Source organism: Euleptes europaea, chromosome 5 (genome assembly GCF_029931775.1).
Source record: "Euleptes europaea isolate rEulEur1 chromosome 5, rEulEur1.hap1, whole genome shotgun sequence".
Classification (NCBI taxonomy): Eukaryota; Metazoa; Chordata; class Lepidosauria; order Squamata; family Sphaerodactylidae; genus Euleptes; species Euleptes europaea.
In genome coordinates, this window is record NC_079316.1 from 1499630 (window position 1) to 1571131 (window position 71502).

At 49.3% G+C, this 71502-nt stretch overlaps 1 protein-coding gene across 1 annotated transcript; it reads right to left on the reverse strand.

The window, feature by feature from the left end:
• Positions 1-5295: 5295 nt before the first annotated feature.
• IL1RAP (interleukin 1 receptor accessory protein) lies at positions 5296-49593 on the reverse strand. The gene is made up of 9 exons (XM_056850086.1): positions 49316-49593; positions 48416-48608; positions 43594-43759; positions 31498-31569; positions 29466-29595; positions 27737-27885; positions 26569-26718; positions 24446-24589; positions 5296-6023 (listed from the first exon to the last, which is right to left on the reverse strand). Exons 1-9 carry the CDS (start codon positions 49570-49572, stop codon positions 5296-5298), a joined length of 1989 nt encoding a protein of 662 aa, XP_056706064.1. The 5' UTR covers positions 49573-49593.
• Between the last annotated feature and the right edge of the window lie 21909 nt (positions 49594-71502).

Below are 71502 nucleotides of genomic sequence, written 5' to 3' on the forward strand. Positions count from 1 at the left end.
CAGTTTGGGTAAAGGAGCCGAAGGCCTTTCTTGCCACCTCTTCAGCAATGATCACTGTGTGAGAACACTTGGATCAGGCCCTTCTTGATTCCACTGTGGAACTTGCTGAGATTTTGTTCAATATTCAAGCAAGAAGGAGGGTCCGTAACTGATAGGGTTGCCAGCCCCAGGTAGGGAAATACCTGGAGAATCTGGGGGTGGAGCCTGGGGAGGGCAGAGTTTGGGGAGGGGAGGGACTGCTGCAGGAGAGAATGCCACAGAGTCCACCCTTCAAAGCTATCATTTCATCTAGGAGACCTGATCTCTGTAGCCTGGAGATCAATTCAATTGTCATTCTGGGAGGTCTTCCGGACCTACCTGGAGACTGGCAAAACCAGCTGGTGGTCAAAACTGGCGAAACTAGCTGCTTCATGGCTGCTGATTGGGGAGGCTCTGTTACCATTCCTACCACTGCAGAACCCTGATAGTAATATGGCACAATTGACCATTCTCCCAAACCCTTATGGGGTAGGGTGGGCAGAATGTATACTTCCTCTAATTGATTGTAAGCCACTTTGAGACTCCTTAAAGGTAGAGAAAATCGGGGTATAAAAACCAACTCTTCTTCTTCTACCTGCCACCGTACTCCTCCACATAATTTGTTCAACATATAGATCAAGAAAGCATCTTGAGACATCTTGAAGACTAACCAATTTATTGTGGTAGGAGTTATTTGTGGGCAAGAACATTTTTGGCCAGGCTTTACAAGTCTCTGGCCCATAAAAGCTGCTGTTGCACTAAATCTGCTTCTCTTTAAGGGGCCATAATGGGACTCTGTGCTGTGATTCTTGCAACAAAGGCACTGCACCCCTGGGAACCTGCTGAACACAAAGATTATCATGCCCAATTGGTCTCCTGGCCCTTGGAGCACCTTTACCCCCAGATGACCAATGAGTCACTAACTCCAAAGGGTCCCCGGAGGAAGTCAGGAGTGTAACAGCCTTGGAGAAATCATAGCAAAAACTCCATCCAAACATAACACATGTCAAAATCAGGAATGGCTCTAGAGCAAAACCAGCCACACGACAGCATCAACGAGCAGTTTGGGTAAAGGAGCCAAAGGCCTTCCTTGCCTCCTCTTCAGCAATGATTGCTCTGTGAGGACACTTGGATCAGGTCCTTCTTGATTCCACTGTGGAACTTGCTGAGACTTTTGTTCAATATTTAAGCAAGAAGGAGGGTCTGCAACCGACAGGGTTGCCAAGCTCCAGGTTAGGAAATACCTGGAGAATTTGGGGGTAGAGCCTGAGGAGGGAGGGGTTTGGAGAGGGGAGGGAATTCAGTGCCATCGAGTCCAATTTCCAAAGCAGCCATTTTTTCCAAGGGAACAGATCTCTGTCGCCTGGAGATCAGTTGTAATAGCGGGAGATAGGGTTGCCAACCTCCAGGTAATGGAAGGAAAACAACACCAATGCTATAATCAAGTGGTCATAGGAAATAATAGTACAAGGTTCAAAAACAATTGCAACAAATATATTACGTAAATAACACTTAAGACAATATAGTGATGAATGTGAACAACCACCAAAAGTGACAGTGCAAAAGGACAACTATTACAATACAAATTATGACAAACAGAGGCCATGTCCGCACTGCACGTTTGCAGCTCCGAATTCTGCGGGCTTTCCCTGCATGTTCCCACTTCAACTCACCCGAAGGATTTCGAGGACGTCTCCAGAGTGCAATTTCGCAGCGTTAAGCGCATCCGCTTATACGGCGAATTAAAAAAATAAAGCGTCCTCCACACCCGGTGCCTTTAAGTGGGAACATGCAATGCGTGTTCCATCCACTTGCTGCTGCCAGCCAACCCCCGCACTCCCCCTGCCTCCCTTACTAACGCAGGACCAATCGCCGTCCTTGCTTGGAGCGCCGACTGGGCATGCATGGAGAGAGTGCCGGTCTGGGCTTATCAAATGCAGCGGAGAAAGGTGGCGCGGTGGGAGCAGAAATTTAAACTCGTCTTGGATGCTTTCGTACTGGACGCGTGTAAATTGCGAGGTAAGTTGCTGGTGCATTCACGGACAATGTCTCACAAGGTACAAAGACTTATTTCGTGCTGTATGCACTCAACAGTACTTTTCCAAAAAATGGATGGTACTTGCAATACGTTATTTTAGCCGTGTTGGCTATAAACAAAGTTGAAGTGGCTTCCAAAGAAGTCTTCACTGCCAGAATGGAAAATAGATAGGAACACTTTCCGGATTGTTATGCGCGTTTTTGCCACTAGGGGCTTCATCAGGGTCTTATTGGCACTATGGGCTCCTAAAAGCCCCGTAGGGCTTGCCGTTTTGGCTCTGCCTCTCAGGTATGTTGGTACAAGCAATTCAAATGATTACTATTGTAATAGTTGTCCTTTTGCACTGTCACTTTTGGTGGTTGTTCACATTCATCACTATATTGTCTTAAGTGTTATTTATGTAATATATTTGTTGCAATTGTTTTTGAGCCTTGTGCTATTATTTCCTACGACAACCTTCAGGTAATAGCAGATTTCCTGCTATTACAACTGATCTCCAGCCAAAAGAGATCAGTTCACCTGGAGAAAATGGCTGCATAGCCATTCGACTCTATGGCACTGAAGTCCCTCCACTCTCCAAACCCCACCTTCCTCAGGCTCCACCCCCAAAATCTCCTGCCAATGGTGAAGAGGAACCTGGCAACCCTAGCAGGAGATCACTAGCCATCACCTGGATACTGTACAAATAACTCACTCTACTGTAAGTAGTGTTGATACAAATAAAACAGTAGTAGGCAAAAGTAATAAAGCATAGGCAAAAGGTAGCAAGCAGCACAAACAGCAAAGCTGTCACTGTATTGCAATAAACATAAATAGGCAAACCAAGCTAGGCAACCGAGGTTACAAAGCAAAGAAGTAGCAAAGGCGATAAGAATCAGCTAAGTGCTGATAATAAGTGCAAAAAAAATCATGTAAGGCATGGAGTAACTTATGCCTACTAATGTTTTATTTGTATCACCACCTGGATACTGGCATCTCTAGCAATCAAAGGTCAGCTACTGGTAGGGTTGCCAGATCAAGTTTGGGAAATTCCTGGAGATTTGGGGGTGGAGCCTGGGGAGGGCAGAGTTTGGGAAGGGGAGGGACCGGTGCCGGAGAGAATGCCACAGTCCACCCTCCAAATCAGTCATTTTCTCCAGGGGGCCTGATCTATGTAGCTCAGAGATCAGTTGTAATTCTGGGAGATCTTGGGGACCTACCTGGAGGTTGGCAAAACTAGCTTGTGGTCAGCTGCTTCATGGCTGCTGATTGGGGAGGCTCTGTCACCAATCCCACCACTGCAGAACCAAGACGGTAACATGGCACAATTAACTGCTCTCCCAAACTCTTCTGGGGTAGGGTGAGCAGAATGAATAATTCCTCTGTTTGATTGTAAGTCGGTTTGAGACTCCTTAAAGATAGAGAAAATCGGGGTATAAAAACCAACTCTTCTTCTCTCATCTGCACACATGCACACACTAACCTTATATGCTGCAGGGTGAATGTCAGTGAATCAGAAAATCAGTTTGCATAAGATTTCTGAAAAAAGGAGTTTTTTGCTCCCCACACTCCCCAAATGAAAGCATGCGATGTTCCACGTCCCCTGGAGAGGAACTCCTTTGAGAAGCCAGGATATTGAAAACAGTGCCGTTAAATCATTCACAGAAATGAAAGTGTAATTTCAAACAGTTTTATTTCAAAGGTTTTTATTTCTTCTTTCAAAAATCCATTTGCTTTGTTAAAAAGAGGGGGCTTTTAAATTGTTCATAATCAAAGAGGCAACGGCTGCAAAGTGAAAATCTGAAATCTTTCCAAATGAGCCATCACAAAAAATCAGGATGTTTATCTCCAATGTAAAAAAATCCCCCCCCCCCCGGCAAAGAATTTTTAGATTACCCTTTCACCAAAATAATCTTCCTGCTTTCCTGATGCAGCCCTCGGTGAATCTGAGACAGCTGGCCACAAATCTCACTTTTTAAAGAACTAATCTGCATCCTGGCCTCGCTGCGCCCACATGAAATGCAGAAGAGGGGCCGCTGGCCTCCTGCACCATCAGATGTGTGCTTCGGATGGACCCCTTCTTTGAAACTAACTTTCTCATCCATGTCTCGCTCATAAGAACATCAGAAGAGCCCTGCTGGATCAGACCAGTGGGGGTCATCTGGTCCAGCATCCTGTCTCACACAGTGGCCAACCAATTCTTCTGGAGGTCCAAATACAGGGCATAGAGACCCAAGGCCTTTATAAGAACAGAAGAAAAGAACGGCTGGATCAGACCAGTGAGGGTCCATCTAGTCCAGCAACCTGTCTACACAGTGGCCAACCAGCCCCTCTGGAGGTCCAACGACAGGGCATAGAACCCGAGTCCTTCCCCTGATGTTGCCTTCTGGTGCTGGTATGTGGAGGTTCCCTCTCAATGTGGAGGCTCCCTTTAGTCACCAGGGCTAATAGCCACTGATAGACCTCTCCTTCTTGAATTGGTGTCACCCCCCACCCCTTTGGAGGACTTTCATTCATAGGGTTGCCACGAGTCGGAAGCGACTTGACGGCACTTAACACACGCACACACATGCCTATAGCCATCATTACATCATGTGGCGGCGAATTCCACATTTTAATCACTCACTGTGTAAAGAAGTATTTCCTTTGTCCATCCTGAATCTACTGTCCATCAACATCATTGGATGCCCTTGAGTTCTAGTATTTAGGGAAAGGGAGAAAAAATTCTCCGTGTCAACTCTCTCCACCCTGTGCATAACTATATACTATAAAGCATGTCCCCCCTTAGTCGTCTCTTTTCTAAACTGAAAAGTCTCAGACTCTTCAGCCTGTCCTCATTGGGAAGGTGCTCCAACCCCCAAATCATCTTGGCTGCCTTCTTCTGTACTCCCTTGGCAAAATTCCTGATTCCCATCACGTATTTATACCTCTCCGTGTGGAGTTAGAGATGCCTGAAGAACCACTTGAAAATAACAGTTAAAACTCTTCCATTACTTCAACCAATCTTAACTTTCCAGGAGCTGCTTAAGAAAAGGTACCGAAGGCCCTAAGAACCTCACCCTGCTTGGAGGTCTACAAAACAGACCGACACATGAGGCCCCACATCTCCCCCCCACATCAGTCACCTGCACAGCTCTGCATAGAAAGCAGGGTTGCATCCTGCTGGTATCTGAAGCCGTGTCGACCCGCCCTGGGGGGGTGGGCTCCTCTCCTGCATTCTGCAGTCTGGGGGCTGCGGAGGAGCATTTGCAAACCGTTGGCTAGAGAACATAGAAGTCGTTGTTGTTGGACAAGTCTGAGTATTGGTGGAGACCGAGGGCTGGCATGGGTGAGGCTGCAGGCAGACACTGGGCGCTGCTCTGGCGCTGGGGTCCCTTTGGCACCCCAGCAAGGGTCTTGCGGGGCTGCGCCTCCCACTTGGGTTTCCCCGCCCCATGGCTCTGGCTCCTGAGTTTATGGTTTCCATTGCAGGACGCCACACAGCACCTGCAAGCCAGGAAGGGCTTGGGGTGGCCTTTGGCCTTGACGCGGGGCAAGGGGGGTAGCCCTCTTTGGACAGGGATGCCCGGCCGGGAGCTCTGCTCTTTGGCCTGCCCTTTCAACCGGCCCTTCTTCTTCTGGACGTGGTCCAGGCTGATGTCGGAGTGGGAAGAGCAGCTTTCGTTCCAGGCGGAGCTGGTGGTGTTCAGGCTCCTCAGGGGCAGGGCGAGGCGCAAGGCCTTCCAGAACTTGGAGCCGGGCCTTTTGGACTTCTCTCCTTTCCATGCCACGAAAGCCACGGACTCCTTCAGCTGCTGGATGCTGGGGTGGGCCCGCAGGAGCGGCCGGTACTCCACCACGATGAGTTTGGTGGCAATGTGGTTCTGGCAAAGGAGGCCCAGTTTGAACTCCAGCATGCTGATGCTCTTCTCCAGCAGGTAGTCGGGACTCAGCACCACAATCATCTTCCGGCTCCTCTGGATGAAGTCAAAAATGGCTTCTGTGATATCTAACAGGGAAGGGAGAGGATCAGAGTCATTCCACCAAATCCAGTGGCCCACACCAAGGAGGCCATGCTGTTGTTCTCTTTACCGAAAGTTACCAACTCTGGGTTGGGAAATTCTGGAGATTTTGGGGTGGAGCCTGAGGTGGGGGTTGTGGAGGAGAGGGATCTCAGCCAGTTAGAATGCCATAGAGTTGACCCACCGGAGTGGCCATTTTCTCAAGGGGGAACTGATTTATGTAGTATGGAGATCAGTTTTAATTCTGGGTGTTCTCCAAGCCCCAACGAGGTTGGAAACCCTATCTAGGGTTGCCAACTTTGGATGGCGAAAATCCTATAGATTTGAGGGTGGAACCTGAAGAGGAACCTCAGAGGGGTATAATAATATAGAATCTGCCCTCCAAGGTAGCCATTTTCTCCTGGGGAACTGATCTCTGTAGTCTGGAGAGCATTTGCCATTGCAGGAGATCTTCAGGTCCTGACTGGAGGTTGGCAACCCAAACTGGACCCAGCATCGTCAATGAGGGAGACAGCACCATCCTTAAATATGTCCTGATTTTGTGTCATTTAGCAACTGCCATGTGGAATAGGATGGAACATCATGGACCCCTAGTATCATTAGGGTTGCCAGGTCCCTCTTTGCCACCAGTGGGAGATTTTTGGGGCGGAGCCTGAGGAAGGCGGGGTTTGGGGAGGGGAGGGACTTCAATGCCATAGAGTCCCATTGCCAAAATGGCCATGTTCTCCAGGGGAACTGATTTCTATTGGCTGGAGATGTAATAGCTGATCTCCAGCTAGTACCTGGAGGTTGTGTGAATATGAAGCAAATATGCACTGGTACTAACAGGATAGTTAGGAAAACTCTAGTACTGGGCTCACCAAACAAGATAAATAAATACACGAGCAAACTATGCAAACATATATTGTGAACGTTAACATCTACAAACAAGTGCAAACATCAAAGAGAATATATACAAGTGAATCCACAAGGGAGAATTGGAGAATTCTCCCTTGTGGATTCACTTGTATATATTCTCTTTGATGTTTGCACTTGTTTGTAGATGTTAACGTTCACAATATATGTTTGCATAGTTTGCTCGTGTATTTATTTATCTTGTTTGGTGAGCCCAGTACTAAAGTACCTGGAGGTTGGCAACCCTGTTTGTGAGGCCTTGCCAATTAATTCTCACAACCAGCTGAGGACACAGAAACTTTGCTCCCCAGTCGCACCCTTTCCTACTGCTGTACTTGGTGGGTTCTCAACTGCTTCCATCTTCCTCTCTACCAAAACGTTTTGCCTAGAGATAGCCATCTCACCCTTGGTTAGGGTTGCCAACCTCCAGGTGGGGACTGGAGACCTCCTGCCTCTATAATTGATCTCCAGACGGCAAAGATCAGTCCCCCTGGAGGAAATGGCTGCTTTGGACTCTATGACAGGGGTGTCCTACTCATTTGTTATGAGGGCCAGATATGACATAAATGTCACCTAGTCAGGCTGGGCCATGCCTCTCCAGCCCAGATCGAGAGTGGGGGGCTCATGGGCCAGATAAAAGCTCTCAAGGGGCCGGATCTGGCCCGCAGGCCATATGTTTGACACCCCTGCACTATGGCATTCTATCCAGCTGAGGTCCCTCCCTCCCCAAACCCTACTCTACTCAGGTAACCCCCTCCCCAATCTCTAGGTATTTCCCAATCCAGAGCGGGAAACCCTACGTGCCCACCCACTTGCAGAACCCCTCTCCAAATCCCACAAGGTGGGTATGTCCTGCAGTCCAGGGCAGCTAAAGACAGTTTCCCACAAATCCAGCTGCCTCCGTGCCACTCAGACGACGGGCCTGCAATCGGATACCGGTGGTGTCCTGCTTGCAAAACAAGCCAGGCCTGGCAGATAAGCCTGCTTGAGCTGAACCAACACCTGCCCTGACCCACCGGGCCAGTGTTTTCTTCGCACAGAGGCCCCCAGAGCCGGGCAGAATGGGGACTTCCTCCACAACTCCCCCCTTCCCTGATAAAAAGGGAGCAGAGGCAGAATGAGGGACTCCAGATCCGCTCCTTACGGCAAATCATCCCGAGCCGCTGCAGAATTTGAACTGCTTATATGGTTGTTAGAAGCCCTCTTTCACCATGGCCAAAGCTGCATGTGGGAATGGTACAGAGACCCATCTTCAAAAGCGAGTCTGCTTGGATCATGTCTAAAGTGCAGGTGACTGAAAGCGCGGTGGGGGGCCTGGACTCCCCCCCCCCCCCGCCCTTTCTCTCCAGCCTCCTCCCCGGTGCATTTCTCAAGCTGGGCTCATCTGTGGCATGCGGACAGACAGCAAGTGTAAGAGCAAAGAGGGGTTGGGGGGTCAGGACCCCCACCTCAGCACTCCTTTGTTACTTTAAATGGCATCCCAACCCCATTTTAGACGTTGGGGCAGGCTTGCCTTTGAATACATGGATCTGCTGCTTTCAGCCTTACTGGTAGGGTTACCACCCTCCATGTGGGACCTGGAGATCTCTCATAATTACAATTGATCTCCACACCACAGAGATCAATTGGAGAAAACGGCTGCTTTGGAGGATGGACTCTGTGGCATCACATCCCTGCAGAGGTCCCTCCCCTCCCCAAACCCCACCCTCCCAAAGCTCCACCCCCAAATCTCCAGGAATTTCCCAACCTAGGGTTGGCAACCCTGCTTATCAGACATGCTAGGAGGGAGCTGTGTGTCTGCAACTCCCACAGATATTTTAATTTAAAATTTTTTTCCAGGCAGGTGGGAAGAGGAGCAGCCGGGAAGTGCCTCCCCTGTTCACATCTTGCAAACTCACTCCCTGGTTTTAATCGCAACCCTGTCCTCTCTTACCCTAGCCTCAGCTCCACACCTCCCACTGGCAATAGGGGGTAAAAATACTGACAGTTGCAAAGATTTCTGGGGGGGAAATGATGCAGAGCATTTTCAAACATCCCCAAAATGCTCACTATAGTTACTGTTGAAATAAAGAGGTTTGGTGACGCCCTCAACTCTGGGCAGGGGAATCTGTACTAATGGGCACAGAGAGGCCATTTTTAGGACCAGCCTAAATCTCTCTTAAAATGTGAAGGTTTGGATCCTGACACAGTTCAGGGCAGGGAGGGGAAGCCCCGGACACGAGACCCTCGTGTGCTGCCCCACTTCACCCAGAACGTCTACAAGAGTTGTGTCCTATTCTGCAAATCCGGTGCTCCCTGGAAAAGCCACTAAGTCATAAGGAAACAGCTTGCCCCGACTCATGACTGGCTATTCTCCCCCCACCCCAACGATATTTTGCCAAGACCCACCCCAAGATTTCCCTTTCAGACTATGCACTGCAACAATTTTAGGCTGAAATTTGTCAAAAATAGTGATTAAAAAAAAGAAAAGGGGGAAATTGACAAGCGAAGGTGAGGCAGCATTGCCTAGCGGCTCCGGCATCCCAGGTCAGAGGTCAACAGCCCAATAAATGAACAAGAGACAATGGCACCGTATCCAGGGGCAGGAACGGGTTGGGGGCCAGCAGGGCCACCGGTAAGCTGTCTCTGCCCTCCAGGTCTTGATAGCAACAAGCAGCCTGACTACTTGCCCTTGTAACACCTGGGACTGAACTGTGTGGCTTCAGGTGGGACCTCATGTGATTGGGAAAATCCCCGCATATGGAAAACAAGCACCTCAGACTGGGCTAGCCTGTTCCCTGACAAGCTAGTTTACTACATGGGATGTTGGGGGGGGGGGGCGTTTTGCATGTAGTCACACAAACTTCAGCAGCCCAGAGTTATCTTTACATCCTCACATGAAACTGCGCTGCGGCACGTGAGGCTTTGCTGGCACTCCACCCGAGTGACCGCCATTGCCACTGGTGAGGGGCCCTTGGGTTGGGGCTTTTGCCTTCCCCTCCAATGTGCAGCTTTATTCACTTGCATAAAGTGCAAGAGTTGCTCTGGTCACCCCTCTCTCGGGATGCTTCTGAGAGTCTGAGACCAGAAGGCCTTTCCTTTGGCAGGGAGTGGAATTGAGGGCTCTCTGTCCTGGTGAATGCAAGGGAGGGGTGAATGCAAGGGAAACAGCCATGCTTAAAAGCCCACCATGCCGGGTGATCTACTCCACAAAGCTGAGATTTCCCTGGCCGACAATATGAAGAGTTGCTGAGGGGAAGCTGAAGCATTCCCCCCCCATTCAGCCACTCCACCTTCATCATTGTACAAAGCAGCCTCTTGGCTACCGGAGCTTCTCTTCATGGCTTACAAACTGGATTTCCTTAGAGCCTGCACATGGTGGGGCTGAGGGTGACCACAGCCAGAGGGAATAGAAAAATGGGGTTGAAATAAACACACACGTGGGGAAACGGTGAAGGAACTGAAACACAACAACAGAAAATACCAAAATAAGCACTTTATTGAAATGCAAAACAAAACAAAACAACAATGGCACTTTTTAATGCAATGATATAAAAAAAATACAGGAGACACAAAAATGGACCAATGAATTAAGCAAATGGGAACTGGCGACCTCGAGGGAACCCTCACTCAGATTCGGCTTCCACAGCGTGTCCCCTTCCCCTGGGAGACTTGGTCACCAATTCTTCGGGGCAAACCAGAGCACCATAACCCAAGGCTAGGTGGCCGATACAGGCACAAGCTGAGCCCTGCATCCGAGGAGCATGCTTGCACACTGCTGGCCAGAAGGTGCACGCACACACACCCTTTCAGTGTGCCACTATGCAATAATGCACACCAGAAAACACATAAACTGGGTGTGTGTGTGTGTGTATTGGGTTGGGTACTGCATTCAGACTTTGGTGCACTTTCCTCCTAAGAGCTTAGAATGGAGTGTGTGTGTGTGTGTGTGTGTGTGTTCCATCCTTCATTTTCCCTCATGGAAACCCCATGGGTTGATCATGCTGAGACTGACCGGCCCAGGGTCTGCCAGCAAGCTTCCATGGCAGAGTGGAGATCTGCCCCCCAGGCAGTCCCAACACACCAACGACTATACTGAAATGTCAGCTCCATAATGAAGCTTAAAACCATTTAACACAGGGGTGTCGAACTCATTTGTTACAAGGGCCGGATATGACATCAATGTCACTTGGTCGGGCCATGCCATGGCTCGCCAGCCCAGACTGGGGAGGGGGGGGATGGCTGCCTCAGCTGGCAAGAACACAGTGGGCTTGTCAGCCCAGATCAGGGCTGGGGGGTGGCAGCTGGTGAACCCACCCACATTGGGACTGGGGAGGGGTGGCTGCCTCAGCTATTTGCGGGCCTGATAAGAGCATTTAAGGGGCCAGATCCAGCCTGCGGGCCGTATGTTTGACACCCCTGATTTAACATGTTAAGCAGAGAGACACCTGGATTTACCAGCACACTCGGGGTGCCCAGACTAGCGTGCTTTTTTGCATCCAATGAAGGGCAATGTCATACTTACCATGGGGGAGGGAGCATATGTGCGAAGCATCTCTGAGTACACTCAGAAGGGCATAATGCATGCGATGGCTATTCCTGGGTAGCTTTGGAAACCCAACTTATTTACATGACCTAATGGGAGCTGTTATCCTGCAGTACCAGCCCTAGCCATAAATTCCAAGTCAAGGCACCCCAGGTTATCCTGGACCATTTACAGACAACTGGTACAGGTAGCAGTTAGTGCATCACAACAAGATCTGGGAGACCCGGATTCAAATCCCCACTCCGCCATGACAGTGACTGGATGATCTTGGCCCAACTAACTGCTTGCTCTCAGCCTAGGGGAGGCTGCCTTACAGGGTTGTGGTGAGGAGAAAGCAGAGAGGCGGGAGCCACGTCTGTTGCCCTGAACTCTTCTGAGCGAGTGCAGCATAAACAAACACTACGTGGACAGATACACACACACAGAGCTCCTTGTGTTCCTCTGGAAAAATAGTGAACTTCGGCCTCTTCCCTGGTAGACGTTAATTCTTCCACTGCTGTCGACTCCACTGCGAATCCTAACAGAGAAGGGAATCGGCCTCTCCGTGTCTTTCTTATGGGGTCTATTCCATAGCTGTGGAGTGTGTGTGTGTGTGTGGGGGGGTGGAAATAAAGCAACAAAGACAAACATTGGAAAGCTGAAAATGTCACAGCAGACTGGGGGATCTCACTGGTCGCCGCCGGTCGGGTGGAGCCCCTGGGAGCTGCCTGCAAACCTGGACAGAACATTTTAAACTCCCCTGGCCTGAGAAATAATACTGAAAGTGAGAGTAAAAATGTATCACCTCGCTGTGTGCGTTGCCCACTTATAGGCTAGAAGGGAAATAAAATGCAGGCGACTGTCAAGGGAGATAAAACCTTTCAGGTCTTAGCACAGGAGGGTAATTTGCCGACTGCGGCAGCTCTCCTTAGACTGTGCTTGGGCAAAGGATGGGGGGGGCACAGAAGAGCATTGCTCAGAGGAAACCTGCTAGGATCCTGGCCAGCTTTGCATGAGGATCAGCTTGACAGGGCAGAGCCAGGCGGTGAGCCAGGCTAACAGCAACCTCGAGTTGGTCCCCTGAAGAAGGAAGAAGAAGAGTTGGTTTTTATATGCCAATTTTCTCTACTTTTTAAAGAGAATCAAACCGGCTTACCATCGCATGGGGAATCAAACCCTGTTTACCAGATTAGAGTCCGCCACTAATGTGGTGGGTGACAACAGAACTGTGGAATTTCTCATGAGATGTGTGTGTGTGTGTAGAAATCAAGAATAATACAAAAACTTAGGATCTGGGAGCAGCCTGAAGAAAAGGCAGTTGTATAAATCTCCCTTGTGCTCAGGGCTGTGGTGCCCCTCCAGTGTGGTTGCTACAGATGGATCCCAGATCTAGTACTCAGCACCGTACCTCTGAGTTAACACAAATGGTCCCTCCAAACAAGCGACCTCCACTAATTTGGAGGGAAACAGCAATGGAAAACGGTCCCCATTTCAAAGACTGGTGCTGGAAGCAAAAGAAGGTGACTCCCCACGGTATCTGGGGCAGGACTCGACCTGCCCATCAGGAAGAGAAATGCCCCAGCGATGGTTGAGGCCTGAAGACTCAAGTACAAAGGAGGACGGCGGCAGCGTCCGCCCTCCAGGTATGCACAAACTCCGCAATGATCCGACGTCTCATGGCCCCTGATCCCTCCTGCTTCCTCGCTGGATGGGAAACACACTGGCTTTGTGGATCATTCGCCGACAAAGGGGCCCTGTGCACACGCAAGCATACAAGGGCTGTGTTGTGTTCTTTTAAAGGCCTGGGAAGGGGTGCTCAGACCGAGCGCCGGAGAGGGGGCTGGTCCTTTCCACCATGCTCAAAATCCTCGACTAGCCTGCCGTTTCCTCCCGCTCCGGACTCCCAATCCTCCCCCTCCCCTTTCAGATTTTTTCCAGGGAAGAGTAGGAGAGATCTTGTGCACCCAAGGAGTTCTTGGACCTGCTCTTCACAGGCATCTCCACCAGCAGCTGCTTCCAGAACCTTCCCTGGGGATACCTGGACTTCTCCCCTTTCCACTTAATGACGCTGAGAGCCGCCTTGGCCCGCCGGAGCTCCTTGACCTTGCTCTTCTTGATGGCTTTGTACTGGACCAGGATGACCCTGATGGAGCCCCGGGAGGCCATGTTCTCCAGGCCCGCCTTAAGCTCCAGCAGGGCCTGGGTGCCCTGCAGCACGTAGTTGGGGCTCAGCACGACCAAGAGGCGGCGGCTCCTCTGGATGAAGCTGAGGGTCTCATCCGTAACAACTGGGAGAGAAAACAGACCGAGCAGGTTAGGGGAGGTCGAGGCACAGACCTCAAACCGCCAGGGAGGGGCAGGCCTCTGCAAGACGACCCAAACAGCTGGCACAGAGCACTTCATCCATAGATTCTCACATTTCAAGTGCCTGGCCCTTAAGATTGCTGGAAATTGTGCAGGCCTGAAGATGGACCATGCAAGACCCCCAGTGGGTTAAGAACAAGAACACAAGAAAAGCCCTGCTGGATCAGACCCAGGCCCATCAAGTCCAGCAGCCTGTTCACACAGTGGCCAACCAGGTGCCTCTAGGAAGCCCACAAACAAGACGACTGCAGCAGCAGCATCCTGCCTGTGTTCCTCAGCACCTAATAAAATAGGCATGCTCCTCTGATGCTGGAGAGAACAGGTGAGCATCATGACTAGTATCCATTTTTACTAGTAGCCATGGATAGCCCTCTCCTCCATGAACATGGCCACTCCCCTCTTCAAGTCTTCCAAGTTGACAGCCATCACCAAATCATGGGGCAGGGAGTTCCACAATTTAACTAAACTTCCTTTTATCTGTTTTGAATATCTCCCCCTCCAGCTTCAGCAGATGACCCCACTTTCTGGTATTATGAGAGAGGGAGAAAAGCTTCTCCCTGTCCATTCTCTCCATACCATGCATGATTGTATAGATCTCTATCATGTCTCCCCTCAACCACCTTTTTTCCAAGCTAAACAGCCTAAAGTGTTTTAACCACTCCTCATAGGGGCAGCTGCTCTAGTACCCTGATCATTTTGGTTGCTCTTTTCTGCACCTTCTCAAGCTCTGCAATATCCTTTTTCTGGTGTGGTAACCAACACTGTACACAGTATTCCAAGTGGGGTCTCACCACAGATTTCTGCTACGGGGTGCCCAGCAAAACTTTCCCTTTTCTTCCTGGGGCTACTGCTCTGTGCCCCCCCCCCCCAACATGCTTTATTCTGTTGTGGCTTGCAGGGGTCTGAACGGCCTTCACAAAAACTTCAACCATTGGGCATCAATACCATTGGTGGATGTTCAGTGGCTGTTAATTCCCCTATTCTCACCATCTCTAGGGCAGTCGAGGGTTTGACTCTGCCGCCCAGCCTCTTTAGAGCACAACATTTTTATTTTATTTTATTTAAAACACTTATTAGCCTCCTTTCTCCCTTGAGGAACTCAAGGTGTCTTGCGATTTAAGTAAAACGATTATAAAAACACCATCAAAACAACATAAATGAAACAACAATGATAAAACCACAGTTTAAAAACTCCAATTAGGACTGCCAATAAATAAAAACTACAGCAGTCAAATGCAGTCCTAAAGAAAACTGCCCCCAGAGATTGACAGCGCATCCTGAAATTTTCTTGGAAAAAACAGATGGCTGTCTCAGTGTATTTTTAGGGTTATTCTTATCTGAAATGGTTAATGCCGTTAGTCCCTGTCCAAGTGCAGTTGCTGGGATTTAGTCATACAGATGTGAATGGGGGGGGGGGAAGAACACATCAAGAGATTCATCCCAGCAAATCCACAAAGGCATCGCCATGTGCTTATGTACTGCATTGAGCAAGGCACGCAGGGGGTGGTTTGTATCTGGGGATCGATCTTGCTGAATTGTGTGGGTTTGTGCTCAGTTTTGGAGAGTTGCCTTGGGTAAATCTGGAAAGATGACTAATGAATCTGAAGGACGGTCTCGCTCCATATGTCCCCATGTTCCAGCTACACGCTCCTGGTTGTCCTTTTTTATTCCACCCCAACCCTGGGATGCATGTTTTGCAACCACTGGGGGCTGCTCCATTTGACAGTGGCTCCCACTCTGTGGAATGGGCTTCCTGAGGACAACGGCACACGTGTGTCCTTTTTGGAGAGTTTTGGAAAGTGCTGTGTAGACAAGCTGGAACGTGTCCAGAGGAGGGCAACAAAGATGGTGAGGGATCTGGAGACCAACTCCTATGGAGAAAAGCAGAAGGAGCTGGGTATGTTTAGCCTGAAGAGGAGAAGACTGAGAGGGGATATGATAACCATCTTCAAGTACTTGAGGGGCTGTCATATTGAGGAGGGTGCCGGGTTCTTTTCTGTTGCCCCAGAAGGTCGGAGCAGAACCAACGGGTTGAAATTAAATCAAAAGAGTTTCCGTCTAGACATTAGGAAGAATTTTCTAACAGTTAGAGCGGTTCCTCAGTGGAACAGGCTTCCTCGGGAGGTGGTGAGCTCTCCTTCCCTGGAGGTTTTTAAGCAGAGGCTAGATGGCCATCTGTCAGCAATGCTGATTGTGTGAACTTAGGCAGATTGTGAGAGGCAGTTCATGAGAGGGAGGGCACCTTGGCCATCTTCTGGGCATGGAGTAGGGGTAACTGGGGGTGTGGGGGGGAGGTAGTTGTGAATTTCCTGCATTGTGCAGGGGGTCAGACTAGATGACCCTGGTGGTCCCTTCCAACTCTATGATTCTATGAGACCGTTTCCCAAGGGAAGCTGGGAGCTGCAGACCTGGGGACTTCTGTGTTTTTAACAATCGTTTTTACTCGGCGCGTTACAGTTTTAACAGGTGAACTGTAAGCGACTCTGCACCACACAAAAAAGTTATAAAGTCAATAGATACTAAGAATGAGTAAATTGCCCAACTGACCAGACCTGTCCCTCGTCCTTGCCAATCTCTGCCCCCACAAAAAAATTACAAGGAAAAAAATACAGAAAACAGAATTAGCTATGCAACATGAAGAAAATGCCAGTTTTGCTTTATCTTTATAATTTATACTGAAAGCAGAATCTGCATTGCCCTTGAAGAAGAAGAAGAGTTGGTTTTTATATGCTGACTTTCTCTACCACTTAAGGGAGAATCAAAACGGCTTACAAACACCTTCCCTTCCCTCCCCACAGCAAACACCCTGTGAGGTAGGTGAGGCCAAGAGAGCTCTAAGAGAGCTCTAAGAGAGCTGTGACTTGCACAAGGTCACCCAGCTGGCTTCGTGTGTAGGAGTGGGGAAGCAAGTCCAGTTCACCAGATTAGCCTCCGCCACTCATGTGGAGGAGTGGGGAATCAAACCCGGTTCTCCAGAACAGATTCCACTGCCCCAAACCACCGCTCCTAACCACTGCACCATGCTGGCTGAAGATTCTGGGGTGGTGGTTGTAAAGGCCATACAGGTTGGTTTAATTCACAGTGGTTGGTTTAAGGCAGGTGTCTCCAACATGGTGCCTGTGGGTGCCCTGGTGCCCACCGACACCTTTCCTAGTGCCTACTGAAGTGTTTTTAGGAAGCGGGCAGGGACAGATGGGGCTTTTGCCCAGGGGGGCTTCTGACTGGCGGAGCAGTTTTTTTCTAAAAAAATGTTGCTTAGGAAGCAGCTGCCACCACAGCACAAGGATCTTCGCTGAATTACCATGTATTTATGCAAGGAAATTTATTTTTAATTATGTTCATTTTTAAAAGGCGTCCTGTTAAACAGAGCTTCTGCTTGAAATTTTGAAGAGTTGCCATTGGAGTTATGTCTAACCCCACTCTCTAATATTCTGTGCGGCTGACTCCGCCTCTTTCAGCGGCCATTTTTGTTTGTGGTTTCGCCCACCACTCTGTGCCAAATTCCAAAAGGACCCACAGGCTCAAAATGTTAGGGACCCTCGGTTTAAGGCCTCGATGCCCAAAGCCCTCCCATCCCCATATCCCTAAGGGGTTTATCTGCATACCGCCACCAGCATGGGAGAAGATGCAAGAACTTCAAGCCAAAACTACAGCAGGGAATGGGTGGGTGCTGCCAATCTGCATTTCCCCCGTAATCCGCAGGTGAAAAAAGGCACAGTTTGACATTATTTTATTAGCATTTCCACTCAGCTTCGTTGGCTGCTGCTTGCAAAGGGTGGGGAAATGCTATCCTATTTTTACAACGACACTTTCCAGGGGTGGGGCAGGGGGGAGATGCGGGAGGGTGCACGGATCTCCTTGGGGCATGTCGCTTGGTCCTCTGAGTGGCCCAAACTATGAGCCGCCTTGCATTGAAGTGAAATAACTGCACACTTCGGTACTGCTCTAAAGCAAGTGTTTAATTATTCATTTTCCCTTGGATTATAGAAATGGAACAGATTTTCAGTGGGAGTGGGGAGGAAGAATCTCACCGAGCTCTGATATGACCTACTCTTCACAACTGTTTGAGCAATGATTCTGCCCGCTCAGCTGCAAACCAAGAGCCGAGGACTAAGCATATATTGGGTTGGTAATGGTGGTGCTTTTATCTGGCTCAGGGAGCTTTTTGCTGAACCCAGAGTCTCTGCCACCGTTTTGTGAACGAGATCTACAGGATCCGAGTTGTACACCCCAATCTACAAGATGGAGGGTTTTCACAGGGGGCAAATTTACGCCTGGCAAGGACCAAACCTGCAGCCTAGCTTCCTGTACCAAAATGGGGGGAGGGGGCTTCTTTATAGGCTCAGAAGCTTTGCACTAGGGTTGCCAACCTCCAGGGGGTAGCTGGAGATGTCCTGGTAGTACAACTGGTTTCCAGACGACAGAGACCAGTTCCCCTGGATAAAAGTTTCCTTAGAAGGTAGACTGCAGTACTGCAGTCCAAGCTCTGCTCATGACCTGAGTTCGATCCTAACAGAAGTTGGGTTCAGGTAGCCGGCTGAAGGTTGACTCAGCTTTCCATCCTTCCGAGGTCAGTAAAATGTGTACCCAGCTTGCTGGGGGTAAAGGGAAGATGACTGGGGGAGGCAATGGCAAACCACCCCGTAAACAGAGTCTGCCTTGCAAGCGTGATGTTATGTCACCCTGTGGGTCAGGAATGACCCAGTGCTTGCACGGGGGACTACCTTTATCTTTAGAAGGTGGAATCCATGGCATTATAGGTCCCTCCCCAGACCCCACCAAGAGCTGGCAACCCTGCTTTGCACAAAGGCATCGAAGCTGCCATTCCCCCACAGAAGCACCGGCACAGGTGAGAATCTTGCCAAAACACCATGCTGAAGTCAGAATTTAGTCATCTGAACGCAGGAGGCGGACTCTCCACCAAGGCCGTAACTAGGGGTGGTGGTGGTGCAAGGAGGTGAGAAGGCGCCCTTGTGGCATGCAGAGAGGGTGGCAGAACTGCCTCGCCTACCCGGCACAGAGGCACCTACCGGTAGAAGCAGTTCTGCCGTCATCTCTGCATGCCACAGGGGTGGCGGCTGCCCTCCTTGGCTACACTACACCCATCCAGCGTGGTGTAGTGGTTAAGAGTGGTGGTTTGGAGCAGTGGACTCTGATCCGGAGAACCGGGTTTGATTCCCCACTCCTCCACATGAGCAGCGGACACTAATCTGGTGAACTGGGTTGGTTTCCCCACTCCTCCCCACGAAGCCAGCTGGGTGACCTTGGGCCAGTCACAGTTCTGTTAAGAGCTCTCTCAGCCTCACCTACCTCACAGGGTGTCTGTTGTGGGGAGGGGAAGGGAAGGCGATTGTAAGCTGGTCTGAGTCTCCCTTAAGTGGTAGAGAAAGGCCATTTATGAATGGGAGGTTTTGCCTTGGATTTGCTGCTCTCTGGATACACATTTTCCCCGTCTGAATTCTCAAAAATAAGCCCCCATGCAGAGTTTTGAGAATTCGGATGAGGAAAATATGCATCTAGGGAATGGCAAATCTAAGGCAAAACCTCCCATGCATACATGGCCAAAGTCCGCATATAAAAACCAACTTTTCTTCTCCCCCCCCCCCCCCACAAATTATGGCCCTGCTCTCGGCAGGCAGCTAATGAATGCAAAGCTTCTCTGAAGGGCTGCCTTAGAGCTCTGTTCCCTGTGAGAGGGGAACCCACAGTTGCTCAACAGGGAAAATGATCCTCCTAAATGGAAGGGAAGGGAACGGGGAGGCGGGGGTGGCTTCACCGAACTCCTTGGCTCTGGCCCTGTCGGTGGAAAATGCAGGATGTTCCCGCTGCTTAATCCTCTCCCTGGGAAAAAGAGACTGACGCTCGTCAGGAAAGCAGACAGGCGCTGACAGCAATTTCATGCCTTGCCATGCTTCCCTTGGAAGCAGATTAGCCCACTTGGGCTTGCAAATGGAAGCACAGGCGGCAGCCCACTTGGAAAGAGACCGCTTCACTGCCACGGGGCTGGGAGCTCTGCTTGGCCAGGCAGGCAGAAGAAGACCCGGAAGGCACGGCCGCTACACAGGAGTGCGACCCTCTGCAATCGGCGTTCACAGACAGGGCTTGGGAAAGCCCCCAGAACTAAGCAGCATTCAGGGTTTGTTTTTCCTTCCTGATCTGAAATCTACAAAAGTTGGTGCTGCTGGCTCTCAGGAAGGGTCACCAGCCTCTAGGCAGGGCCTGGGGAACTCCAGGAATTACAACCAATCTCCAGACTACAGAGAACAGGATGGACTTTGCAGAATGGACTCTATAGCTGCAGAAAGAGGAGAAAGGAGGAGAAGAAGAAGAGTTGGTTTTTATATGCCGACTTTCTCTACAACTTAAGGGAGACTCAAACCAGCTTACAATCACCTTCCCTTCCCCTCCCCACAACACACACCCTGTGAGATAGGTGGGGCTGAGAGAGTGTGACTAGCCCAAGGTCACCTAACTCCTTCATGCATAGGAGTGGGGAAACAAATCCAATTCACCAGATTAGCCTCCGCAGCTCATGTGGAGGAGTGGAGAATCAAACTTGGTTCTCCAGATCAGAACCTCTGCTGTTGGCAGCAGAGGATAGGACTTGTAATAATGGGTTTAAACTGCGGGCGGAAAGGTACCGGCTGGATATTAGGAAAACGTTTTTGACAGTAAGAGTTGTTTGACAGTGGAATCGGCTGCCTAGGGAGGTGTTGAGCTCCCCCTCACTGGCAGTCTTTAAGCAACGGCTGGACAAGCACTTGTCGGGGATGCTCTAGACAACCCACCTGTCACAGAAACCGCACGCAAAGCAAACTAAATTTGCCAAAAATACTCTAAAGGGCTGGGCTCACTTTCTAGGAGAAAAATCCATAGCAAGCTTGATGCAAAGATCTATTGGCGCTTAAGAGCCAGTGTGGTGTAGTGGTTAAAGAGCTGTGATTTGGAGTGGTGGACTCTGATCTGGAGAACCTGGTTTGATTCCCCACTCCTCCACATGAGTGGTGGAGGCTAATCTGGTGAACTGGATTTCTTTCCCCGCTCCTCCACATGAAGCCAGCTGGGTGACCTTGGGCTAGTCACAGTTCTCTTAGAGCTCTTTCAGCCTCGCCCACCTCACAGGGTGTCTGTTGTGGGGAGGGGAAGGGAACCCGGTTTGATTCTCCTTTAAGTGGTAGAGAAAGTCGGCATAAAAAAACCAACTCTTCTTCTTCTTAAGGAAGGATATAAAGGGGCGGGGAAACTAGGCAGGTAGGAGAGCATGAAGGATTTCCTAATTTGGGGGGGGGGGTGATTCGACTGTAAAGACTGTGTGAAGGAGGTAGTTGTGAATTTCCTGCATTGTGCAGGGGGTTGGACTAGATGACCCTGGTGGTCCCTTCCAGCTCTATGATTCTATGATCCCCTGTTATAAGTATCCCCTCCCTCTATCTCGCCACCATGGCCAAAATACATTGAAATGGGGTGGGGGGATTTCTCAGCCACCAAGATGCACCTCAGAGTTAAGGACAGGCCTCCAAGCTAGGTTGGAGGGGGGGACGTCACAGCCAGGGATCCGTTCGAGGCGCCTGAGGACAGAGCAAAACCCGTCTGTTTTTTCAGGGCCTCTAAAATAGCAGCGGAACAGAAGGAACCCGGCAAAAGCACAGGGAGGCAGCTCCCGTCTGTTAACAGGCATCTGTGACTAAACCCAGAAGATGAGGCACACGCAACGAAAACCACCCGTGGCCGGGTTCCCCACGTCTCCTGCTCAGCGTGGCGCAGGGCCCCCGAAGTCACAAGGTCATGACAGCAGCAGCCATCAAATACCGCTCTGGAGCCCCGCCCCACCCCGGCTACTTGGCTGGCAGGGGTAAGCGAGGTCCCTTTTCTCCCCTGCACGATGTTTCCCCATTCCCAGAAGCTGACCTCTGAAACTGAGGGCGCATCTCCGTCACAGCAGAGAAGCTAGAGCTGATTCATTGCTGTGTGCTGCACACACTTCACCACACAGAAGTCTAAATGCCGATCTAGATGTTTGTTCCCCATCCCATGTGCAATTGGCTTGATGACCCAACACTGCCCTTTCATAGAATCATAGAGTTGGAAGGGACCACCAGGGACATCTAGTCCAACCCTCAGCACAGTGCAGGAAACGCACAACTACCTCCCCCCCACACTCCCAGAGACCCCTACTCCATGCCCAGAAGATGGCCAAGATGGCCTCCCTCTCATGATCTGCCTAAGGTCATAGAATCAGCATTGCTGACAGATGGCCATCTAGCCTCTGTTTAAAAACCTCCAGGGAAGGAGAGCTTACCACCTCCCACTGAGGAACCGCTTCAACTGTAAGAAAATTCTTCCTAATGTCTAGATAGAAACTCTTTTGATTGTGCTAGGAGCGTGACTCTGGTCCGCATGACTGTGGAGGCCTGGGGAGAAGAAGAACCCTCAAAAAGTTATTTTGTTCAACAGAAGGAGAAAGAACCCCTCTGAGCCCGGAAATCACTTCCCCCACGATCCTTGTAGCGCTCCAGCCACTAAAAGATCACAAACCACTCTCCTCTGTCCCAAGTCTGTTTCCTGCATTGTGCAGGGGGTTGGACTTGATGGCCCTGGTGGTCCCTTCCAACTCTATCATTCTATGATTCTAAGTCACAATCTGCATTATTTATTAAAAGGATTTGGGGAAGATGGGGGGGATGTGTGTGTGTGTAAAACAAATCTGCATGCTAACTAATGTAGATATTAACAGTTCAGTAGACATTGGCTGCAATGTCCCAGAGGAGAAAAGATGCAAAGGAAGTTATAAGATGCCTGCCACAGCTGCTGGCGAAACGTAAGGAAAGAAAATACCAAGACCAAGGTCACACACCCCGGATAACCTACAAGAACCAACGAAGTTATAATTATTTGCTTTATAGATTAATTTATCTCAGTGGACAAGCAGGCAAGTTTTCCAGTTGCAATGAATTGTCTGAGAAAGAATCCAGTGAAACTTGAAAGTCTGCACAGCTGGATTCCAGTAGCACCTTAGAGACCAACAAGACTTTCGAGGTCTAAGCTTTCAAGACTCAAACCACATGAACACATGAAGCTGCGAGACTGAATTAGACCCTTGGTCCATCAAGGGCAATATTGTCTACTCAAACTGGCAGCAGCTCTCCAGGATCTCTGAGAGAGGTATTTCATATCACCTACTGCCTCATCCTTTAAACTGGAGATGCTGGGGATTGAACCTGGGACCCTTTGCACGCCAAGCAGACTCTCTACCACTGAGCCACAGTCTTCCCCTACTCAGATATGTCAGAGCTTTGACTCTCTAAAGTTTATACCCTGAAAATCTTGTTGGTCTCTTAGGAGCTGCTGGACTTGAATCCAGCTCTTCTACTGCAGACCAACACAACTACCCCCCTGAAACTATAGAAAGTTTGCTGACTCTTGTGTTAACTTAAGTTCAGACAACTAAAATATGCCATTTTATTCTGAAGACTGTAGGAAGAAAATCCAGGAAAACTGTAGGAAGAAAATCCACCCCCCCCCCACTCCCAAAGCAGTGTCAGATAGGAAGAGAGAAGTTAAATTTGGATCTGCGCGTCAATCGTTCTGGCTCGAGCTGTACAAGTCAAGAAGACCTGCCGGGCAAACAGATGCCATTTTTACTGCAGTTGCTCCTGAGCACAAAACAGAAGCGCTCACAGCGTGTCTCAAGCCCGAGGCTGTATCAGAACTAGAGCAAAGCACGGAGAGTCGAAGTGTCCGACATCTAAATCCAATCCCCCTCTCCATCCTTAGCTCTTCCCCCGGCCTGCTGTTGTCCACCAACCTGCACATGGGCGAATCTGAGTGGAAACAGGGCTGTTGCCTCTGCTCACAGGCCTGGCCATACCTACAGACATTCCTGACAGGGAGGAAGCAAAGAAGACCCCCCCCCGCTAGCTAATGAGTGGCAGCTGAGGAAAATCTGGCTGAGTATTTTCCTCCTCTGCCCACAGGTCCGTAAGACCTGGGCATGTCCAGAGGCCGAAGGGTGACCAAAGGGTCACAGCAGTGAGATGCTCTGTATTGAACACACATGAACACATGAAGCTGCCTTATACTGAATCAGACCCTTGGTCCATCAAAGTCAGTATTGTCTACTCTGACTGGCAGTGGCTCTCCACGGACTCAGGCAGAGGGTCTTTCACATCACCTACTTGCCTAGTCCCTTTAACTGGAGACGCCAGGGATTGAACCTGGGACCTTCTGCATGCCAAGCAGAGGCTCTGCCACTGAACCACAGCTTTTCCCCACAAAACTTCCTGCCACCAAATAAATCTGCTACCCACTTATCTTTAAAGACCATGTTTTCTCTAAACATGGTAGGAACTTTAAGCAAGCGCAAACCTCTTGGAATAATTTTAGCTTTCAAGTAGTCCAACAATATGGCAGCATGCAGTTCAAACCTGCGGGCAGCCAAAATATCTGCCCCTGGAAAGAAAAGGGGGTGTCTAAAGAATGCCAGCGATGGCTTTCTGATTAAACCAAAGCGCCTTGCTATGAACTGACCCTGGGCCATTCCCCACAGAGGCCAGACAGGTAGGTGTGTGTGTGTGTGCACTATGCGCAGGCGCATTAGAGAACGGAGGGCCGCGGCTGCTGCTGCCACCACCTGCTCGAGATACTCACTTCCGCCGGGGAGACTGTCTCTGTCAAAGATGCACAGCTTGTAGCCAAACTCGTTCTCCAGGACTCCTCGTAGCGTCAGAAGCACAAACTCTTCCTCCTCAGCGTTCCTCGCGTAGGACACATAAATGTCAAACTCCTTCCCGTCTGACGGCCCCAGTTGGAGAGAACCACAGAGAAGAATAACAATTAAAAAAAAAAAAAAGCTAGAACACACTGAAGTTAGGCAAGTACATTTGGTTCTCCCCCAGTGGCTGCCCCCGCTTGCTGGTTGTATGATGGAGCATTAAGCAAACAATGCATTCCGCACTTTGCGGGTCCGTCTCCTGCCCGGGGATGCCAAAAGGAACTCTGTAACAGGTGCAGCGAGAAACTTTGCGCTTGCCAAAGAGGTATGGAGGCCTTTGGGACTCTACAGGAAAGGCCAGCAAAGGCTGTCTGATTGCTGGGGCAACCCCGCGGCCTTAAATTGAAAACTTTCAGCCTGGAGGAAGGCATTTGGCCGATGTGGGAGAGAAATGGAACCTGGAGAGGTGGGAAGATGAACGGCCAAAGCGCGGGGCGTTCCGCACTCTCCAATTTTGCTGCGACAGGAGGGTAGACGATTATGTCGGCTTCCGCTTTCTCTGCCCTAGTTAAGGTCAAGACTATTCATCATTAACATGCGCAAATGTATTGTATTTTACAGCACTATCTTTTAAACTGCAGATGTTACTTTAACGGCAGAATTTAATGCGAGGCACTTCTCCAGGTGGCTTTGGGCAGAGGGACCTACAAGTCGCAGGTCTCCCAACATAGATAAGAAAAAACATAATTGAAAGTACACCACCACAAAATAGCAATTTTTTAAAAAAAAGCAACGCAGCAGCATTTAGCTATTAAAAGCAGTTTCAGAAGCTGCGCCAGGATAGAGGCAACCTCTGAGCATCCAGGGACCACCCTACAAGCCCCCTTTGTGCATGACTCTGTCCCCCAGACCCTCTCCCATGCATGGCTTCTTATTCACTCCAAGAAGAAACTTGGGGGGAATTTACTCCACTAGGATTTCTCACCCATCCCATTTCAGGGAGGCCCGAGCAGGCAGTTCTAACAGTTAAGGCGCTGGACAGAAGGAACACACCTCAAAGGGCTGTGTGATATTTTTCACATCCGAGGGGCCAGGATGAGCGGAGGAGGTCTAGGCTCAGATCTGGTGGATCTAGTCTGCTAACAGTGATTCCTTTCTCCAGCACAAGGAGACCTTCCCTGATACAAAAGATTTATAGGCTGTCTGTCTGCTGCCGAGCCCAGTTCAAGGTGTTGGTTTTGTCCTTTTACTGCCCTACAAACCTTGAGACTGGGATATTTGAAGGACCGTCTTCTCCCATATGATCCTGCCAGGGGATTAAGTTCACAGGGAGAGGCCCTCTGAACTTTCCCATCAACCAATGAAGCTTGTTTAGCGGGTACAGTACAGTGAGCCTTTTCAGTGGTAGCCCCAGAATTATGGAACAACCTCCCCAAGGAGGTGCGCCCGGCCCCCTCACTCTCGATCTTTAGGAGGCAGCTGACGTCAGTTTTATTTAGGACTGCATATTACTCATTTACTTTTTATTTATTGGCAGTCCTAACTGGAGTTTTTAATTTAGAGTCTTTCATGTGTGTGTTAAGTTTGTGTGAAGTGCCGTCAAGTTGCTTCCGACTCGTGGCGACCCTATGAATCAACGTCATCCAAAATGTCCTATCTTTGGCAGCCTTGCTCAGATCTTGCAAATTGAGGGTTGTGGCTTCCTTTATAGAGTCAATCCATCTCTTGTTGGGTCTTCCTCTTTTCCTGCTGCCTTCAACTTTTCCTAGCATGATGGTCTTTTCCAGGGACTCCTGTCTTCTCTGAATGTTTTTATTCATATTGTAAGCAACCTTCACTGCCACGAGGTAGAAAGGTGGCTAATAAATGGTTTAAATATATGAATAAAATGGAGCAGTTAGCAATACTTAAGGAAGAGAATACGAAACCGTTTCCATTTTGCCTGCCCTACACACCTTCCCCAGCAGCAAAAGAGATGGAAAATTTAACAGTTTTAAAGCAGTTGCCTAAGGAGGCCAACACTGCAAGGCCGGGCAGGCAGTGGCTCCAGTCACCTCACCTAGAATGGTTTCATCCGTCCCAAAGTGAGCTCGGTAGAAGAGAACCATCTCCAGCCAGTAAACGTGGTAGACCACAGTCAGGATGACCACGAGAAAGACGGTTGCTCCCAAACCACAAGCCAGCTCCACGGTGTATCTCGGAACTGGAACTGGGGACAAAACCAAGAAAGGGACATTCTTCCTCTAGCTGGCTCTGTGACCCACTGCTCCTATGAACAGTCATTTTATCATGTCTAGAAAGCTTGTTTCGGTGGCAGGACTCAAGCACATATTTGCCCAATCAACGTGAGGGTAGCTGAAGTCACTCAATATTACACCATTTTCCACTTTAGTCACCTCCTTTATTTCTCTCTCCATCTTGAGATCTGCCCCACTGTTTTGATCAGGAGGGCAATAGTACACCCTCACTTTTATGTAGACTCTCTCTCTTGTACAAGTTCATAAGAACATAAGAAAAGCCCTGCTGGACCAAGGTCCATCAAGTCCTGACCAAGGCCCATCAAGTCCAGCAGTCTGTTCACAGAGTGGCCAACAGGTCCAGCAGTCTGTTCACACAGTGGCCAACCAGGTGCCTCTAGGAAGCCCACAAACAAGACGACTGCAGCAGTATTATCCTGCCTGTGTTCCAATGCACCTAGTATAATAGGCATGCGCCTCTGATCATGGAGAGAATAGGTATGCATCATGACTAGCATCCATTTTTACTAGTAGTCATGAATAGCCCTCTCCTCCATGAACATGTCCACTCCACTCTTCAAGCCTTCCAAGTTGGCAGCCATCACCACATCCTGGGGCAGGGAGTTCCACAATTAAACTATGTGTCATGTGAAGAAATACTTCATCAGTTTTGAATCTCTCACCCTCCAGCTTCAGCAGATGATCTCGCGTTCTAGTATTATGAGAGAGGGAGAAAAGCTCCCTGTCCACTCTCTCCATACCATGCATAATTTTTATAGACCTCTGTCATGTCTCCCCTTAACTTCCTTCTTTCCAAGCTAAACAGTCCTAAGCATTTTAACAGCTCCTCATAGGGCAGTTGCTCTAATCCCCTGATCATTTTGGTTGCTCTTTTCTGCACCTTTTCTATTATTTCTCTGGCCAAGTTCCTCAACTGTTCCCCTGTATTTCTGGCTTTATCTGTGGCAAGTTGCTTGGGGTCCCCCTTACCTTGCAACTTCACAATGGCTTGCCTGTATTCTTCACCCCTTGGGTTGCGGGCATAGCAGGTGTAGTTGCGCTTCAGGTCCTCCTCTGTGGCTTTTGGCACAGTCAGAATCTTTCGAAGATCCAAGTTTTCCACGGAGTCATAAGTCTCACTGAACGAGGCCAAGAAAGCAAAAAGAGGCAACAGAGAAACTTTACTCTGAACAAGACTCTGCATTACTATGTTTTCTTTTCTGTGTAGCCACTGGCTTGAAAGGGCCATTGCCACCCAGACACATTTTCCTAAATGTGCTGGAAACCAGTGACTAACTGCATTGCATACATTACAGGCACAATCCACCAGGAAGCCCTCCTGCAGGTCCCTTTGAAATGTGTGGCAGCTGTACCACGTCAAGATAAAGGTGTCATTCACATGTAGATTGGTGTGTGTGATGACATTGAGGTTTTCATTGTGGGTACAGGTGGTTGGGAACATGAAGCCTATTCACAGTTTGGGGGGGGGGTGGACACACAGTAGGAAATGCATTTGTATGTTATGCGCGTAGGTTCTTAGATGGGAATGCCCCAGTGTTAAGAACTTTGAAACATGGACTGGCTTCATGAGCATCCTTTTTGGAGCATGCTTTACCCCCAGCAAGCCGGGTACTCATTTTACCAACTTCGGAAGGATGGAAGGCTGAGTCAACCTTGAGCTGGTTACTTGAAACCGACTTCTGTCGGGACTGAACTCAGGTTGTGAGCAGAGCTTTTGACTGCAGTACTGCAGCTTACCACTCTGCGCCACAGGGCTCTCACCTGGGTGTGTAGTTTAACCTTTAAAAGCAGCTGTGGGGGATGATTTGGATTGGGGCCACGGGTTTGGAGGAAGGACCTCCCTCCCACAAAATTTCCCTCCTAGGAATTTCTTCCACTGCAGTTATCCCTGCGGGGAACAAAGTCAGGCAAACTCTGGGTGCTGCGGCTGCTTCCGCACCGGAGCTGAACAGTTTGGAATGGCAAAGGCCGGTGCAAAGGAAGGGCCAAATCTTGACCTGACCTGGAGGCCCCGCTCCCGTAACGGCATTTTAAAGTTATACCGCACAATGGGAGAAGGGTTGGGTCTCAGTGCTGCTACTTCCTAGTGAAGAGACAGGAGCACATTTAGGCCACAGGATTAACCTAAGTACATGCACCTGCCTTATCCCAAGTCGGACCTTTGGCCTGTCAAAGACGGTATTGTCCTCTCTGACTGGCAGCAGCTCTCCAGGGTCTCAGAGGGAAGTCTTTCACATAATTGCCTCCCCGATCCTTTTAACTATGCCCCCAGGGATCGAAACTGGGACCTTTGGCGTGCAAAGCAGATGCTCTGCCAGTGAGCCACAACCCTCCCAGATTTAACTGTCATTCCCCTCTTCATAAGAACATAAGAGAAGCCCTGCTGGATCAGACCCAGGCCCACCAATTCCAGCAGTCTGTTCACACAGTGGCCAGCTAGGTGTTTATAGGAAGCCCACAAACAAGACAACTGCAGCAGCATTATCCTGCCTGTGTTCCAATGCACCTAATAGAATAGGCAAGCTCCTCTGATATTAGAAAGAATAGGTATGCATCATAAGAAAGTAAGAACATCCTGCCCAGAGCTCCCTTCTCCAGACGGGTGAACGAAGTCTGTAATGTGCTGCTGCATGTTTTGCAGCTTACAGACCAACAGGGCGACCCACTCGGAATGATCCCCATCTGAGAAATCTCTTACTTGTGGGAGACATTTATCTTGAGGTCCGTGATGTCGTCTGTATTTCTCCCGTCAATCATCCAGGAGACTTCAGGCGGAGGGCCCTTCAGGTATGTGAAGAAGACTCGACAAGGGAGAACGAGATCCGCTCCTGGCAGGTAGAACAACATTCACATGAACAGCAGCTCAGTTATTTAAAATCAACCAGGGGCTGACAGGCAAAGACAAGGAAGCTGCAACAGGCCCTACCTACAAACAGGAATCCTCCCCAGGAGCAAAGTGACCTCTGTATTTATCTAGCACATGGCCAGCACGTGCAGTGGTTAAAGCGTTAGACCTGAGTTGAGAAAAGCCTGGTTCAAATTTCCCACTCATCCATGAAGCATGCTGGGCAACCTTGGGCCAGTCACTCTGTCTCAACCTAGCTTGTTGTGAGGACCAAATGGGGAACAGGAGTGTGCGCGTGTGTGTGTAAAGTGCCATCAACTTGCAGATGACTTGTGGCGACCCCAACCAGGCAAGCAAGAAGTGGAGGTGGTCTGCCGTTGCCTTCCTCCGCAGAGCCTTCCTTGGTGGTCTCCCATCCAAGCACCAACCCTATTTAGCTTATTTATTTATTTATATTTCTACCTTGCCCTCAGGCCTGGGCCGAAGCCAGGCTAGGGCGGTCTGACATATGGCAAGAGGGTAGGGCTACTTACCCTCCTGCGGTGAACCATGCACATAATAATCATAGCAGCAGCAAGTTATTACTTGGGACTGATCCAAAGGCTCCAGCTGGTACAGAATTCTGCGGCGAGTCTCTTCACGGAGACCCCACCATGGGAACAGATACAGTCAGCGCTTTGTCAACTGCACTGGCTCCAGCTGGAATATCGGATCAGGTTCAAGGTGCTGGTTTTGACCTTTAAAGCCTTACACGGTCTGGGACCGCCGTTCCTACGGGACCGCCTCTCCCGGCATACCCACCCAGAGAGCTTTGTGCTCAAGGAACAACAATTTTCCGGTGGTCCCCGGACCACGGAGTGTGCTGCTGTCCTCGAAAAGGGCCAGGGCTCTCTCGGTCCTGGCCCCGGCCTGGAGGAACAGTCCACCCAGTAACACTAGGGCCCCAGGAGACCTAAAGGAGTTCTGAGAGGCCTGCAAAACGGAACTGTCCCGCCAGGCTTAGAAATGAGGGCAGCCGCAAGTCTTTTCCACCTTCATCATTGCTGGCCTCCCCATCACCCCTCCCAACTTGGTTTGGGGACCCACTGCAGATCCGGCCGGCCCAGTGGCTGAGATTAAGGCTGTCTTGTTTTATTATAATATCAAATATGAGTTTTAGTATGTTTTAATATAGGTTTTAATTGACGCTTTTATAATTATGCTGTGACCCGCTCTGAGCCCGGCTTGCCGGGAATGAGGGTGGGATATAAATGCAAATAAATAAATAAATAACCCCACCTTTCCAACAAGAATCCCGGGGTAGAGAATATGGTTCTGCTCTGTCTCCTCTTTTTCACTGTGAGGTAGATTAGGCTGAAAGACTGTGAGCTCTTTCCATATAAACTACATGGCTTAGTGGGGATTTGACACTGTAGGAACTCGCTACACCGAAGCGGCTCATGTTTTAGAGAGAAAGGTGCCCCTCTGCTAACCCCGGGCAGACTTCTCAGTGGTGCGTGGACACGGGAATCTGCAATAACGCCATTCGGCAAGGCCATACAGCAGGCCCCACAATCTGTGGCCCTCCAACCCCTACACAGATGGGACATCTGCCTGAAACTACACGAACAGGGGGGATGCAAAGCTCCCCCCACCCCCAAAAAAAGGGGACCGAGGTCATAGCTGCTGGTCTGCATTCGGCTTCTGGCACCACGGCCAGACTCGGCTTCAGCTGTTTCCTTCTTCCCGCCGCTGTGCCAATTGCCGGAGGTTATCGGCTGCTACTGTAGACACCTTCTGACAATTACCGAAACCAAAACAGCCAGCTGGTTTTAAAAAGGAAAAGGAGATTTGCTCGGCAGATTTTTGAATGCAGAAAACGGGACACCGGTTTGCAGAATTTTACCTGCTGGGAGTTCGTAGACAAAACGGTCATTCGGAAAGATAAAATGCGGGGGCTTCCCCTTCTCTGGAGCCGCTACAAGAGAAATTAATAGATTAAAATGCAGTTGTGGTGGGAAGCCTTCTGATTCTCCCCTTCCCCCCACCCCAAGAACTAAATTCATTGGGTTGGATCCCATGCATGGACCTGTTCTGCTAGCAGTGGTCTCTCTCTCCCTCCTGCACAAGGCAACGCTGGTTCTTGCATTGTTAGCAGCCTTAAGTCCAAAGAAATAAGGCAGAATATAAATATTTTAAATAAATGAATAAATCAGGCACCTCCCCATGATTCAAAAGGCATTTCTACTAGCCAAAGAGCCTCTTGGATCAGGGGGAAGGTTTCTTGCACTGCAGGAGGGCACAACCATTAGCAAAATAGATCTACAGGATCTAACTTAGTATTTATTTAAAACCAGGGGTCCCCATCATGGTGCCTGTGGGGACCATGGTGTTGAACACCTTTCCCGGCACCCCCTAAGTTTCAGATTGGCTGTGTAGAATAACAGAACATTGCTTCAGCAGCAGATGCCACCACAGGGTTGGTTTTATTCTCTTTCACTCTTCTTTCCCAGTTTATTTTTAAAATTACCCCTCTCCTCCCCTGCACGTGGGCTTCCTATGTGTCTGCGGCTCCGCCTCACATGGCAGCCAGTTTGTGGTTGCGCGTGCACCCTGTGTTAGAATCCCAAAGGTGCCCACAGACTTGAGAAGGCTGAGGGCCCTGATTTAAATGCTGGCATACTTCTTTGCCTTAAGTCAAAAGTTTTAAGACAACAGGCAAAAAAAAATCTCAATACAATACAATACAAGTTAGCAACAACAATACTCAAAGCAACAACATTACAAGTTGGCAAACAAAATCCTGATTGACCATTTGCCAGCTGAAGAAGAACCACCTTGAAGAGCCCTTTCAAAAAAAAGGGAAAAAAGCACACAGGGGTAGAACTGTGGTTTGAAGGTGAAGGTTCCCGAACTTGAGAAAGAACTCATCAAAGTTCAGGCTCTCTTCTTTATCCAAAGACAGCAATCATAGAATTGGAAGGGACCACCAGGGACATCTAATCCAACCCTCTGCACAATGCAGGAAGTTCACAACTATCTCCCCCCACACCGCTAGTGATCCCCTAGTCCATGCACAGAAGATGGCCACCCCACCCTCCAGGATCCCTGGCCAATTTGGCCTGGAGGGAAATTGTTTCCTGACCCTAAAGTAGCAATCGGTACTACCCTGGGCATGCAAGAAAGGGCCATGAGAGCCAAACACTGATGCAAACCTTCCTGCCTGCCCTCCCTCTCATGATCTGCCTAAGGTGATAGAATCAGCCTTGCTGACAGATGGCCATCTAGCCTCTCCAGGGAAGGAGAGCCCACCACCTCCCGAGGAAGCCTGTTCCACTGAGGAACCGCTCTGTTAGAAAGTTCTTCCTAATGTTTAGCCGGAAACTTCTTGGATTTACTGTAATTTCAACCCGTTGGTTCTGGTACGACCTTCTGGAGCTACAGAAAACACCATCCTCCCTATGACAGCCCTTCAAATACTTGAAGATGGTTATCATATCACCTCTCAGTTGTCTCCTCTCCAGGCTAAACATACCCAGCTCCTTCAACCTTTCCTCATCAGATATGCCAACCTACAAAAAATTCATTTCTTTGGGATGCTCTCTGGCACCTACTCTAAGCAGAGACGGTGCATGCATCAGAACATAAGACCCATGCCAGTCCATCTAGCCCTGCATCCTGTTCCTAACCTGGGCCACACAGATGCTTCCTGGAAGCCCGTAAATACAGCATGAAGGTGACCCTCTCCCCTGGCTGCAAATTCTCCAGCAAGAGAAGCCCTGGGGAGTTGAAAGGCACACGCGTGCTGTGGGATCCACTAAAATTAATAGGAGCACCAAAAAGAGAATTGACCTGAAGTTGCGTAGCATTTAAAAAACCCAAAACATTTTATTGAATTCTTAATAAGTATAAACAAGCCATAAACAAAAGGAAGCACACAGCACCAAACAGGAAGGTGTACAAAATCTTACCAAATGAGATGGAAACCAATAAAATGGTTGTTACAATTATAGTTACCAAACAAGAGTTTGTTTAAAATCTTTAGATGATGAAGAAGAGTTGGTTTTTGTACCCCAATTTTCTCTACCTTTAAGGAGTTTCAAACCTGCTTACAATCTCTTTCCCTTCCTCTCCCTACAACAGACACCTTGTGAGGTAGGCAGGGCTGAGAGAATTCAGAGAGAACTATGGGTAAAAACGCATGGTCGCTTTATCCTCCTTTAATCCCTCTTTTAGCCAGAATTGAATGCACATTAGGTGAAACGCATGCATTCGATCCTGGCTAAATCCTGGCTGAAACAGGGATTACAGGAGGATAAAGAGACCAAGCGTTTTCGCCCACTAGCCCACGCTCACCCAGCAAGTTTCATGTGGAGGAGTGGGGAAACCAACCCGGTTCTCCAGATTAGAGTCTGCCGCTCATGTGGAGGAGTAGGAATCAAACCCGGTTCTCCGCTCTTAACCACTACACCACGCTGGATCACAAACTCTAGCCCAAAGCAAGAAGAAGAAGATGAAGAAGAAGAGTTGGTTTTTATATGCTGACTTTCTCTACCACTTAAGGGAGACTCAAACCGGCTTACAATCACCTTCCCTTCCCCTGCCCACAACAGACACCCTGTGAGGTGTGTGGGGCTGAGAGAGCTGTGACTGGCCCAAGGTCACCAAGCTGGCTTCGTGTGTAGGAGTGGGGAATCCGAACCCAGTTCACCAGATTAGCCTCCGCCGCTCATGTGGAGGAGTGGGGAATCAAACCCGGTTCTCCAGATCAGACTCCACCGCGCCAAACCAGCGCTCTTAACCACTACACCACGCTGGCATTAGGATGCCCAATGGCAATAGGGTCTCCATTCTGGGCACCACAAATGAAATTGATTTCATTTTTTATGAAGACCTGAGGGCAGTTTTAATGGAAATCCTGGCTTCTCCAAGAGTTCCAGTCCCAGTCAAGGCTGCCTGTTTGTTTTCAACTCAAGGTGCTGGTTGTGACAACTTGGAAAAATTGGGCCCTGGCCAGCACAGCAGGAGAAGGAGACATGAGGGAGCTGTCCATCAGCACCAGGGACCAGGCCTGACTGAGTCACCAAAGAGAGAGAAGGATATTTTCATCTGAAGGTGAAGGGGGATTCTGGCATTGAGGCCTAAGTCATACCCAGAATGCTATGCATGAACCAAAGTAGTCAGAAGCAGCAGTAACACTCTTGAACCTTATACCACATATCTTAATTACGAAGTATCTCTCTGAGTCTATTTCTTAAAATCCAGCTCTTGACATTTCTGCCTTTGGTCAACCAGAGGGGAAATATGAATATTTCTGGTTTAACTCTGAGGTTTTATAACAATGGAATGTTGTTTGCATATCTCTATATAATGCTGGAGTCTCTCTCAACTTAGCAGTAGGCAATATAACATTATATAGATATATGTAAATTCATTTAGCATTATATAGACACCCCCAGGTCGCCACCACCTCTCTCCCATTTGCAAATGTATTTCCTTCTATCTGTCCTTCTATCTACTGCTGTTGTTTGATATTAAACTTACATATCTTAATTTCAAAGTATCTCTGAGTCTATTTCTTAAAATCCAGCTCTTTAAACCTGCAGTTCCCCCACAAAGGAGGATAACACTGAAAAAGGCAGAGTTCACAAGGTGACGTTGCCCTTTTGGTCTTCAACTGACTGCTGAGTCCAAATAAAAAATGTTTCACAGGGTAGCCATGTTGTTCTCCAGTAGAAGGCCAAGTTTCAAGTCCGGCAGCACCTCAGAGACCAACAAGATTTTTTGGGGTACGAGCTTTTGAGAGTCAAAGAGTCAGAAAAGGGAGCTCTGACATTCAAGCGCTTATACCCGGAAAACGTTGTTGGCTTCTAAGATGCTGCTAGACCCAAACCTGGCAAAACCTGGTCTCCAACAGTATTACTATCAGGACGATCACATTTCCTCCCACACTCTCAGCCTCTTAAGGGGGCTTGTGTGTCAGAGAGCCATGGGGTTAACCCCCGGCCTGTATATTCCCAGGGGAGGCTGCCATGGGCTTGCCTTCTGCTCCCCACAAGTCCAGGTTCTCTGAGTTAAGCTCAGCCAAATCCAGTGCCGCGGAGCCTCCCAAGATACCTTGGTGAGGCAGAAAGGCAGGTATAAATTGCTTACACTAAAATAAAGTCCGCAGGAGGCTCCACATAGGAGCAGACAAATGGCTTCAAGGTCGTGGCCTAAAACACTTTTATTTCTCACACATGCCTCCCCCCATTAGTTCTTTTTATCGACCAGCCTGTTGAAAAGTTTTGGAGAAATCAAAAGCCGACAGAGTGTTTGGGTGTAATTTTGGTTGCTATTAATAAAGAGCTTGGCGCCCTTTCACTTATGGATTTATCTAGGGGTCAGTTTCAACAATATTTCCCTACACTTCTTGGAATATTACTTTTCCCTGCTTCTGTTACCTTATAAAAAGAGGGGGGGGGGAGGGCTTTCTCTTTTATTGTGGCCATGGAGGCCTGTCCACTCAGCTCCCGCCCAAAGCAACCATTACTGCAAAGTGCTCTTTTAAAAGTCAGCCGTTCTTGTGCCTGATGGATTTAATAGCATGGTTCTGACAAACCTTTACGTGGTTTTGAGGGCAGAGGGTGGGCAGAGATGACTGCCAAGCTGGGGGAGAAGATCTGAGCAGAGAAGCCCGACCTCCAGGTGGAATTCTGCCCTGAGACTCAAGAGGCCAACCCTTGCCTGAGATAACACTTTGCAAAGAAAAGCTTATTATTACTATTATCGCTTACTGATACAGTGCCACGCGCTTTATTGAATGATCTGCCCAACAGACAGACTTCTGCCTTAAAGAGATTACAATCGAAATTAAGCTGGGTGGGGGAGATAAGAGAGGAAGAAAAGAGAGAAATGCAGAGTTAGAAATCTAGACAGTCCTCCTCAACAGAATTCACCTACGTGGCAGCAATGAGAATGTTTTGTGTCCTGATCGTAAATCTCCCAGGCCCAGGCGGTGCTCAGGTTTCCAGCCCAATCCCACACAGATTTAGGCATGTTTAAGCTAGTGAATTTCAATGGCTACGATTACTCAGAAAGGGACAGAAGGCAGAGCTGCCTGCCAGTATTGTAATGCCCTGGTCTCAAAGCTACAGTGCAGCCTCATTAGGAGTAATGTGCGCAGTTCTGGTCACTGTGTCTCAAAAAAAAAGTTCTGCAGAGCCGGAAGAAGGTACAGGAGAGGGCAGCCAAGATAATTAAGGCGTTGGAGCACTTTCCTTATGAGAAAGGGATAAAGAGCACAGGGCTTTTGAGTTTAAATATTATTTGGGGGGGATAGAATATGGCACAGGTTTATAAAAGTTACAAATGGGATGGAAAGCGTGGATAGAGCGCATTCCCCATTGAATTTGATGAGCAATAGATACAGGGCAGACAAAAGAAAAAACTTCTTCATGCAAAGAGCAGTTAGCTTGTGGAATTCACTACCCCAGGTCATAGAGATGGCCACTAGTTCACGTGGCTTGAACAGGGGTTTTGACAAATGCATGGAGGGGAGTTCCATAAATGGCTATGACCCATGATGATTAAAGGGACTCCTACAGGGAACAGAGGGGCGCTTGGCACCTCTCCCCTGCCTGTAGACCTTCTGGGGACAACAGGCACTGTGGAAACAGGATTTTGGACTAGATGGACCACTGGTCTGAGTGAGCGCTGTTGATCTCTCGAGCTTATGACCCCAAGCCTGGAATTTCAACACGCGACACGTGTGTGCCATGACCTTCAGCTTGTGTTCGTCCATCAATGTTTCCAGGTTTTCTTGGGACGCTTCAAGCACAAAATGTTCACATATCCCAGCAAACTATTCAGGCACAGAACAGAGTAACGCTATTAGGCCTGAGGACACATTAGGAAGAGTTTTCTAACAGTTAGAGCAGTTCCTCAGTGGAACAGGCTTCCTCGGGAGGTGGTGAGCTCTCCTTCCCTGGAGGTTTTTAAGAAGAGGCTAGATGGCCATCTGTCAGCAATGCTGATTCTGTGACCTTAGGCAGATCATGAGAGGGAGGACACCCTGGCCATCTTCTGGGCATGGAGTATGTGTGTGTGTGGGTGGGTGGGGCGGGGGAAGGTAGTTTGAAATTCCCTGCATTGTGCAGGGGGTTGAACTAGATGACCCTGGTGGTCCCTTCCAACTCTATGATTTTATAATTCTATGGTTCCCCATCAGGATAGTTTCACAGCTGTGTTGGTCTGCAATAGAACAGCTCAACTGGATTCTGACAAAGGGAGCAAATCTGGTTGGTCTCTAAAGTGCTCCTGATCTCAAATCTAGCTATGTCCCCATCAGGGTATCCCATCTCCCTGCTTCTTCAACCCAAACAAACCAATACCGGAGAATTGCAGAGATGTCGCTGAGATTGCTTACTCATATGGAACAGCCAGATTGTGCCCTTCAAAGTCCTGCCCCAGTCAGGAGGCTCACTCTCACCTTCAGCCTGCGTCTCCAGGCTAGGATCCTTCCCCTCGGCTCTTTAATCGCAGCAGCAGGCTGCCACGTTCATCCTATGGGGTTCCGCCTCGAAGCTGCCTGCCCACCCAGGAAGTGGCCCTTGCCATTATTCCTGGACTGGGATCCTGCCTCCCACATCTCAGCCAGGTTCTTGGTCCCCCAAAACATAGGGGCTTCTGGCATAGCTGATGGCTCTCCTCCCCCGGGCTTCCCCCTGCTGGGACCTTTATCCCTTTTCTCCTGGCCACTTCCAACTCCTGCCTACACGTGAAGCCTGCTGGGTAACCTTGGGCTAGTCACAGTTCTCTTAGAGCTCTCTCAGTCCCACCTACCGCACAGGGTGTCTGTTGTGGGGAGGGGAAAGGAAAGAGATAGTAAGCCAGTTTGATTCTTCCTTAAAAGGTAGAGAAAGTTGGCATATAAAAACCAACTCTTCTTCTTGAACCCATGAACACATGAAGCTGCCTTATACTGAATCCAACCCTTGGTCCATGAAAGTCAGTACTGTCTACTCAGACCGGCAGCAACTCTCCAGGGTCTCAGGTAGAGGTCTTTCACATCACCTACTTGCCCAGTCCCTTTAACTGGAGATGCCAGGGATTGAATCTGGGACCTTCTGCATGCCAAGCAGAGGCTCTACCACTGAGCCACAGCCCTTCTTCTTCACTGGGATGTGACTGAACCCTATCAGATCCTGTAAGACTCCACTTGCACAGGCCAGGGGGGAAATGGATGGAAGCCCTTTCACAGTACAGGCAAGCCTGTTCTACAGCTGGGCGGGCAAAAATAATGGTTGGCAACTAAGCCCAGACACAATTTGCAAACGTTGGTACCCAGGGCATCATTTCAGCTGGGGATAAGCCTTAGCCAAATTCTGGGGATTGAATCTGCGACTTTCTGCATGCCAAGCAGATGCTCTACCACTGAGCCCCATCCCCTCCCCAGAGTGAATTCATCCATAGAGTAGGAGTCTTTCAGACAGCTCAGGGTTGTAGAACTGGAGCAGCCATATATAAAAGTGTGCCAGAACAGGGGAGCAGAGACACCACGCGGCTTACTCTCCTGCAGTACTCACAACTTGCTGCCTTTCCTCTAGTCAGCCCTGAACATCACCCACTGAAACTGCAGCCCTCGGACTGTTTATGCAATCAATTATTCTGGGTTTAGGAGAGGCCGAGGCTGGAGTGCCTGACCACTGCCATCTCCAAGACACCCACCAAGAGCAAATGCAAGACATGTTGTGTTTGATGACAAGACCACAGAGGTCAGTGCAATCATAAAAACAGATACAAGCTGCAAAGAGAAGGAAGGACAAGGTCAGAAGAGAATCACCACCCATGAAGCAAGCCAAGGAAAAAAAACAGTCCGTCTTCGTAACAGTTCACCAGGTTTCCCGCTCTAAAGGTAGCTGACCACCAATTAAGACCGTTTGCTTCATAAGGGACAAAGAGCTCCGCCAGGCAGGGCTGGCTGCCTTCAATCTTCCAAGGTGCCCTTTCTTTCTTCCTCTGCCCCACAGAGCTCCTTGTTCCATTCGTGAGTTTTAATTAAACAAGGATGGTTACGGCTCAGAATCTCATAAGAACATAAGAAAGGCCCTGCTGGATCAGATCAAGACCCGTCAAGTCCAGCAGTCTATTCACACAGGGGTCAACCAGGTGCCTCTAGGAAGCCCCCAAACAAGACGAGAGCAGCAGCCCCATCCTGCCTGTGTTAAGAGCATAAGAAGGAGGAGAAGGAGAAGAAGGAGTTGGTTTTTATATGGTGACTTTCTCTACCACTTAAGACTCAAAGCGGCTTACAATCACCTTCCCTTCCCCATCCCCACGACAGACACCCTGTGAGGTAGGTGGGGCTAAGAGAGCTGCGACTAGCCCAAGGTCACCCAGCTGGCTTCGTGAGGAGGAGTGGGGACACAAATCCAGTTCACCAGATTAGAGTCCGCCGCTCATGAGAAGTGGGGAATCAAAGCCGGTTCTCCAGATCAGACTCCACCGCTCCAAACCACTGATCTTAACCACTACACCACGCCGGCTCTGTGGAAAGCCCTCCCTTGAAACTTGCCAGACACCCACCCTATCAGCATTTAGGCACCAGACTTTAGCTAAAAACTGAGCCCCATCTTCTGTCATTTTGGTGACCTTGGCTTGTTTTTTTCCTGTCTCTTGAGCTTTTACGCCCTGCTTTTTATGATTATTTTTCACCACGGAATTTAACATATATACAGAACGTTCCACTGTGGGAAGACAAGTTTCACAAGGCTGTTTTATCGATGCTCTGCTTTCAATTTGTAGTTCCATTGTCATATTTTCTCTCTTATTCTTCGCTGCCTTGAGCAGCCATCAGCAGAGGCCAGCCAGAAACGACCCAGAAAAATAAACTGAGCCAGCAGGGTGTAACAGTTAAGCGTGCCAAGCTTCGATCTGGGAGACCCAGATTCTAATCCCTGCTCTGCCATGGAAGCTTGCTGGGTGACCACGAGCCATTCACACAAACTTTCAGCCTAGCCTACCTCACAGGGCTGTTGTGAAAATAAAATGGATGAGAGGAGAATAATGTAAGCTGCTTTGGGTCCCCCATTGGGAAGGAAGGCTGGGTATGAATGAAGTAAGTAAATAAACAAAGCAATGCCTAAGCTAATTCCTGGCTGTCTTGAGATGCATAAAGCAGTGGATGATGTCTCCAGAGCAGAGCGAAGTCTCCATTAAGGAAGATATTAATAGGTGGAAGGAATACCAAGACTCTTCCCTGCCATATTCCAGAACATGTTATCAGAAGCTGGTCTGTTACATTCACAGGTTGCCTTCCCCTTTCTAGGCCTCAAAAGATTTCTGGCTTGACTGCTAACAGCCTCACTTCAGCCTTTTGCTTGATTCAGCCTGGGGCATCTTTGTGGGACAGATAAGAACATCAGAAAAGCCCTACTGGATCAGACCAAGGCCCATCAAGTCCAGCAGTCTGTTCACACACAGTGGCCAACCAGGTGCCTCTAGGAAGCCACTAACAAGAAGACTGCAGCAGCAGCATCCGGCCTGTGCTCCACAGCACCTAATATAATAGGCATGCCCATCTGATCCTGGAGAGAAGAGGTCTGCATCATGCCCCGTATCCATATTTACTAGTAGCCATGGATAGCCCTCCACGAACATGTCCACTCCCCTCTCAAAGCCTTCCAAGGTGGCAGCCATCACCACGTCCTGGGGCAGGGAGTCCCACAATTTAACTATATGGTGCAACATGTAGGGTCAGGATGCCCTTTTGTGAGAACCAACCTTGTTGCCTGAAATTGTTTTGCCAGTTCAGAAGCACAACAACTTTTGTTCGTTTTGAACAAGAGATCGTTTTACGGAGGGAGACACAGAGCCTGAAGGCGATGCCAAAGAGACTCTGACTTAACCATCCTTATTTCTTATTTTGTTTCAACCCCTTTTTATTTTTCGGTGAGGGGAATAATTTGATTGAAGGATTTGCCCCACTTTTCGGATGGGCAAAAGACCGGACCACTCTCATAACTGGGCCACTAATAGTGCTTAGTCGAGAACTGTGAGATCATCTCCCGAAAAGGGAAGTCTGTGAGAGGCCCACATTAGGAGACCCAGGTTGCTTCCAGACCAATCAGATCCCAATTTGATTTTGACCCAAGTGAGCTGGAAATCCACACCCCACAATACCCTTGAACCCAGAGATGAAACTGAAGACCACCTGATTTAGGGAGTTTTCCATGGAACCACACTTTGTCCAAATTTCCTATAATCATAGAGTTGGAAGGGACCACCAGGGTCATCTAGTCCAACCCCCTGAACAATGCAGGAAATTGACAACTACCTCCCCTCCACACACCCAGGGACCCCCTACTCCATGCCCATGTGGGACGTTTAACAAACTGAGGCCTGTTTCTTGCCTGTAAACTGGGACTCTAAACGAGGATTATGCTGTGCTTTAAAATCCCAGTACAGGGGGGCAAGAAACAAACCTCAATTGGTCAAAGAGCCGAAGCTCAGACTTTCCAACAAATTGTGGTTAGACAGAATACAGTCTGAAGGACTTCAGGCTTCTTCACTTCACACATTGTTATTTGTTATGTGACGCCTGAATGCAGTCAGGATATGACACGTTCCTTTACTCCTTGAGCGGTTCCGTGCAGCTGGGGGAGGGGGTGTCAGTGACCCTTTCCAAACATCAGATGTGGTAATTGCAATGCTTGGGGGGGGGATGAGCATCTCCAGGCTTGGTCCTTCCTGACCCCACCATCTTCACTGACAGAGAAGACCCCCCAGAAAACTCCTTAGCAATTTTTGTTGCTGATGTTTTGAGAGCCATTCTCAATAAATCTAGCTTCTCCAGTGCCCCCACGAACACATGAAGCTGCCATATACTGAATCAGACCTTTGGTCCATCAAAGTCAGTATTGTCTACTCAGACCAGCAGCGGCTCTCCAGGGTCTCAGGCAGAGGTCTTTCACATCACGTACTTGCCTAGTCCCTTTAAATAGGCCTGCCAGGGATTGAACCTGGGACCTTCTGCATGCCAAGCAGATGCTCTACCACTGAGCCATGGCCTCCCCCCGGGGTCCATGGCCCACCTTCTCCTCATCCTTGTGTGTGTTAAGTGCTATCAAGTTGCTTCCGACTTATGGCGACCCTACGAATTAATGCCCTCCAGAATGTCCTATTCTCAATAGCCTGGATCAGGACTTGCAAACTGAGGGCCGTGGCTTCCTGGATTGAATCAATTCATCTAATGTTGGGTCTTCCTCTTTTCCTGCTGCCTCATCCTTACTTATGAAGAATTAAGACATCTTTCATTTTTCTTCCTCAAAATTCTAGCCACTGTTCTGCCCCCACCCACCCACCCACCCAAAGAAGTCCACAACCAGTGAAGACCTTCATGCCTCCAGTTCATACAAACAGACCACATGGACCCAAGATGCTGCCTTCTCCTGAATCAGACCATCAGTCCATCAAGGCCAATACCATCTACTTAGACTGGCAGCGGCTCTCCAAGGTCTCAGACTGAGGTCTTCCATATCACCTACTGCTTGGTCCTTTTAACTGGGGATGCTGGGGATTGAACCTGGGAACTTCTCCATGCAAAGCAGAGGCTCTACCACTGAGCCATGGCTCCTCCCCATGAAGCTGCCTTCTACTGAAGCAGATCCTTGGTCCATCAAGATCAGAACTGGCTACTCAGACGGGCAGCTGCTCTCCAGGGTCTCAGGCTGAGGTCTTTCACATCACCTAAAGCCTGGTCCTTGTAACTGGAGATGCTGGGGATTGAACCTGGGACCTTCTGCATGCCAAGCAGATACTCTGAGCCATGGCCCCTCCCCAGCAATAAACTCATGTGTTTATAACTGGGGATTATGGGGATTGAACCTGGGAACTTCTCCATGCCGAGCAGATGCTGCACCCCCTGAGCCCTCCCCTACAGTGATCACATGCTAAGAGATCCTGCCCTCACAACCCCCACTTTGACCCCACCCATACACGGATCTCCCTGTCCCCTCCTTACCTACCACCTTGATCCTGAGAGTTCGAGTCAGCATGAAATCCTGGCCATTCTCCTTGTAGGTCACAATGCAAGTGTAGTTCCCCTTGTAAGCCTCCCGCATGAGGCCAAACGTGAGGATGAGGCCATTGGGGTACCGCTCGGGAAAGCCGTTCACAGAGACACAGTTCTGAAGTTATCAGGGAGAGAAAAGACGCCCCGTGACGGACAGGAAATGCAAAAGCCATTCTTAAGCACAGCTTATTTTGCAACCTCTGGAGAGAAGGCCCTACCTGGGGCTTGAAAACCCAACTCAGTTGTGTTCAGTTTTGGGCACCACAATTTAAGAAGGATGTAGACAAGCTGGAACGTGTCCAGAAGAGGGCAACAAAGATGGTGAGAGGTCTTGAGACCAAGTCCTATGAGGAAAGGTTGAAGGAGTTGGGTATATTCAGCCTACAGAGGAGACTACTGAGAGGGGATATGATAACCATCTTCAAGTACTTGAAGGGCTGTCATATAGAGGATGGTGTCGAGTTGTTTTCTGTTGCCCCAGAAGGTCAGACCAGAACCAATGGGTTGAAATTAAATCAAAACAGTTTCCAGTTAAACATTAGGAAGAATTTTCTAACAGTTAGAGCGGTTCCTCAGTGGAACAGGCTTCCTCAGGATGTGGTGAGCTCTCCTTCTCTGGAGGTTTTGAAGCAGAGGCTAGATGGCCATCTGTCAGCAATGCTGAATCTATGACCTCAGGCAGATCATAAGAGGGAGGGCATGGAGTAGGGGTCACTGGGGTGTGTGTGGGGGAAGTATGAATTTCCTGCATTGTGCAGGGGGCTCTGCTAGATGACCCTGGTGGTCCCTTCCAGCTCTAAGATTCTATGAACTCTACTGGTTCTGCTCAGCCCGCTTCTGGCTCTTGCAATGTCAGCATGCACAGCTCACAAGGGCCCAGGCTAGCAGTCATTCTCATTCTGTACAAAAGAAATCTGAACTTTTCAAGATGCTCAATTTGTGCTCTGCGCATGAGCTGGCGCTACTGCAGAAGGGCAGAAGGCACCCCTGGGGCAGCGGAAGGCTTCTCCCACCCAAAAAGCAGCTTCATTTGCACGCTGCTTCCTTGATAGTTTTGGAAGACTGTGGGGGTGGGGGGTGGCATTGCCATCAACACGAAATGCTGGCAACAGGCGTTTGGCCGTCATCCTGTCCAAGTCACATCCATCTTTACGTGCCGCTTCCAAGGAAGGCAATCTACTATTTTTAATGGGGTTTTATTAGCGGGAGGGATGACTTGCCATCTGCAATATATATATATATGTCTTCGGAAGGATGGTTTCATTTTGCTAATTGATCGTTGGGATTTGAATTTAAATGGATGAGGCCCAGCAGTCAAGTGAAGCCATTCCTCTGAGCCCGGAAGAAAAGAGATGATCTATGAGACAGAAGACCAAACGGCATTTCTGCAACGAGGGAATTTGTGTGACCCACATCTGCTCTGGATGACCCTCCTCCCCCTTCCTCGGCGGCTGGCAAAGGAGGGGGAATGGGAACAGGACCGTGAATTCTCCATAGTTAAAAAAAAGTGTTGAAATGCTGTGGCAAAGAAACACAGAATCTGTAATATGCACTCCTTTCATAAACTGTGTACATTTCACTGTCTATGGAACATGTCCCAGGGAAGGGCCTCGGGCACACAGGGTCACACACATGAAGCTGCCTTATACTGAACACATGAACACATGAATCTGCCTTGTACTGAATCAGACTCTTGGTCTATCAAAATCAGTATCGTCTACTCTGACTGGCAGCGGCTCTCCAGGGTCTCAGGCAGAGGTCTTTCACATCACCTACTTGTCTAGTCCCTTTAACTGGACATGCCGGGGATTGAACCTGGGACCTTCTGCATGCCAAGCAGATGCTCTGCCTCCCTTTTCCTATCCCCTCCGAGTAATTCAAGTGTACCCTCGGAGCTTAGAAATATTGCTACTCAGCACAGTTTTAAGGGAAAGCCAGAGGGGAAACAGACCCTTGGTGTCCACCAGGGTCAGTATTGTCTACTCAGACTGGCAGCAACTCCGCAGGGTTTCAGGACAGATGTCTTTCTTTTCACCTACAGCCTGATCCTTTCAACTGTAGACACCAGAGATTGAACCTGGGACTTTCTATGTGCAAAACAGAGGCTCTTCCACTGAGCCGCAGCCCCTTCCCAAGACACTAAAGCCCCAGCCTATTCCACATAAATCCTACTGAAGCCCTCCTTGGGCTAGTCACAGCTCTCTTAGAGCTCTCTCAGCCTCACCTACCTCACGGGGTGTCTGTTGTGGGAAGGGAAGGTGATTGTAAGCCTGTTTGATTCTCTCTTATGTGGCAGAGAAAGTTGGCATATAAGAACTAACTCTTCTTCCTTGGGCACCTGAGACATAATCAGGCAGTAGCTGTACCCTTTCAATCCTAATATAGTGGTGATTCAGGATAGAAAATGTTTTTTTTCTTAAAGGCTGACAACCTGAGATTCTCCAGACGCTTAATTCTGGGCTTCTGTCATTTGACAACAGGACACACATGCAACATCTTGGTCCTGATGATCAGCAAGGACCTCTACTGGAGAGCTCAGAGGCCACGTGGACTACCAGGAGGTGGATCTGACTTAAATGCCATTCACTCTAGCCCCCGGCTGTTTCCCAGAGTGACCAATCAAACATCCATGGAAGATCTACCAGCGGAGTATGGAGGCAAAAGCCTCCCCCTGGCCTTGCTTCTCAGCAACTAGTATTCAGTGGTACACTGCCTCTGAGCATGGAAGTTCCATTTAGGCACCATGCCTAATGGCCAAGGATGGACTGATCCTTCAGGAATTTGCCTAATTCCCATCTAATCTACTGGCTATCTCCACACTCATGGCAGGGAGTTCCACAAGTTTTTTATGCATTGTGTGAAAATGTCCTTTTGTCCGTCCTGAATCTACCTCCTGTCAGCAGGGCAGGGCAATGTTCCTGTAAATATTTTATGTTTGGTCAAAGGACCGTAATAAACAATGTATATCTTATACCTCCCGTCAGCTTCATTGAGGGCCCCTAAACCCTGAATGCCTTTCAACTAAGTTGTCCAACAGGGAAGAAGCTCGGCTGGTTATGTGGCCGAGGGATCCCCTGGAATCTTTAAGATAGATCCAGAGGCTGGCTATGTTGGTCTGCAGGAGAACAGCTGGATTTCAGCCCAGGAGCACCTTAGAGACAAGATTTTCAGGGTATGAGATTTTGAGAGTCAAAGCTCTTTAGAGAAGGGAGCTTTAACTCTTGAAAGCTCATATCCTAAAAATCTTGTTGGTTTCTAAGGTGCTACTGCACTTGAATCTAGCTGAAACCATTAATATATTACACCTGTCTTCACCAAGATCTGGCTTTAAAGCTGAATATGACCTGAACTATAACTTGTTACCGAGAAGGCTCTCCAAATAGACTTTAATGGCATATATAATGAAGTGTGTGAGAGGCAGATAAAAGAAAAGAAACAAATTGGACATTATCACATATCTTTGGCTCATCATGCCTCATCCAAAATTACATTTGCAATTACCTTTTTTGCACCTGCTTCCCAACGCACCTTGGGAAATATCACTGCGTTCAACGTTTTTCAGCATTGTGAAATGCGACTACTGATGTATTACGGTGTTTTCATTCTAATCTCCTGCGACATTACCAGAGCGTGCTGCCTGACATTGCACTGTGGGCCAATTTTATTCCCATACTAGGTAAAAAGGATCTATAAAGGGGCTAGTCCTTGGTGAGGAGAGGACAGCTTTTGCTGTGGCAAAAAGAGGTCTTTCACATCACCCACTGCCGGGTCTCTTTAACTGGAGATGCCAGGGATTGAACCTGAGACCTCCTGCATGCCAAGCAGAGGTTCTTCCACTGAGCCACAGCCCCTCCCCTATGGGAAGGTCCATACATTAGCAGCCAAGAGCCTGTTTGGCAGGCAGAAGGTCCCAGGTTCAATCCCTGACATATGCAGTCAAACTCAGAGGTTCAGGGATCTGGTGCCAGGAAGGACCTTTCTTGGCTGGGGAGCTCCTGCTGGTCATAGAAGATAATGATGAGTCAGACTGGCCCAGATCAGGCTGCTTTGGTCTACAGCAATATTTCCCCCCTTTCTGTGGCACTGACAGGCTCCAGGGCTCCATGGTAGAGCATCTGCTTGGCATGCAGAAGAATCCAAGTTCAATCCCTAACACCTCCAGTTAAAGAAGAAGAAGATGAAGAAGAGTTGGTTTTTATATGCCGACTTTCTCTACCACTTAAGGAAGAATCAAACCAGCTTACAATCACCTTCCCCTCCCCACAACAGACACCCTGTGAGGTAGGTGGGGCTGAGAGAGCTCTAAGAGAGCTGTGACTAGCCCAAGGTCACCCAGCTGGCTTCATGTGTAGGAATGGGGAAAACAACCCAGTTCACCAGATTAGCATCTGCCACTTGTGTGGAGGAGTGGGGAATCAAACCCAGTCCTCCAAATCAGAATCCACCGCTCCAAACTACCGCTGTTAACCACTGCAGAATGCTAGCTCCCCACCACGGCACTAAGTGATGTGAAAGACCCTGGAGAGCCACTGCAGCCTGACTACACAATACTGAACTTGATGGACTGGTGGTCTGATTCAGTAGAAGGCAGCTTCGTGTGTGCGTTCCAATGTGGGAAGGAGGTTCACTCCCGGACCCTGCTATGTGTACAGCCTACCTGCCACAGCCCATCAGCATACCAACCCATAGCAGCCTAGCTCAGCCCAGACAAAGGCGGTCACATCAACCACTCTTCCCATAACCCATTCTCTGGCCATCACGGCCCTCTCACCATAAGCCACTGGACCTTCGGCTTGACTCCAGCCGGAAAAAAACCGTCTACATCTGGGCACTTGAGGTTGACGTTGGTGTGTTCCAAGTAAAACATCAAGTTGTCCGGCTTAACGAATTGGCTGACGCAAGAACCGGGGTCTTTGTTGACCACGTCCAGGGGGAAAGCTACTTTACTGCAGTAGGTAGCATTTCTGGAAGGGAGTGGAGAGGAAAAGGTGGTCACCACTCTGAACACACAGAAGGGGGTCAGGAAGAACTATTCACTCTTAAGATGCGTAAATGTGACGTACATTCACAGAAACCAAGGAAGAGGAAGACCTTCTTCAAGCAATGCATAACCAACTCTGTGGAACTCAGAGCCGCGTAATGTTTTGAGAGAAACCAACGCAGGAGTTCTGTGTCTACCACTCCCAGGTTCTCCAGATTAGAGTCCACCGCTCTTAAGAAGAAGAGTTGTTTTTTATATGCCGACTTTCTCTACCACTTAAGGGAGACTCTGTCAAGATAGCAAGTCATTGCATATCAGGAACCTTCACTCCCCCACCCCACAACAGACACCCTGTGAGGTAGGTGGAGCTGAGAGAGCTCTAACAGAGCTGTAACTTGCCCAAAGTCACCCAGCTGGCTTCATGTGTAGGAGTGGGGAATCAAACCCAGTTCTCCAGATCAGAGTCCACCACTCCAAACCACCGCTCTTAACCATTACACAATGCTGGCTCTCTTAACCACTATACCATGCTGATACTTGTTTTAAGCAGCTCAGCATTTTGTGCTGTTTTTTGGTCTGGCTGGTGTTTTTAATGCTGAGTTTTTAATACTTTAGGCAGCGGCCTCAAGGAGGTTTTCTGAAGAGGAGGCATAAAAAAAATGAACAAAAAATAAGCAAAGACAGGGTTACCTGAGCATACATGTATAGTTGCCCGTGTCGTTAAGAAGCGCAGGCCGGAACCACAGCGTATCCTTCTCCTTGCTGATGCGGTTGTCGGGAAGACGGAAGTTGATGGGCTCCTCCAGGTCCCGGCCTTGCCCGATCCAATACCAGATCAGGGTCAGGCCGGCTGAGTGGGCAGTGCTGTAGTTATACTTCAAGAAGGCCTCGAAGAGCGGACATCGGATTTTGGCTGGTTCTCCATTGTAGACCGGCTTGTGTTTCATGGTATCGACTCCCCAGTCATCACAGCGTTCTAGGAAGAAAACAAATCAGCAAATGGATGCTGATGGGGGAGGCTAAAATCAACCTGCATCCACCAGATGATGTGACACCAAAGAAATTTTTATTTACATGCTGGCTTGCCACAAACATGTGCCAAGACGACTCACCGCACATGAAAAATACAGGTCTGAAAATTAGCAAAGCCCAAACCCAAGGATAGCCAGAAGACCTACATAATAACTACAGAAAACAACTAAAACAAGATCTGCGTCTAAGAACACAAGAACATAAAAACAGCCCTGCTGGATCAGACCAAGAAGGCCCATCAAGTCCAGCAGTCTGTTCACACTGTGGCCGACCAGGTGCCTCTAGGAAGCCCACAAACAACAGCAGCAGCACTGTCCTGCCTGTGCTGCACAGCACCTCATATAATAGTCATGCTCCTCTGATCTGTCTGAAGCAGAAAATACCACACAGCAGCAGGATAAACCAAACTATAAATGGACAGCCGTTGAAATTTTGCTTGATTAAAAAAAAAGGTTCAGTGTTGGCCTCGAGAGGGGAAGAATGATCTGTAACTGGGTGGCCACCACTCAGAAATCCATTTCCTTGATGACCACCTGTCAGCTCTCTGCATGTGGGGGAACATGACGTGTGGCCAGAAATGATGAACACGACGCACAGGCAAGGAAGTGTGGGAGAAAGTGGCCCTTCCAACACCCTGGGGTCTAAGGCTGTATCAGACATCACAGGTCAAAACCAGTCCCTTGAATTGGGGTCAGAAATAATCAGCCAGCCAGTGAAGACCTGGAAGCGCTATCATGACATGCTGCCTGAGGCTCATGAAGCTGCCTTATAACTGAGTCAGACCATCAGCCCATCAAAGTCAGTATTGTCTACTCAGACTGGCAGCGGCTCTCCGGGGTCTCAGGCAGAGGGTCTTTCACATCACCTCTAAACTGATCCTTTTACAACCAGTGTGGTGTAGTGGTTAAGAGCAGCGGACTCTAATATGGAGAACCAGGTTTGATTCCCCACTCCTCCACATGAGCGGCAGACTCTACTCTGGCGAATCGTATTTGTGTCCCCACTCCTACACATAAAGCCTGCTGGGTTACCTCAGGCTAGTCACAGTTCTTTCTGAACCCTCTCAGCCCCACCTACCTCACAGAGTGTCTGTTGTGGGAAGTGGAAGGGAAGGACATAGTAAGCCGATTTGATTCTCCTTTGAAAAGGGACAGAAAAGTCAGCATATAAAAACCAACTCTTCTTTTTCTTCTAACTGGAGATGCTGGTGATTGAACCTGGGACCTTCTACAAGCCAAGCAGATGCTCTGCCACTGAACCACAGTCTGTCTCCATGTCTGTGAGAGCTCTTGCATTCTGGATTAAGGGAATTTTTCAAACTGTCTTCCAGGGCAGTCCCACACAAGAGTAGTTCATAGTAATCTAATATGGCAATGACAACCCCATGAAAACTATGTCCCAAGCTCATGTTTCAAGGACACATCTGGCTGATGTGTTGTGTATGTATTTAGTAGAGTAGTAAGCAAGGGGAGAATTAGGAGCTTGAGTTCCGCACGAAGGATCCTAAACCCTGCTCGCCCTATTGGCTAACCAAACGGATCCTATTGGCCCCAAGCCAGCATGTTCCATTGGTCACCTAGAGGGTATTCCCCCCCATCACAGATCAGGGGGGGAGTGGCCGCAGGCAGCCAGGGGGGCATATAAGCAGGGCATGTTCAGTGTGTAAGTTAGTTCTGTGCTGAAATCAAATAAAGCTGTGTGGTTGAACTCTGTCTCGGATCTCATGAATCCTTCCCACGTGGACTTAACATAGGGAATATTCCTTGGGTCTCCCACAGAGCATTAAAATTGGGATCACTCAGTTAACTTCTTTAGGAGTTGCTCAAGACTGACAAATGGAATTACTTCTCCACACAATTAGCTATAGAATGCATTCCCATAAGATGCTGACATAGCTTCGTTAAGAAAAAAATAAGGCAAGTTTATGGAAGAAAGGTCTGCTGACTGCTATTTATTTGTTTGCAAAATGTATACTCCATCTTTCTGCCCTCATCGGGAAGAAAGATGGAATATAAATTTTGTAAATAAATACCGACATTTTGTGATTGCACCCACCAACCACTGGCCTAGATATTCATGGGACACACCCTCTTCTGGGTCACAATCCCCTAACAGAGCCACCATTTTCTGTTGCTTTTTGGAAGGGCCTGTGGCATGCATGGAGAACATAGGCATCATGCCCCCCCTCCTCTCTTTGCACACCTACAGAGAGGCGCAGTCAGGCAGGGGTCTTTAGCCACCCATGTTTCAGAGACTTACACTGGTCTTCTGCTCACTTTTGGTCCCTACTGCTGCTTAGGACCAAAGGCAAGTCAAGATGAGAGAAGACTGAACACTAGCCTAAAGGGAGGGACCCATGGTCTGAGCCAGCAACAGTGGTGGTGGAAAATGTCGTTGAGTCACAGCCGACTTATGGTGGCCCAGGATTTTCAAAGCAAGAGACAATTGGAGGTGGTTTGCCATTACCTGCCCCTGCGTAGCAAAACCCTGGACTCCCTTGGTGGTATCCCATCCAAGCACTAACTAGGCTCAACCCTGCTTAGCTTCCAAGATTGGATGAGATGAGGCCATCCAGGTCAGGGCAAAAGACACACAGAGGTGGTTTGCCATTCCCTGCCTCTGCATAGCAACTCTGAACTTCCTTGGTGGTCTCCCATCCAAACACGAACCAGGGCCAACTCTGCTTAGCTTCCAAGATCTGACAAGATTGGGCCATCTAGGCCAGGGCATCCAGCAATGCTGCTCACATACATTTTGAGTCGCCCAAGCCCTTCCCAATTTTCTCTAATCGTTCCAGCTGTTTGAACATTTTGCTTTTTTAAAGGTCTACGAGCGTAAGAAATAATAAAACTGGGCAGAAGCAACAAAAAACCACACACACCCCTTTAATCACAAGCAAAGAGGCTGAATAGCACCCATTGGCTTGAAATTGGACATGGCGAGGCGCCAGGGAGAAATTCGGCACAGTTTTTGTTAGGAGAGAGGGAGGATGTTCAGCCATTGTGGCTGCCTGCCCGGGCAGGAAGGAAGAAGCTCTTCTTCATGACTCAGCAACGTACCAATCCAGAGGAGAAAACCACAAAGAGATTATTTTATCGCATGGATTCCCCTCCCACCTTTCGACTCCCAAGGCCCTGAGCTGGCTAGCGACATCAACGCCATACAAAAACGCATTCTTAAAATGTTTTTAAAAATCACTTTGAAAACTATCTGCAAATAGCACATAAGAGAGAGACTAAAAATACTTAATTCCCAGGCGATGCTTTTTGCCAAATGCAGAAGAAAGGCAGGGAGGCTAGCAAGAGGCGGGTGAAGCCCCTGCCTGGCCAAACATATGTCAGTCTCAAAGCCTTCTGGGCATTTACTCAGAAGTAAGCCTGTCAAGTTCAACAGCACCTACAGGTTCATAGTGTAGATTCTTCTCCGCAGATAGCCAGCAGGAGCCTGCTGAAGGACGTGGTCATGGGGAGGGCTTGTGGCCTATGGGCAGGGCACCTGCCCCGTGGTCCGAGGGAGCTTTGGACATCTCAGGTGGAGGTTGGAGCATCTCAGGGAAGAGGTTTCAGATGCTGGGAAAGGCCTCTCTCTCCGCCTGAGCCCTTGGAAAGCAGCTACCACTCAGAGAGGACAATATTGAGCTAAACAACCCAAAGGTGTGAGACAGCTACTTGCAGGGGTCCCCAACCTTTTTGAAATTGCGGGCGCTTGTGAAATTCTGCCACAGTGTCGTGAGCGCAACCATACAACGGTTGCTGCGGGAGGCAGAGCCAGCCGTAAAATGGATGTCACAGCTTAACTTCAGTAACACAGCAAAGATTCATGTGCTAAGGTGGAAGCTGCTGCCAAAGTAATTAAAAAAAAAAAATCTGCACAGCCAATCAGATCTCCAGTGGCCAGCTGCTGTTTTCTCCAGGGGAAATGATCTCTGCAGCCTGGAGATCAATCATAATTTTAGGAGATTTCCAGGCCCCACCTGGAGGTTGGCAAGCCTACCCACAGACTCTGCACTTTAAGCAGTTTGGTAGAAACAGGCTGCTTGAAGGGCACACCCCAAATTTACATTAAGAAAGTCCTCACTTGGATGGCCCAGGCTGGCTCGATCTAATGAGATCTCGGCTGCTAAGCCCTGGTTAGTACTTGGATGGGAGACCTCCCTGGAAGACTCTTCACACAAAGCATAGTTAAATTGTGGGACTCCCTGCCCCAGGATGTGGTGATGCCTGCCAACTTGGAAGGCTTTAAGAGGGGAGCGGACATGTTCATGGAGGAGAGGGCTAACCATGGTAAAATGAATATAAGTCATGATGCATCCCTATTCTCTCCAGGATCAGAGGAGCAAGACTATTATAGTAGGTGCTGTTGAACACAGGCAGGAGAATGCTGCTGCTGTCCTAGAGACACCTAGTTGGCCATGGTGTGAATAGACTGTGGGACTCGATGGGCCTTGGTCTGATCCAGCAGGGCTTGTCTTCTGTTCTTATGAAGTCCAGGGTCCCAATGCAGAGGCAGGCAATGGCAAACCACCTCCGAATGCCTCCTGCCTTGAAAACCCTACAGGGTCACTGTAAGCCAGTTGCAATTTGACTGCAGTTTCCACCACCAAATGGCAGCACAGCATTTCCTGGGGATCAGACCTTCCCTGCTGGCCCACATCTTTTCCCCTTGACCCCCCCCCCCAAATCCATTCTAACTCGTTACGGCGGCTGCTGAACCGAAAGGGCATCTCCTAATGTGAAAATTAATTTACTGCCAGCCGCCTGGATGGTTCCACTAGAAATTCTGATATATAGTAAGAAGGGGGGGGGTCCTCACCCGGCCACGGCAAAGGCCTTTCTTGGGGGGCAGCACACGACTCAGAGGTTTGCACTTAGCACCTCCAGAGGCCAAGCTGTGGGTTTGGGTGAAGGAAGACCCCCCCTCCCGTTAAAGCAGGCTCTGGGGCTTATCACAACCAAGGTGCATTGATGGGGGGGGGGGGGAGACTGGCCTGGATTCTGTGCAGCCCAGCTGTGAAGAAGACAAATGGCCTGTCAGGCGCCGGAGCCTAATTGCCTGCCACCAGGCTCATCTCGCTTTGCTGGGGGCTCATCTGTTTTCATCAAGGCAGCCCTGGGCCCGGCCCCCCAGCCACTGGGGAGGGAGGGGGCCTGGAACCGAGGCCCTCGGTGCATTACCCTGGCTGCCAATTTGCCCGGGGGGGGGGTGGCCTGGATGTTCACCCATGGGTGCCTCTGCAGAGTCTGCACACCGATGAGGTTCGGCAGAACTGGTACAGCTTCTGCCCAGGTGGGCAGCTGGCGAAGCCAGGAGGGGCTTGGGGCAGACGAGGAAATGAGCTTGGCAAAGAGCTGGCGCAGGGTTGCCGACTTCCAGGGGGAACCTGGAGATCTCCTGGAATTGCAACTGGTCTCCAGATGACGGATACTGGTCCCTCTGGAGAAAAATGGCTTCATTGGCGAGAGGGCTCTGTGGCATTATGTTAAGCTCCCTCTTCAATAACCCTGCCCTCCTCAGGCTCCGCTCCAGTCATCTAAACTAGAGCCAGCCTGGTGTCATGGTTAAGAGCAGTGGACTCTAATCTGGAGAACTGGGTTTGATTCCCCACTCCCACACATGAGGCCTGCTGGGTGACCTTAAGTTGGCATATAAAAGCCAACTCTTCTTCATCTCTCCTGAAGCTACAAGACAGACAGTTGTATAAGAATTAATTATAAGAGGGTAGAACACGTATGTAGGATGACTCCTCAGTCGCCGCTGGTGGAAATGCTGCCGGGCAGCTGTGGATCAGGCCCTTTGCGACTGTGAGTAGTGCACACTTTAGCAGCTACACCCTCCTCCTCCCCCCATCCCGTTAGGCTCTGCTAGCTGCTCATTTGCTGCGAACGCTGCAAAGGGCAGGCTGCTTCAGCTGCTGATCTAATTGGCAGGAAGGCCTTGCAGAACATCACAAGCTTTGTCCTTCCAAAATGCACAACCTCCTGGCTGGCCTCAACTGCCGGCTCTTGGCCCAAAGCAGAGCTGGGAGGAATCCCTTCCTGCCTTCCACCCACAAGGACAGACAGCTTTTTCATAGAATCAGAGTTGGAAGGGTCCATAGAGGCCATCTAGTCCAACCCCCTGCTCAATGCAGGATCAGCCTGGAGCATCCTTGACAACTGTTTGTCCAGCCTCTGCTGAAAGACTGCCAGTGATGGGGAGCTCACCACCTCCCTAGGTAGCTGATCCCACTGTCGAACAACTTTTATTGTAAAAATTATTTTCCTAATATCCAGCCGGTACCTTTCTGCCCACCATTTAAAACCCATTATTGCGAGTCCTATCCTCTGCTGCCAGCAGGAACAGCTTCTTTTTAGAGTGGAGGCTAAGGGAGGCATCCACAGACCCCCCACCCACGGTTTTCAGCAGTGACAACAGGGAAGGTGGAATCTGGTTTCCAAGAAATAAAGGTCTTGACACATTTAACGCCTCCTCGGGCGATTCTGGACAACACGGCTGAAAAAACAACCCACACAGTAGCGGCTGCCTGCCTTCCAAGCAGAAAACATGTAGCTACAGGTCGGTATCAACAGATCCACGGGTTTAGCACGGTTCACAAGCAGCATGCACCAAAGACCGCGTCGATTATACAACAAGCAGCCACGTTCAACACCCACGGAGGCCGTTTTTAACATCTAGCTTACAAAGCTGGGCACAACTCTGAATTCAACTGCTGGCACTTCTAGACAGAGCTGCATGGGAATACGTAGCCAGTCAGCACAGTCTCCAGGGGAAAAGGGTCGTCACGGTTCATTTAACACCCATATCTAGCTGTTCACCTGTAGACCAGCATGGCTATGCCCTGAAACTACCCACACCCCTTAACGTCTGCACAAATGAAACAACGCCAGACACGCAGCATAACAGCCACACAGGGATATACATTCCAGCGTAATGGAACCGTTAAAAAAGTTGAACCAGCACTTGGGGAGACCAAGGTTCGAATCCTCAATCTACCAGGGAAGCTCTCTGAATGACCTTGGGTCAGCCACGGTCCGACTAACCCACCTTGCAGGGGGGTTGTTGTGAGGATAAAATGGAGGATGGGAAAACGATACTGCAAGTCTCTTTTGTGTCCCACTGGGGAGAAAAGGGCTACAAAACCACAGCCTTGCTCTAAAGTGGTGTAGGGGAGCCAGCGTGGTGTAGTGGTTAGAGCGGTGGTTTGGAGCGGTGGAGTCTGATTTGGAGAACTGAGTTTGATTCCCCACTCCTTCACATGAGCGGCGGGGGATAATCTGGTGAACCGGGTTGGTTTCCCCACTCCTACGCACAAAGCCACTTGGGTGACCTTGGGCAAGTCACGCTCTCTCAGCCCCACCTACCTCATAGGGTGTCTGTTGTGGGGAAGGGAAGGAGATTGTAAGCTGGTTTGAGTCTCCCTTAAGTGGTAGAGAAAGTTGGCATATAAAAACCAACTCTTCCTTCTTCATCTTCTTCAAGGGCAATGTAGCTGGACAGCCAGCGGAAGACCTGCCCACCATGTCTCGGATCCTTTTAAATGCCTCCTAAGCAGCAAGTCGTCACCACCGCCTCGTGCAGTAACCACTTCCACTGTTTAATGATGCGCTGCACCAAAAACGCGCGGTTATTTTGGGCCATCCTGTACGGATCACCAAGCTGTCTTCAGGGGGAGAGGAACCCCCAGATCTGAGCAATCAAGTCGGCGCTCCACATAACCACAAGTAGTCACAAGGGCAGAGTGACAGGAGAAGGTGAGAGAGAGGAGGCAGCTGAGAATGGATTCAAGAGAGGAAAAAGCCCCTGGGAACGTTAAGTGGAGAAGGAAGCAGGAAATTGAGAAACAAACTCCTACCGAAGCCCAGCACAGCTAAGCGAGCCATTTCCCCAGCAGCCTCTTAAGGCTTTGAGTCACCGTGTCATACCTTGCAGCAAGAAGAGACTCATCCAGGAAGACGCAGTCCACGCCGTGCAAACGGCACACTCAAAGTAAGGCAGTTGGGGAGGGGGGGTTGTGTGCTGCTCTCTGCACAGGCTCCAAAAAGATAAGGCCTGGATGTTCTCCTGAGCACCACTCTGCCCTTGCAGGAACAGGTGCATTGCAACACCGGATACCTTCCCTTGCATGCTTGCTCTCCTTCCAAACTCCAGTGCCCAGTCCTCAAGGGACCCCTTTCCCACCTCTTCGCTCACACTCTGGGCAGCCAAAGGGGTTAAATGCAGCCGTTTCCACGTCTAAGGAAGCTATCACCAGGGAGCAAAGACTAAAACCAGGAGAGTTTTGAGCCTCCCCTGCCTCTAGGAAACTCCAGTCAGTAGACGCGGCTCGACCTTCCCTAATATTCTCACAGCCACCCTGTTAGGTAGCCTAGGCTGAGAGCCCGACCGGCCCAAGGTCAGCCAGGAAGAAGAGTTGGTTTTTATACCTTGATTTTCTTTGCCTCTAAGGAGTCTCAAAATGGCTTAATATCACAATTCCTTCCCCTCCCCACAACAGACACCTTGTGAGGTAGGTGGGGTTGAGAGAGTTCCGAGAGAACTGTGACTGGCCCAAGGCCACGCAGCAGGCTTCGTGTGGAGGAGTGGGGAATCAAACCTGGTTTTCCAGATTATAGTCTGCCACTCCTAACCACTATACCATGCTGGCTTAACAGCAGAGTGGAGATTTGAACCCATATCTCCCAGGTGCCAATCTGGCCTACCAACCACCCCACCAATCCAGGTGCTCATTTTCCCCCTCTCTAGCATGAGGTGACCCCTGAAGCAAGCCTGCGTGAACAAATCCTGCAGAAACATACCTATGGCACCCCAAACTGGAGGAATCCCTCACTTCCAGCATGACTGGGAGCCAGCGTGCTGTAGTGGTTAAGAGTGGTGGTTTGGAGCGGTAGACTCTGATCTTGTGAACTGGTTTTGTTTCCCCTCTCCTACACAAGAAGCCAGCTGGGTGACCTTGGGCTAGTCACACTCTCTCAGCCCCACCCACCTCACAGGGTGTCTGTTGTGGGGAGTGGAAGGTGGTTGTAAGCCGGTTTGATTCTCCCTTAAGTGGTAGAGGAAGTCGGCATATAAAAACCAACTCTTCTTCTTCCCAGGACATGCATTCCAGGCAGCTGAACACATTCCACGGCAAACACGACTGCTCCATGGGGACTGGGGTTTAAAGGCTGCTCGGAGTCAATGCAGCAGGAAGCAAACCCTGGCACACTGCCCATGAACGGGCAGGAGCTGCCCAGGGCATACGGAGCCAGCTGAAGCGACTGTCACTCGGTGCCCTTGAGACTCCCAGCCAGCTACAGCACTGAATCCCCCCTCCTATGATTGGAGCCCCACCCTGACCTTCCACCCCCTCTTCCCTCCTGCACCTCTCTGCCACCCCACTAACCCCCCCTCCCTTACATCTGTTCCAGTATGGTTACAACTTTCCCCTTCATGGGCAGGCCAGCCCAGAGGAAGGGGAAGAGGGAAACGGATGTATCCGGGGCTACAGTTTATTTCCTGCCAGCCAAACGTGCCAAGAGAGTAATTCAAGCCTTTCTGCCCATCACATATTAATTTGTATGCATGTTAATCTATAGGGTTAGGTCCCTCTTTACCACTGGCGGGAGATTTCTTGGGAGGACGGGGTTTGGGGAGGGGAGGGACTTCAATGCCATAGAGTCCAATCGCCAAAGCAGCCACTTTCTCCAGGGGAACTGATCTCTATCGGTTGGAGATCAGTTGTAATAGCAGGTGATCGCCAGCAAGTACCTGGAGGTTATACAACACAAAATAAGGGGAAAGACCTTCTACAATCCATAGATATAAGAACAATATGTTAACTTGTCCAATAATTACTGAATTATAGACCTTATACAGTGGTCTTTATTGAGTCATCTGGACAGAAACTCAGTCCAGTTTATGAACTTATTTGCATTGCAATTGGAGTTTCAATCATTGTCTGTTATTTTGATATATTTTGAATGTGATTATACTCCTTGGCATTGATGCAGATATCAAATTATTGGATTCTTTAATGTGAATATAACTCTTCACATTGATACACGTAAGCCTGAATTGCTTGTTTTTATAGTACCTGGAGGTTGGCAACCCTAGTTAATCTATGTTTTCTCATGTCATCTCGCAGCCTATGTTAAGTTCAACTGCTGGTCCAGCACAGCGCCAAAAGTTGAGGACTGACTCTTAACATTACAGATCACGATGGGTAGCCGTGTTAGTCTGTCTGAAGGTAGAAGACAGCAAGAGTCTAGCAGCACCTTAAAGACTAACACAATTTCTGGCACGGTGTAAGCTTTCGTGGGTCACAGCTCACTTCTTCAGATACCATGAGCTGTGACTCACAAAAGCTCACCCTGCCAGAAATTTTGTTAGTCTTTAAGATGCTTACTGGACCCTTGCTCTTAAAAAGACAGTTGGTTAGTGAAGCTTAAGAAACGGAAAATTTATTGTTCTTGAATTACAAACAGTTCTATTTTTAGGCTCACAACCTTGCTTTGAGAGTTTTAATGAGAGTTATCAAGACGTACCCTAGTCCACCCGGTACTACTCATTTGCTTAATTGATTAGGGTTCCATATTGTTTTATTCAGAGGACAATCACGTGTGGAAGGCAGAGAGATTTATTTTTGTCTCTAACTGTCACCTTCTCTATAACAAATGTCACGCAAGGGTCTAATCCAGCTTTCTACTAGGGGTTTCCAGTCCAAGGAGACCACAGTCTAGGGGGGCATATCTTGGGTGCAACGGCTTCCCAATCCGACACAGAATTCTGCCTATCAGCTTAGAATCTAATTTGCCTTAATCTTAGACAATTGCAATCACTACGTATTTAGATCAAGTTTAAGAAATGTTTGGAGTTCTGATTTTTACCACATGCGTTTATTCTGGATTCACAGAATTAATTTGCATCTATTTTTATTTATTAAGTTCCGGCCTAATAAAGAGTTATGGTTTATTTTAAATAAAATCATTCATTCAAAGAAGTTCTCCGTCTGTTCTGCTGGCAAAACATTCGATGTCTGACTGATAATATTTTATTGTGCTGCAAGAGATATGTCTCTCTTAGAGGGTTTTTTTTTTTCTTAGCAGACCTAATTGGCTTGTAGGGTGCTGCATGCAACCCAATGAGGCTTTAACGTTCCAAGAGCTGAATGCAGCACAGATCTCTAGATTGGCTACAAATAAAATAATTCGTTCCACGTCCTTGTTTGCGCAAAGAGGCGCCGCGAGGAGAATTTCTACCAGGAAATGTCCAGGCAGGAGGGGTGGCTCATGTGCTGGCCAAAACGTTTTCTCAAGTCACTCCCCTGCAACGGTTCTTCGAAGTGACACCTGTGTGCATGCAGCAAGAGGATGAACATTGTGGGGGGTGGGGGGGCGGATGCTGCATGCTTCCGTTCCCCCAAAGCAAGGGCAGCTTCCCAAGGAGGGCCAGAGATGCAAATACTAGCTACAGCCTAGAGACTGAGGGGGGATATGAGAACCATCTTCAAGTACTTGAAGGGCTGTCACATAGAGGATGGTGCCGAGTTGTTTTCTGTTGCCACAGAAGGTCGGACCAGAACCAAAGGGTTGAAATTAAATCAAAAGGGTTTCCGTCTAGACATTAGGAAGAATTTTCTAACAGTCAGAGCGGTTCCTCAGTGGAACAGGCTTCCTCGGGAGGTGGTGAGCTCTCCTTCCCTGGAGGTTTTTAAGCAGAGGCTAGATGGCCATCTGTCAGCAATGCTGATTCTATCTATGACCTTAAGCAGATGAGAGGGAAGGAATCTTGGCCATCTTCTGGGCATGGAGTAGGGGTCATTGGGGGTGTGGAGTGGGAGGTAGTTGTGAATTTCCTGCATTGTGCAGGGGGTTGGACTAGATGACCCTGGTGGTCCCTTTCAACTCTATGATTCTATGACTGATTCGCTTGCTGGCAGAAGGGCATTGTTGGCAGATGGTGTGTTTGAGGATGAGCCCCCAATGCCATGGCTGGTGTCTCCAGGTCCGGCCATAACGGTGACTGAGTGATACAGGGATGGAACTGGCATCAGGGCTTGTTGCGGGGTCTGGTCCCCAGGTGTGGGTGTCTCATACGTGGCCTATGGGAGCTAGTTGGTTAGTTTCAGGCACCTGTGAGGACAGGTCAACTTCCCATAGCCTGAGAAACAGAAGTCTCATTGCAAAGCTTCTTAAACTGTGGGTCGTGACCCCATATGGGGTCGCATAATGGAATGTGGGGGTCATGAAAAAACTGGCAATAGTAAAAAGTATACCAAAGAATTGTTTTAAAATAAATTTCTTTATGATTTATTATCAGTAAATGTTTGATTTGTATACCTATTTTATATACCTAAATCCCCGGGGTCACGTAAAAATTTCTGGGGCGAAAAGGGGTCGCGACTGGAAAAAGTTTAAGAAGCCCTGGTCTAGGAGGAGGTGTTTGTCACCAACATGGTGCGGTAGTTTTAGCTGGGAATTGTGATACTAAGACACTAAGCCGTCACTTAGAGGAGGGCAGGGAGCTGTTCCTGTTGGCAGCAGAGGACAGGACTCACATTAATAGGTTTAAATTGTGGGTGGAAAGGTAGTGGTTGGATATTAGGAAAACGTTTTTTACACTAAGAGTTGTTCGGCAGTGGAATCAGCTACTGGGGGGGGGGGTGAGCTCCCCCTCACTGGCAGTCTTCAAGCAGCGGCTGGACGAACAATTGTCAGGGATGCTCTAGGCTGATCCTGCATTGAGCAGGGGGTTGGACTAAATGGCCTCTACGGACCCTTCCAACTGTACAATTCTATGATTCACAACACATTCCAAAGCAGCCATGGATCTAGTGGTATTACACAGCTCCTGGCCTGCTGCTAACCCCATTTCATTCACTGACCCCCTTTTCAGAAGCTTTCAGAAGTGGAGAAAAAATATTCTTTTGCTTGCAGCTAACTGGCCCTCGTTAGCATTGGGCATGCTTCAGGCTTGCTTCTGCCAGTCAACAGGAATCTGCTCGGATCAGGCAGGAGTCTAACCATAACTGGCTATTTCCATTTTTAAGCTGCAAATGACTAACATTAAGACAGGAATATTGAAAGCAGGCAGGAAGGCAGTGGCTCAAAGGGGAAGCCCCTGGTTTGCACCTCGTCTCTACTGCAAACTCTCTATGTGGCCTGAACACAAGCCACGGTCTCCCAGTCTTCACCTGCAACACGAATATAATACCACCAGTCTACCTTACAAGGCTGTTGCAAGACAAACAAGAAAATAAGCACCAAGCACTGCGAGGGTGTGTGTGCTAAAAGCCCCATACAGGTGCTGGGTCTTTTTTGCGTTTGGAGGGTCATTTTTTGTGAACTCCAGTTGCATCTGCTTCTCACCTGACACTGCAAAGATTCGCAACTGGATTTTCCTGTGCAGACAAGATGACCCAGTTGCGAACTGGCAACAGCACATGCTCTAAAGATGAGTGAATGCAAGCCTTGATGGATGTCCAGCTTTCACTGATCTCACTGATAAGAGCCAGCGTGGTGTAGTGGCTAGGAGCGGCAGACTCTGATCTGGAGAACCGCATTTGATTCCCCACTCCTCCACATGAACGCTCCTCATGGATGCTAATCTGGTGAACCGGGTTGGTTTCCCCACTTCTCCACATGAAGCCAGCTGGGTGTCCTTGGGTTAGTCACAGTTCTCTCCGAGCTCTCTCAGCCCCACCTACTTCACAGGGTGTCTGTTGTGGGGAGGGGAAGGGAAAGGGATTGTAAGCCGGTTTGATTCTCCTTAAAGAAAGAGAAAGTTGGCATATAAAAACTATCCCTTCTTCTTCTCGTTTCAAGCAAGCCCTACACTAAGCACAAGGTAGATTTGAGGGTACAATTAAAGAGAAACGGTATCTGTTGACCACCATGATAGGGTAGGGGGAAATGTGGTTCAAAATGCCAGTTTTCTGCATTCCATCAAATCCAAGCGCAGGGCAAGAGACATACATTAGGAGCTGGGTCGAGAGGTACCACAGCAATGCCCCAGGCTGCCCCCACACTGCCCCATCCTGCTCAGCCCAGGGGGATCCTTGTGGCCAGCACAGCCAGGACACTGTTCCTCCGAGCAATCCTTATTTGTGCTTGACCTGGTCATGCTGCAGAGTAGCTTAGAAGCCGCGGGAGCAGCATGGTCAACAGTCAGACTGGGGGCAATCGCTGGTTCAGCCACCAGGTTCACTGGACGACTCTGGGAAAGTCATTCTTCATCAGCATCTCAAATGAGCAAACCCCCCCTGATCCCCCCCACATGACATATAGAATTTTCCTTTACACAAGCAGCCAGTAGCCAGGGCTGGCGGCATAAAAATACCACTATACACTCCCAAATCTCTGACCAGCAGCACTTTTATTTATTTGAAACATTTGTGGGTTTTTGATTTATTTTATTTGTTTTTAGACCTATATCTCGCTCGTTCTCCCAGCCGAAGCCGGGCTCAGGGTGGCCAACATCAATAGAACACTATAAAATACAATAAAAACAAAATTACCCCAGTTTAAACCAAGCAATCCCTAAATTAAAAACAGGTGGAGCTCTTTTTCCGGCACACGGAGGGGCCCTGCAGGCCTGGGAAAGCAGTCGGGATCCCCTATTAAGATCTTCCAGAATTAGCAACAAGGGGAGCAGGAAGGGAGGCTCTGTGTGAAAAGAGTGCTGGACCTGATGGACCTTGGTCTGATCCACCATGGCCTTTCTTATGTTCTTATGAGGCCAGCTACGTAGGAAATAGCTGTTTGCAGCCGTTCTTCCTTACAGGGTTCACGGTGGCTTACAACATGGATAAAACACATCAGATAAAATACATTAAAAACATAAAACCCAAAAATTAAAACCACAGCTCAGAACTGCTAATAAATTAGTCGAATGCAGTCTTAAATAAAACCGTCTTCAACCGCCTCCTGAAGATTGAAAGGGAGGGGGCCAGGTGCACATCCCTAGGGAGGCTGCTCCATAATCATGGGGCTGCCACCGAAAAGGCCCTCTCTCATGTTCCCCCAAACGAGCTTCTCTGATTGATGGGACAGTCCGGAGGGCCTGTCCCTGTGATCCTAATTCCTGCGCAAGAACATATGGGAGAAGACGGTCCTTCAGATACCCTGGTCCCTTGCCATGCGGGGCTTTAAAGGTCAAAACTAGTGTCTTAAAGTGGACTGGGAAGTGGACCGGTAGCCAGTATAACTGCCATAATATCAGGCTCACGTATTCCTGATAGCCGGCCCTGACCTGCAGTCTAGTCACAGCATTCTGCACTAGCTGCAACCTCTAAACATTCTTCACTTTTGAATCCCAGCATCGTTCTTTCCCCAGGAAAAATGCCAAACATGCTTCTGCTAAAAGCACCTCACCCCACAATGCTACCTAAGCTGGACTTCCTATGAGAAAAGGTTGAAGGAGCTGGGTATGTTTAGCTCGAAGAGGAGAAGACTGAGAGGGGATATGAGAACCATCTTCAAGTACTTGAAGGGCTGTCACAGAGAGGAGGGTGTTTTCTGTTGCCCAAGAAGGTAGGACCAGAACCAAAGGGTTGAAATTAAATCAAAAGAGTTTCCATCTAGACATTAGGAAGAATTTTCTAACAGTCAGAGCAATTTCTCAGTGGAACAGGCTTCCTCGGGAGGTGGTAAGCTCTCCTTCCCTGGAGGTTTTTAAGAAGAGGCTAGATGGCCATCGGTCAGCAATGCTGATTCTATGACCTTAAGAAGAGGCTAGATGGCCATCGGTCAGCAATGCTGATTCTATGACCTTAAGCAGATGATGAGAGGGAGGGCATCTTGGCCATCTTCTGGCCATGGAGAAGGGGTCACTGGGAGTATGGGGGGGGGGAGGTAGTTGTGAATTTCCTGCATTGTGCAGGAGGTTGGACTAGATGACCCTGGTGGTACCTTCCAACACTATGATTCTATGACTTTAGCATGCAAGTCCAGGGCTCCAGTCCAGTATACCGTCTCAGCAGGGAGGAGGCAACAAAGGTACACTTGACCATCTAAGGGAGAGGGGGCAATGTGACTACAATCACCTAACTCAGAGGTCCCTAAACCTTTTGAGCCTGGAGTGGCGAGCTCAGCCACGAAACAGAGGCTGCGGCTTCCCCTCCGTCACACGGCGAAGACCCTAGCACTTCAGCAGCAGCTGCTGCCAAAGCAACGTTTTTAAAAAATCCTTGATGGGCAAAAGAGCCCACCCGGCCCCACCCACTTTCCAAAACTACTTGGGGGGCACCAGGAAAGGAGTTGGCGGGTGCCATGGTGCCCATGGGAGCCACGCTGGGGACTCCTGACCCAACTGTTCCACTACCCCCACCCCCACAGCTCAAGGCCAAGCCGGCCGGCTCACTCACCAGAGGGGCTGCCAAGGTCAGCAATGCACACAGCAACTAGCAGGAGGCAGCAGGCCTTCATCCTGTGAAGACAGAAAAACCAAATAGGAGGATTGTTATTCTTGCGTCACTTTGGAACCCCAGCCGGGCCCGGAACAAGTCTCACTGGTGTAGGGTGCCCTCCACAATGGCAAGGAAGGAAGCTTACTAGGATGGATCTGTTGAGAGCCCCAGAAATGCCCAGGGCCAAATGCAAAAGGCACTTTTGCGGAGCCCTCAAGCTGAAAGACACCAGAATGGTATTGTAGCCTGTCCCAAAAACAGGATGCTGCCCCCAAAGTCAGGTCCCCAAATCCACAAAATCCAAATCACAAGCAAAAGCAAAAGATCTGCTTGACGGAAAATGGCAGAGTCTGGCTACACACACGCACACATGCACACACACACAAACAGAACACAACCAGTCAGCTTCAACTGTTCTTGCAGAGTTCAGGGACTGGCCCCGGTCAGTGCCGGGAAGAAAGGCATAGCTCATTAGCTCTTCCAGGGGAAATCTTCTGGGCTCTTGAACAAAAGGCTTCCTCTGATTAAAGCAGACTATATAATTTTGCCCAGACAAATAGCCTGGTACGCACACATACATGTGAAGGTGCCTTACATCGAATCAGACCTTTAGGTCCATTAACTGGCAGCAGCTTTCCAGGGTCTTTCACATCACCTGTCTTTTGGAGGTCTTTAAATTCGTAGGATCTCCCTAAGTCGGAAGCAACTTGACAGCACACAACACTATCTGATTCTTTAAACTGGAAATGCTGGGGATTTAAGGCCTCAAAGGGAACAGTCAAGGCTTTGAATTGCGACCAGAGACCGACCGGCAGCCAGTATGGTAGTGTTAAAAAGTGGCGCCATTTAGCCGGTGCCATTTCCAACTGAGCCTTCTAAGCAGCCTTCAGAGGTGACATCCTTGCAAAGCACACGACGGACATGGTCAAAGCATGGATGGCCCATGGACAACTCCTGCTTCTCAAGGAAAGGCTGCTGCTTCCCTATTTTGTATTTACACCGCCTCTCCAGGGACCTGCTTACCACCAGAACACCACAAGAGGCCAATTAATATTAAGTGCCAGCTAAGCCCTTGCCAGGGCTTCGGGCCAAGCTGGCGAAAGGGACGACGTGCCCTGCAGGAGTCCTGCCATTCCAACAGTAGCCGCGGATCTAACAGCAGCCCTGCCCTTTAAAGGGGATGAGCCCCCACTTACAACAGGGCTGTGGCAGCATCGCTAGCTGGGAGCCTCTTGCCAGACTGAGCTTCAGTTTGCCGAGCCAGGTACAGGGGATTCTACGGGCACCCTCTCTCCCCCTGCAGTTTCATGAGATCCCCAGAAGCTTATCGAGTTTGCCTCCATCAGTGATGGTGCCGAATTAGAAATACTTTCCTCCTGCCTACTCGCCTTGCCCAGAAACCTTGCAATTTCCATGCTGGCCATAATCAGACAAGGAATAGAGAATAAAACTGCTGCTATCATACTGCCCTTGTACAAATCTATGGTGAGACCACACTTGAAATACTGTGTACAGTTCTGGTCACCACACCTAAAAAAGGTTATTGCAGAGCTTGAGAAGGTGCAGAAAAGAGCAACCAAAATGATCAGGGGACTGGAGCAACTGCCCTACGAGGAGCGGTTAAAACCCTTAGGGCTGTTTAGCTCGGAAAGAAGGTGGCTAAGGGGAGACGTGATAGAGGTCTATAAAATTATGCATGGTATTGGGAGAGTGGACAGGGAGAAGCTCTTCTCCCTCTGCCATAACACTAGAACGTGGGGTCATCTGCTGAAACTGGAGGGTGAGAGATTAAAGACTGATAAAAAATAAGTATTTTTTCACATGACGCATAGTTAAACTGTGGAACTGCCTGCCCCAGGATGTGGTGATGCCTGCCAACGTGGAAGGCTTGAAGAGGGGAGTGGACATGTTCATGGAGGAGAGGGCTACCATGACTACTATTTATAATGGATACTAGTCATGAATGATGCATACCTATTCTCTCTAGTATCAGAGGAGCATGCCTAATATATTAGGTGCTGTGGAGCACAGGCAGGATGGTGCTGCTGCAGTGGTCTTGCTTGGGGGCTTCCTAGAGGCAACTGGTTGGCCACTGTGGGAACAGACTGCTGGACTTGATGGGCCTTGGTTTGATCCAGCAGGATCTTTCTTAGGTTCTAATGTTAAACCTTCCTTTTCTCGCCCCTAGCCCTTCACAATCGAGAAGAAAGGAAGAGCCACCACAGGGTGTATATATGAATGCAAGAGGAGTTCAGGGACAGCTTAAAGACCGACAAAGTCTATTCTGCCGTAAGCTTTCTGGAGCCAAACCTCATCGCATCAGGCAGACTCAAAGTAGACTACGAAATATGAAAAGCAATTCAATCCGACCGCAAAGGCCTGCGATAAACAATGCAGTCGGACCGGGCTTGCATAATGGGAAAAACAACGTGAAGGAAAACCAGTCTAAGGCACAGCGCACCACAAAGAAGAGAGGGAGTTGGAAAGGGAAAGGGCGCTGCTGTCAAGAGGGAAGAGATACATGCAACATGGCAATCAATTACAACCTTCTTCCCTCACAGAAGCGATTTCCTGTACTCTTCCATTATCCTACCATTTATTCACGTGGCATGTTTCTATGCCGCTCCTCCAGAGACCTGCTCGAGTACATTCTCATCCCTCTGTTAAAAACACCCTCCTGAACATTTCTGTTGGGCATGTTTTGCAAAACGGTGCACAGCAAAGAGGTCCCTGTGTTTGTGGAGGGGAGGGGGGGTATTAAAAAAACGAGGCCAGTTCAAAGCAAGACCCACCCCGGCTCGCACAGCACAGGCAGGAGACACTCCCATTTATTGTCAGATTAGCAAAGCATAAAACCTGCACAGGATGAAAGAAAATAAGCAGATGCAACAGGAATGTCAGGGGTGCAGCTGAAGTATTTAGCAACTCTTGATGCGTATCCTACTGCTTTACAGATGTTAATTGCTTCAGCAGCAGCTCTGTAACACCCTACTGTATCTGCTTATCGCATTTCATCTTGCACCCGGTTTTATATTATGCCTATCTAACAACAGTTGGGGAGTTTTTCACACCCATGCTGAAGGAACCGACTACTCTTCGGACAGAACCATGTTTTCAATCAGCCTCCCTTTTTAACATCACCACACAAGCACACACACACACAGTTCACAGACCCATTTCTGTTGACTGAATGAATTTCTGTTTGGATATATCTGATGAAGTGAGCTCTGACTCATAAGCACTTACGCTGGAACAAATTTTTGCAGGTCCTTGAGCTTCCTCGCCCCGACCTCTATCCACCCCAGGCATAATTTCATGAGAAGCTATCCTGTTTCTCTGCCCTGACCTGGCCGGCCAGCCTGATCTGTCAGATGTCAGGAGCTAAGTAGGGCCGGCTTTGGTTAGTTCTTGGATGGGAGACCACCAAGGAAGTCCAGGGTCGCTATACAGAGGCAAACAATGGAAAACCACCTCCACTCATCTCTTGCCTTGAAAACCCTACGGGGCCGCCAAAAGTCGGCGGCAACTTGACAGCAGCTTCTACCACCTCTGCCAAGCTGCTCCCGGGCTCCTGTCTTTCCCCTGCTGCTACAGACTAACGTGGCTACCCATCTGGAATCATCTTCATGATTATAGGAGGCATTAGAGAGAAAAACCAACTAAATATCCTTCATAAACATTTACAGCTTTGTCTTTTGGTCAACGACAGACCGGGAATCAAACCGGGTTCGATTCCCCACTCCTCCACATGAGTGGCAGAGGCTAATCTGGTGAACTGGATTTGTTTCCCCACTCCTTCACACGAAGCCAGCTGGGTGGTCTTGGACTAGTCACAGCTCTCCCAGCCCCACCTACCTCACAGGGTGTCTGTTGTAGGGAGGGGAAGGGAAGGCGATTGCAAGTAGGTTTGATTCTTCCTTAAGTGGTAGAGAAAGCCGGCATATAAAAAACCAACTCTTCTTCTCTCAAAATAATCCTCCCTCTCTTCCCACCTTACAATGGAAGATGAAGCCCAAACCTTCCAGGTTTGTGGTGCTGAAGACAGCAGTTGCCAAAAGGCTGCCGTGAGGATCCCAGTTCCCCGCCCATCTGCCATGCAGGTGCCCCCAAGAAAGGAGCTCATGAAATGTGAATTAGTGCCCATGGCCCACCCCCCAAGAGGCCAAGTCTTCAGGATCCAGGACAGAAGCCCCCCCCCCCACTTAGCCGTTGCAAAAAGTTTGAAAGGGACAGACTTCCCGGCAGCGCCAGTCCTTCCAACGACTCTGCTGGCTCTAACTGGCGGGGCATGTGAACACATGAACACATGAAGCTGCCTTCTACTGAATCAGACCCTCGGTCCATCAAAGTCAGTATTGTCTACTCAGACCGGCAGCAGCTCTCCAGGGTCTCAAGCGGGGGTCTTTCACATCACCTACTTATTGGTCCCTTTAACTGGAGATGCCAGGGGTTGAACCTGGGACCTTCTGCATGCAAAGCAGATGCTCTGCCACTGAGCCACAGCCCTTTCCCATAAAAATGATGCCAGTCTTGCTCCATTCAGCACATGAACATATGAAGCTGCCTTGTACTGAACCAGACCCCCCTTGGTCCATCAAAGTCAGTATTGTCTACTCAGACCGGCAGCAGCTCTCCAAGGTCTCAGGCAGAGGTCTTTCGCATCACCTACTTGCCTAGTCCCTTTAACTGAAGATGCCGCCGAGTATTGAACCTGGGCCCTTCTGCATGCCAAGCAGAGGCTCTACCACTGAGCCGCAGCCCCTCCCCGTGGACCTGGCAGCGGCTCTCCAAGGTCTCCGCAGAGGTCTTTCGCGTCACCTGCTGCTTGGTCCTTTTAACTGGAGATGCCAGGGATTGCACCTGGGACCTTCCACCTGTAGCCCTGAGGTTAAAGGTGCTGGGCAGATCCTTCTCTTCCCAAGACTCTTGCAACCAAAACAAGCCGGCTGGCCCTCAATGGACCACTGGCTCGACTCACTAGGAGGCCTTTCACGGCTCGGTCTCTCCTCCCTGCCTGGCGGAAGTTCCCCCAGATGCTCAGCTCAAGCCGCAGCCAAGCACTGACATTTCTTGGATGCTTTAATTAGCCTGGCTTTCCCTCAATGCCGCCAGATCATTAAGGAAAGAAAACAATTAGGACAGCGGAAAGTAGCCCCGATCAAAGGGCACGGGCCTTCTCCGTCCCTTGGGCTGCGGCTTCCAAGAAGACGGCAGAACACAAAGGGCCGTTTGCAGCCGGAGATTCTGCACGGCGAAGGAAAGCCGGTGAAGGGGCCAAAGACCGGAGGCAGCGACTCCTTGCGGGACCACGCGTAAAGCAACCGAAGCAGCCATGATTGTCTGTCCACATAAAAAGCAGAGGAGCATGCTGGGAGGGGGGGTGAACAGCCCTATTACGTACCTGATGAAGGGAGCTTTGACTCCCGAAAGCTCACACCCCGAAAATCTTGTTGGTCTCTAA

What these genes read in the sequence shown, in the direction of transcription:
- IL1RAP (XM_056850086.1), bottom strand. Translation starts at nt 49,572, where the DNA reads ATGAAACACAAGCCGGTCTACAATGGAGAACCAGCCAAAATCCGATGT. An exon ending in AACTATACATGTATGCTCAG is followed by an intron (nt 48,609 to 49,315) that starts GTAACCCTGTCT and finishes ACTCCCTTCCAG; the next exon opens with AAATGCTACCTACTGCAGTA. An exon ending in AGACAGTCTCCCCGGCGGAA is followed by an intron (nt 6,024 to 24,445) that starts GTGAGTATCTCG and finishes CTTCCCTGTTAG; the next exon opens with ATATCACAGAAGCCATTTTT.